Source organism: Homarus americanus, unplaced genomic scaffold (genome assembly GCF_018991925.1).
Source record: "Homarus americanus isolate GMGI-L3 unplaced genomic scaffold, GMGI_Hamer_2.0 scaffold4149, whole genome shotgun sequence".
NCBI lineage: Eukaryota > Metazoa > Arthropoda > Malacostraca > Decapoda > Nephropidae > Homarus > Homarus americanus.
The window spans coordinates 1-51,801 of NW_024739519.1; the positions used below are offsets into that span (position 1 = coordinate 1).

Here is a 51,801-nt window from a genome sequence, read left to right on the forward strand (position 1 = left end):
TATGGCACCACTATTATCCTGGAGGCAGAGGATTGCTGGGCAGTATGGCACCACTATTATCCCGGAGGCAGAGGTGGGTGGCCTCCTCTTATCGGTTTTTCACCCTGGTTAATCAGATCCATCTCATTTTACCAGAAGATTACGTTGATGATTATGGGAAGATTTACGACCCAAGAGGATACCCAAAACTACTGTGTTCTTAACCACACGACGTCCTAACAAAACAACGTTAACTACTCATGAGGTTGTTAGCGGAATTAAACCTGGACCTTAGTCAAGGACCCAAAGGACCAAAGCTAACGGATATGCTTCAATTGATGCACACAACTTCCCAAATACCTGGGAACCATGTGTGGTTAGATTCTACACGGAGACTGAGAACACCAGTATAAGGTTTGAGAATGATCAGTATAAGGTTGAGAACGATCAGTATGAGGCTTGAGAATGACTGGGTGGGCGGAGCTGGAGAATGATCATCAGTATGGAGCCTGAGAATGATCAGTGAGCTTGAGAATGACTTTCAAAGAAGAGCCTGAGAATGACTGCATGGTTTCAAGAACTGACCAAAGGGAGCCCGGGAGAATGATCAGTATAAGGCTTCAGAATGATCGGTGCATGCCTTGAGAATGATCAGTATGAGGCTTAAGGCTTGAGAATGACAGTATAAGGCTTGAGAATGATCAGTATGAGGCTTGAGAACATCAGAGATGAGAATGATCAGTATGGAGCCTGAGAATGATCAGTATATGGAGCTTGAGAATGATCAGTATGGAGCCTGAGAATGACTAGTATGAGCCTGAGAATGATCAGTATGGAGCTCGAGAATGATTAGTATAAGGTCAGAATGATTGAGAATGATCAGAGTTTGAGAATGATCAGTATAAGGCTGAGAATGACAGTATAAGGCTTGAGAATGATCAGTATAAGGCTGAGAATGACAGTAAGATAGCTTCAGAATGATCAGTAATGAGGCTGAGAATGACCAGTAAGGGAGCTTGAGGTTAGGTTAGGGTTAGTTTAGGTTTAGCTTTAGGTTAGGTTAGGTCAGGTTAATTCTTGGCGTAACAGCAGAAGGTCAGGTTCAGATGACATTTAACCCATCGTGGTGTAATTGATGGTAGTTTATATGACAAATTATCTTGCTATCTGTTCAAATAAGTACCTGTGTAACCAACTGTCTATGTAAGACGGCAACGTAGACAGAGCTACATTGTTTACACTGTCTGACTGGACGGGGGTCACTAGATCAGAGCCACAGCAGTGTAGAAGACTTCACTTGACGGGATTATGAACGTAACTCGAGTATGCGTCTGGTCAACAGTGTGTCAGGGTTCTCACCATACTGTAGGTCGGGGAGAGCAGGGTGAAGTGGTAGAATGGGAAACACCTGAAGCATTGTGTGGGGAGGTCACGGACAATAGTTAACTTTGAAGTGGTAAAGTGAGTAATATTACGTACATAATATACCGGAGAACGGACTTCAATAACTAGGTTTATATAATAGCAACCATTATAATTTACGAACGTTGATGTTGTTAAGAGACACATTGCTATTACAGGTAATCATAGCAACCATTATAATTTACGAACGTTGATTGTTGCTAAGAGACATATTGTCATAGGTAATCATAGCAACCATATAATTTACGAACGTTGATTGGTTGCTAAGAGACACATTTACAGGTAATCATAGCAACCATTATAATTTCACGAACGTTGATTGTTGCTAAGAGACACATTGCCATAGGTAATCATAGCAACCATTATAACTTACGAGCGTTGATTGGTTGGGACTTGTACCTAGTTATATTTATATTTTCATGTTTAATAGTTAATGGTAATCAAATAAAGTAATTAACTGGTGCAGAAAGTAATGATGGTTAAAGCGAGCGAGAAGTGGTGAGGAATAGTGTAATGGCTAATTAAACTGAGTGCGTGAACCTGTTAGACTTCCGCCAGGCTAGATTTATTGCCGGTAACTGATAGAATATTGGCGGGTATGGTTATTGACCTGGCACATGGCATGGACAGTATAGCCTCTAATGGAGCGTTGACTCACACTACGAAATGTTGACTCACACTACGAAACGTTGACTCACACTATGACACGTTGACTCACACTACGAAATGTTGACTCACACTACGAAACGTTGACTCACACTACGAAACGTTGACTCACACTATGACACGTTGACTCACATTTACGAAATGTTGACTCACACCACACGTTGACTCACACTACGAAACGTCCACTCACACTATGACACGTTGACTCACACTACGAAACGTTGACTCACACTATGACACGTTGACTCACACTACGAAATGTTGACTCACACTACACGTTGACTCACACTACGAAGCGTTGACTCACACTATGACACGTTGACTCACTACAAAACGTTAACAAACACACTATGAAGCGTTGACTCATACTAAAAAACGTTGACTCATACTAAGAAACGTTGACTCACTACGAAACGTTGACTCACACTACGAAACGTTGACTCACTACGAAACGTTGACTCACTACGAAACGTTGACTCACACTATGACACATTATCTCCGTTATATATCTAATCTCATCTTACCTGACCTGACCTAACCTGTCTTAACCTAACCTACTTTGATTTACACACACACACACACACACACACGTAACCACCCCAAACTGACACACATTTCAGTAATTTCAGGTACACACGTCTAAGAGCTGTGGCTAGAATATTTCGTCATTAAACCTCTCAGAAACCACAGGCGGAGGAAGGTATTTTGCGAATAGGGAATTCCACAGTAACTTGCAGCATCTGAGAACACGAGACCCAAGTTGTCTGTAAAATATTGTAAACTTTAAGATGGGAGCGGTCGAAGAACGTAGACCCGATAAAAGCGTTCGGGGGGAAACTACTGTGGTCTTTAAAGGACCTGAGAAATGTGTATTGTTAGTAGATGGTTTAGTTATTTAGTTATTGATTTCGTTACTTATTTGTTAGTTTATTTTTAGTTGGGTATTTTAGTGATTTTCCTTGGTTATTGAGTTTGACGAGTGTTACCTGAGCTAAGTACTGGGTCACTAATCTCAATGGTGATTTAGTAACATATGTGACGCCTATGATAACTTTGAAGTAAACTAAAACAAGGTAGAGTGAACAAGACCCACATTATATATTATTCTATGATCATATTAAGAGACTTAGTGTGTGCCGGAGCTCACTGTTACATGTAATACAGTTTCTCTATATAATATTACTGATGTATCATTGTAAGCTTGGAAGGACGAACATTGAGTCCGGCCAATCACACCCTGTTCCACACACCCATAGTACAGTGTCCTCACCACAGGTCGTTCTTCACACTATGTTAATTAAACCTTATAATGATAATACTTCACTTTTATAACACTCCATTAAACCAGAGTGTAAGACTTAATTAAACCCTGCTGTAAGGGTTTAACTTAGCGTAAATATAGAGAAACACTGGTCGTCTCCTTCCTTGTTATAATAATGTTTCTTATTAGAGGAAACAGTGCGCCATTATGTGTGGTAATGGCGCTTCTACACACCACCCAACAATAACACTGTTGTGGTGCTTCATAGTGACTGTGTACACCAGGGAGAGTGTACTGTAATAATAATAATAATAATAATTAACGGTTTATTGAAAAAGTTCTGCAGCCCGAAGGCTGAAAATATACATTGGACATTAATGACTTATTACATACATTGGTGGTTTAACAAAAGCCTTCATTAGAGAAAGGTAAAGGAACATACAGTGAACATACAGATTAATGTAGGTGTTGAACAGCAACTGTAGTGTAGTAACTCCCTCCCAGATGGTGTTAGGACCTCACGTGGTGTAGTAGTTCCCTCACAGATGGTGTTATGAGGGGCCTCACGTGATGTAGTAATTCCTCACAGATGGTGTTAGGAGGGGGCCTCACGTGGTGTAGTAATTCCTCACAGATGGTGTTATGAGGGCTCACGTGGTGTAGTAATTTCACAGATGGTGTTATGAGGGCCCTCACGTGGTGTAGTAGTTCTCACAGATGGTGTTATGAGGGGCCTCACGTGGTGTAGTAATTCCCTCACAGATGGTGTTATAAGGGCTCTACGTGGTGTAGTAATCTCACAGATGGTGTTATGAGGGGCCTCACGTGGTGTAGTAATTCCTCACAGATGGTGTTATGAGGGGCCTCACGTGGTGTAGTAATTCTCACAGATGGTGTTATAAGGAGTGAGGTGTGGTTCCAGGCCTTCCTATCATAGACGGATTAACACATCGCTGGTTGTTGGGTCTCACGGCCGTTATCACTGGTACCTGGGACCTCACCTGTGAAGGTCAATGGGTACCACTGTTACTGTTGAGTTGTTCTCACTGACTCTAAGCACTGTTCACCACTGTTCACCTCTGTTTAACACTGGTTCCATTCCTTTCCTAAATGAAATAGTAACTTCTGGCGAGAACATGTTGATATTCCGGTGGGGAGGAGGGTTCAGGGGAGGGAGTTGGTATGGGCCAACATAACAGTTGACCTGGCTGCTCTGGAGAGGAGCGCCAGGTACGTCTTGACCCTTCGGTGGTGCACCAGGGAGAGTGTACTATGTGTACACCAGGGAGAGTGTAATCTGTGTACACCAGGGAGAGTGTACTGTGTGCACCAGGGAGAGTGTACTATGTGTACACCAGGGAGAGTGTACACTGTGTAATCCAGGGAGAGTGTACTGTGTACACCAGGGAGAGTGTAATCTGTGTATACCAGGGAGAGTGTACTGTGTGCACCAGGAGAGTGTACTATGTGTACACCACGGAGAGGTACACTGTGTACACCACGGAGAGTGTAATCTGTGTATACCAGGGAGGTGTACTGTGTGCACCAGGGAGAGAGTACTATGTTTACACCAGGGAGAGTATACACTGTGTACACCAGGGAGAGTGTAATCTGTGTACACCAGGGAGAGTGTACTGTGTGCACCAGGGAGAGAGTACTATGTGTACACCAGGGAGAGTGTAATCTGTGTATACCAGGGGAGAGTGACTGTGTGCACCAGGGAGAGAGTACTATGTGTACACCAGGAGAGTGTAATCTGTGTACACCAGGGAGAGTGTACTGTGTGCACCAGGGAGAGAGTACTATGTGTACACCAGGGAGAGTGTAATCTGTGTACACCAGGGAGAGGTAATCTGTGTACACCAGGGAGAGTGTACACTGTGTACACCAGGGAGAGTGTACTATGTATACAACAGGGAGAGTATAGTCTGTGTAGACCTGGGAGTGTGTAGGCTACTCTGTAGACCTTGGGAGTGTGTGTAGGCTACTCCTGAGTAGACCTGGAAGTATGTAGGCTACCCGTGTAGACCTGGGAGTTTGTAGGCTATTCCGTGTAGACATGGGAGTGTGTAGGCTACTCCCGTGAAGACCTGGGAGTGTGTAGGCTACTCTGTAGACCTGGGAGTGTGTAGGCTACTCTGTGTAGACCTGGGAGTGTGTAGGCTACTCCGTAGACCTGGGAGTGTGTAGGCTACTCCGTGTAGACCTGGGAGTGTGTAGGCTACTCCGTGTAGACCTGGGAGTATGTAGGCTACTCCGTGTAGACCTGGGAGGTGTAGGCTACTCCGTGTGACCTGGGAGTATGTAGGCTACCCGTAGACCTGGGAGGTGTAGGCTACTCCGTGTAGGCCTGGGAGGTGTATTTATTACTGGGAGTTAGGTTGGTGTATATGAACACTAACAGTGGTGAGAGGAGCTGGTGACCCACACCTGTTACTACACTCCACGCTGTTACCTGTGGTCACCCTAGTCATAATACCAGTTACCCCTCTTATCTTCACTGTACCCTGTGTCACGCAGTAATCACGGCTACAGAGTCGCTAGTGGAAGTGAGTACGCACACGTTATATACCATGTCACTAGTGCGTTTACAGGCCGTCATATAGCCTAGGTACAGTCCCCTTCACTGGTGCGTTTACAGGGGCTCGCCATATAGCGTCATGACAGTCCCCTTCACTGGTGCGTTTACAGGGCTCGTCATATAGCGTACGTACAGTCCCCTTCACTGGTGCGTTTACAGGGGCTCGTCATATAGCCTAGTACAGTCCCCTTCACTGGTGCGTTTACAGGAGCTCGTCATACAGCGTACGTGACAGTCCCCCATCACTGGTGCGTTTACAGGGCTCGTCATATAGCCTAGGTACAGTCCTCTTCACTAGTGCGTTTACAGGGGCTCATCATATAGCCTAGGTACAGTCCCCTTCACTGGTGCGTTTACAGGGCTCGTCATATAGCCTAGGTACAGTCCCTCACTGGTGCGTTTACAGGGGCTCGTCATATAGCCTAGGTACAGTCCCCTTCACTGGTGCGTTTACAGGGGCTCGTCATATAAAGGCACGTACAGTCCCTTTCACTGGTGCGTTTACAGGCTCGTCATATAGCCTAGGTACAGTCTCCTTCACTGGTGCGTTTACAGGGCTCGTCATATGCCTAGGTACAGTCCCTCACTGGTGCGCGTTTACAGGGGCTCACATAGTGTCTGTACCGTCCCTTCACTCATGCGCTTACAGGGGCTCGTCATATAGCCTTAGTACAGTCCCCTTCACTCATGCGCTTACAGGCTCGTCATATAGCCTTAGTACAGTCCCTTCACTCATGCGCCTTACAAGGGCCTGCCATATAGCCTTAGTACAATAGTACAGTCCCCTTCACTCATGCGCTACAGGGGCTCACATAGCTCTTAGTACAGTCCCCTTCACTCATGCGCTTACAGGCCCGTCATATAGCCTAGTACAGTCCCCTTCACTCATGCGCTTACAGGGCTCGTCATATAGGGCTCGCATAGCCTTAGTACAGTCCCTCACTCATGCGCTTACAGGGGCTCGTCATATAGCGCCTTAGTACAGTCCCTTCACTCATGCGCCAGGCTCACATAGCCTTAGTACAGTCCCCTTCACTCATGCGCTTACAGGCTGCTCATATAGCCTTAGTACAGTCCCCTTCACTCATGCGCTTACAGGGCTGTCATATAGGCCTTAGTACAGTCCCTTCACTCATGCGCTTACAGGGGCCCGTCATATAGCCTAGTACAGTCCCCTTCACTCATGCGCTTACAGGCTCGTCATAGCCTTAGTACAGTCCCCTTCACTCATGCGCGCTTACAGGCCTCGCATATAGCCCTTAGTACAGTCCCCATCACTGGTGGCGTTTACAGGGCTCGTCATATAGCTCAGGTACAGTCCCCTTCACTGTGCGTTTACAGGGGCTCTCATATAGCCTAGGTACACAGTCCCTTCACCCGGTGCTTACAGGGGCCTGTCATATAGCCTAGGTACAGTCCTTCACTGGTGCGTTTACAGGGCTCGTCATATAGCCTAGGTACAGCCCCTCTCACTCAAGGCGTTTACAGGGCTGCTCATATGCCTAGGTACAGTCCCCCACTGGTGCGTTTACAGGGCCTGTCATATAGCTGCACGACAGTCCCTTCACCATGCACTTACAGGGCTCGTCATAGCCTTGTGTACAGTCCCCTTCACTCATGCGTTTACAGGGCCTGTCATATAGTACAGTCCCTCATCATACGGGGCTCGTCATATAGCTCAGGTACAGTCCCCTTCACTATGCGTTTACAGGGGCTCGTCATATAAACATTCCACAAATCATTATCGTTGAAATATTTGTTTCATATTATTTTCCTTTGATTCCATAGTCTGTTATTGTGAGTGCCCTTCCGTCTAATGTAAACAAACACAGCCTTGCCACAGTGCACTTAACCTGATTAGTCCCTGTAAACGCACAGGTAAAGGACTGTACCTAGGTTATATGACGATCCTGTAAACGCACAAGTGAAGGGACTGACTAAGAATAAATGACGAGCCCGTAAATGCACTAGTGAAGGGACTGTACCAAGCTATATGACGAGCCCCTGTACACGCCTAGTGAGACTGTACCAAGGCTATATGACGAGCCCCTGTAGACGCATCAGTGAAGGAACACTAAGGCTATATGACGAGCCCTGTAAACGCACTAGTGAAGGATTACTAAGTTTATATAACTAGCCCCTGCAAACGCACTGGTGAAGGACTGTACTAAGGCTATATGACGAGCCTCTGTAAACGCACTAGTGAAAGAGACTGTACCAAGGCTATATGACGAGCCCCTGTAAACGCACTAGTGAAGGAGACTGTACAAAGTTTATATAACTAGCCCCTGTAAACGCACTAGTGAAGGGGACTGTACTAAGGCTATATGACGAGCCCCTGTAAACGCACTAGTGAAGGAGACTGTACAAAGTTTATATAACTAGCCCCTGTAAACGCACTAGTGAAGGGGACTGTACTAAGGCTATATGACGAGCCCCTGTAAACGCACTAGTGAAGGGCACTCTAACGAAGTAGGTATCTTTAGGCTACGGCAGCCCATACTTGACAGTAAGGAGATAACAATAGAAAGTGTTGTGTATGAAGTGTTGTGTAAGACAAGTGTAGAAAGTTGAAGGATAACGCTGAGACAGGAAGTGGAAATATTCACACATACTTGCTCGTATCCTCAACTTACATACACACTGTAGAAAGGAATCCTTAGCTTAGCCATTGACAACAGCATCTTATACCAATTATCTGTGTATAATTACCATAAATACCCATATATAACCTTGTCTCTTGCCACAACTTAAACACGCAAACATTTTATTACAACCAGACACTCAAACAATTTTACACTGCGACAACGGCATAATCAATTTGTTGTGTTGCTACAGTTAGTTGTTGTGTACTTGTCAGAAGGCATCTCGACCCAGTTGCATATTCTAATTTGATTTACATGATAAATCCGACACTCGCACCATCAGTAGTTGTGACTGCCTCGAGGTTGTTATGGATGTACTGTACTGCACGTCACCGTCTGTACCAGTACACGTCACCGTCTGTACTACTCTTGTGTGTACACGTCACCGTCTGTACTACTCTTGTGTGTACACGTCACCGTCTGTACTACTTTGTGTGTTAAGGCGTCTTGTTACAGGTTCCAATTTGTGTTTGTGTTTGTGTTCTGTAAAATTAAATGATTTTCGTTGTGTTAAATGTACATAAAATTAAGTTCCATTATGACTCTGAACACTTGAATTACCTTTGAGCATATGGAAAAATAGCATTAGTGATTAGGCGAGAACCTTGTCAGTAAATCATGTAATCAACTTTTAAATAAATAACAAATACAATATCTCATAATTAACTGAATTGTGATATTTGTTAGTTTATGAGAGAGAGAGAGAGAGAGAGAGAGAGAGAGAGAGAGAGAGAGAGAGAGTAATTAATTCTTGTTCACTTAGAGGAACAACTAACATCTCTGTAGGTTTGTGTATTACCTCTACTGACGGTGCCTTACTGATGTTCTGATCCACACACACACACACACACACACACACACACACACACACACACACACACCACACACACATGACACACACACGGACACACACACACACACACACACACACACACACACACGTGATCCCCTCATAACACCATCTGCGAGGGAATTATTACACCATCAGGCCCCTCATACACCATCTGTGAGGAATTACTACACCACATCAGGGTCCTCATAACACCAATGAGGGAACTCACTACATCATCAGCCCCCGTAACACCATCTGGAGGGAATTACTACACCACATCAGGCCCCCAATAACACCATCTGTGAGGAATTACTACACCACATCAGGCCCCTCATAACACCATCTGTGAGGGAATTACTACACCACATCAGGCCCCTCATACACCATCTGTGAGGGAATTACTACACCACATCAGGCCCTTATAACACCATCTGTGAGGGAATTACTACACCACATCAGGCCCCTCATAACACCATCTGTGAGGGAAATACACACCACATCAGGCCCCCCATAACACCATCTGTGAGGGAATTACTACACCACATCAGGCCCTCATAACACCATCTGTGAGGGAATTACTACACCACATCAGGCCCCCATAACACCATCTGTGAGGAATTACTACACCACATCAGGCCCCTCAACACCATCTGTGAGGAATTACTACACCACATCAGGCCCCTCGTAACACCATCTGTGAGGGAATTACTACATCATCAGGCCCCTCATAACACCATCTGTGAGGGAATTACTACACCACATCAGGTCCTCGTACACCATCTGTGAGGGAATTACCACCACGTCAAGCCCTCATAACACCACCTGTGAGGAACTAGTACTCCACGTGATGCCTCATAACGCCATCTGTGAGAATTAACACGCCATGTGATGCCTCATACACCATCTGTGAGGAATTACTACACCACATCAGGCCCTCATACACCATCTGTGAGGGAATTGCACCACGTCAAGCCCCTCATAACACCACCTGTGAGGGAACTAGTACTCCACGTGATGCCCCCTATAACACCATCTGTAGGGAATTACCACGCCATGTGATGCCCTCATACACCATCTGTGAGGGAAATTACTACACCACATCAGGCCCCTCATACACCATCTGTGAGGGAATTACTGCACCACGTCAGCCCCTCATAACACCCAGAGGGAACTAGTACCCCACGTGATGCCCCTCATAACACCACCTGTGAGGAACTAGTACTCCACGTGATGCCCCTCATACACCATCTGTGAGGGAATATCACGCCATGTGATCCCCCTCACACACCATCTGTGAGGAATTACACCACATCAGGTCCCTCATACACCATCTGTGAGGAATTACTGCACCACGTCAGCCCCTCATAACACCACCTGTGAGGGAACCCTGCACTCCACGTGATGCCCCTCATAACACCATCTGTGAGGGAGTTACCACGCCATGTGATGCCCCTCATACACCATCTGTAGGGAATTACTACACCACATCAGGCCCCTCATACACCATCTGTGAGGGAATTACTGCACCACGTCAAGCCTCATAACACCACCCTGAGGGAACTAGTACTCCACGTGATCCTCATAACACCCATCTGTGAGGAGTTACTACACCACATCAGGCCCCTCATACACCATCTGTGAGGAATTACTACACCACATCAGGCCCCTCATACACCATCTGTGAGGGAATTACTGCACCACGTCAAGCCCCTCATAACACCACCTGTGAGGGAACTAGTACCTCACGTGATGCCCTCATAACGCCATCTGTGAGAGAGTTACTACACTACGTGTCTGCTGTTCAACACCTCAGCTCACATTTTCTACGTGTGTAAACATTAATCTGAATGTTCACTGTATGTTCCTTCACCTTCTAATGAAGGCTTTTGTTAAACCACCAATGTATGTAATAAGTCATTTATGTCCAATGTATATTTTCAGCCTTCGGGCTGCAGAACTTTTTCAAGAAACCGTCAATTATTATTATTATTATTATTACACACATCAAACACACACTCACACATCCACACACACACACACACATCACAACGCACACACACACATCACACACACATACACACACGCACACACACACACATTCACACACACCACCACACACACACACACACGACACACACACACACACACACACACACGCACACACACACACACACACCATTTTCATCTTTCTTTCCTTCTCCATCTTCTCCTTCCTCCTCTTGAGCCACCACCTCCTCGATCTCCTCCTCCCCGTGCCTCCTCCTCTTGCTCCCCAAAAAAGAAAAACTTCCTTCGTCATTTTTCTCAGAGCGTGGCGTGGCGTGGTGGTGGTCGCCTCTGGGAGTTCTGATGTCCCCGTATGTGCTTATCAACTTTGCCAGTTTGTCGACGACCCAACCAAGTTCTGAATTGTTTCCGCCGTCCTCGACACACGCCCGCTGCTGCCCAACTTACCCTCCGGGAGACAGACCCTTCACTATCTTGTATAGTTTATTTAGTTTTAGTAAGTAAAGGATGATCTAGAGGCCTCAGACCACTGACCCCAGAACCTACCGGACCCCAGAACCTACCGGACCCCAGAACCTGCGGACCCCAGAACCTACCGGACCCCAGAACCTACCGGACCCCAGACCTTCCGGGCCTCAGACCACTGGACCCCAGAACTGGACTCCAGAACCTACCCACCCCAGACCTTCGGGCCTCAGACCACTAGACCCCAGAACCTACCGGACTCCAGAACCTACCGTACCCCAGACCTTCGGGCCTCAGACCACTGGACCCCAGAACCTACCGGACTCCAGAACCTACCATGCCCCCCAGACCTTCCGGGCCTCCAGACCACTGGACCCCAGAACCTACCGGACTCCAGAACCTACCGTACCCCAGACCTTCGGGCCTCAGACCACTGGACCCCAAGACCTACGGACTCCAGAACCTCCTGCCCCAGACCTTCCGGGCCTCAGACCACTGGACCCCAGAACCTGGACTCCAGAACCCACCGTGCCCCAGACCTTCCGGGCCTCAGACCACTGGACCCCAGAACCTACCGGACTCCAGAACCTACCGTGCCCCAGACCTTCCGGGCCTCAGACCACTGGACCCCCAGAACCTACCGGACTCCGAACCTACCGCACCCCAGACCTTCGGGCCTCAGACCACTGGACCCCAGAACCTACCGGACTCCAGAACCTACCGTACCCCAGACCTTCCGGGCCCCAGACCACAGGACCCCAGAACCTACCGGACTCCAGAACCTACACTACCCCCAGACCTTCCGGGCCTCAGACCACTGGACCCCAGAACCTACCGGACTCCCAGAACCTACCGTACCCCAGACCTTCCGGGCCTCAGACCACTGGACCCCAGAACCTACCGGACTCAGAACCTACCGTGCCCCCAGACCTTCAGGGCCTCAGACCACTGGACCCCAGAACCTACCGGACTCCAGAACCTACCGTACCCCAGACCTTCCGGGCCTCAGACCACTGGACCCCAGAACCTACTGGACCCCAGAACTTCTGGGCCTCAGACCCACCTGGACCCCCAGAACCTACAGGACCCCAGAACTTCTGGGCCTCAGACCACTGGACCCCCAGAACCTACCAGACCCCAGAACCTCCAGACCCCAGAACCTGCAGACCCCAGAACCTACCGGACCCCAGAACCTACGGACCCCAGAACCCTCCAGACCCCAGAACCTACCGGACCCCAGAACCTACCGGACCCCAGAACCTACCGTACCCCCAGACCTTCCGGGCCTCAGACCACTGGACCCCAGAACCTACCGGACTCCAGAACCTGCATGCCCCAGACCTTCCCGGCCTCAGACCACTGGACCCCAGAACCTACCGGACTCCAGAACCTACCTGACCCCCAGACCTTCCGGGCCTCAGACCACTGGACCCCAGAACCTACCGGACTCCAGAACCTACTGTACCCCAGACCTTCCGGGCCTCAGACCACTGGACCCCAGAACCTACCGGACTCCAGAACCTACCGTACCCCCAGACCTTGGGCCTCAGACCACTGGACCCCCAGAACCTACCGGACTCCAGAACCTACCGTGCCCCAGACCTTCCGGGCCTCAGACCACTGGACCCCAGAACCTACCGGACTCCAGAACCTACCTGCAGACCTTCCGGGCCTCAGACCACTGGACCCCAGAACCTACCGGACTCCAGAACCTCGTACCCCAGACCCCGGGCCTCAGACCACTGGACCCCAGAACCTCCGGACTCCAGAACCTACGTACCCCAGACCTTCCGGGCCTCAGATCACTGGACCCCAGAACCTCCGGACTCCAGAACCTACCGTACCCCAGACCTTCCGGGCCTCCAGACCACAGGACCCCAGAACCTACGGACTCCAGAACCTACCGTACCCCAGACCTTCCGGGCCTCAGACCACTGGACCCCAGAACCTACCGGACTCCAGAACCTACCGTACCCCAGACCCGGGCCTCAGACCACTGGACCCCAGAACCTACCGGACTCCAGAACCTACCGTACCCAGACCTTCCGGGCCTCCAGACCACTGGACCCCAGAACCTCCGGACTCCAGAACCTACCGTACCCCAGACCTTCCGGGCCTCAGACCACTGGACCCCCAGAACCTACTGGACCCCAGAACTTCTGGGCCTCAGACCACTGGACCCCCAGAACCTACTGGACCCCAGAACTTCTGGGCCTCAGACCACTGGACCCCAGAACCTACCCAGACCCCAGAACCTACCAGACCCCAGAACCTACCAGACCCCAGAACCCACCGGACCCCAGAACCCACTGACCCCAGAACCTACCAGACCCCAGAACCCTGACCCCAGAACCTACTGGACCCCAGAACCTACCGTACCCCAGACCTCGGGCCTCAGACCACTGGACCCCAGAACTAACGGACTCCAGAACCTACCGTCCCCAGACCTTCCGGGCCTCAGACCACTGACCCCCAGAACCTACTGACTCCAGAACCTACTGCACCCAGACCTTCCGGGCCTCAGACCACTGGACCCCAGAACCTACCGACTCCAGAACCTACCGTACCCCAGACCTTCCGGCCCTGACCACTGACCCCAGAACCCACTGGACCCCAGAACTTCTGGGCCTCAGACCACTGGACCCCAGAACCTACTTGACCCCAGAACTTGGGCCTCAGACCACTGGACCCCAGAACCTACCAGACCCCAGAACCACCAGACCAGAACCACCAGACCCCAGAACCTACTGGACCCCAGAACCCACGGACCAGAACCCACTGGACCCCAGAACCTACCGGACCCCAGAACCTACTGGACCCCAGAACCTACTGGACCCCAGAACCTACCGGACCCCAGAACCCACCAACCCCTGAACCTACCGACCCTACCTACGGACCCCTACCTACCGGACCCCTACTCACTGGACCCCTACCTATCGGACCCCTACCTACTGACCCCTCACCGGGACCCCTCACTGGTCGGACCCCTACCTACCTCAGTAACCATTGGATCGAGGCTCAGTGACCCCTGACCATACAGACTAAAACCCATGGACCCCAGTCCTTATATGAGGTAGGTTAGGTTAGGTTAACCCAGGCTAGGTAGGTTAGGCCAGGCTAGGCAGGAAGTTAGCTGTAGGCTAGGTTGGGGCTAGGCAGGTTAGGTTAGGTTAGGCAGGTTAGGTTAGACTAGGTAGGTTGGGTTAAGGAACTAGGCAGGGTAGGGCAGGTTAGCTAGCTAGGCAGGTCAGGTTAGGTTAGCCAGGTTGAGAGGCTAGGTAGGCTAGGTTAGACCAGGTAGGTGCAGGCAGGCTAGCTGATCAAGCTAGGCCAGATTAGGTTAGGCTAGACTAGGTTAGGTTAGGTTCAGGCTAGGCTAGGCAGGTTAGGTTAACCTAGGCTGATCAGTTAGGTTAGGCCAGGTGAGGCTAGGGTTAGGCTTGGGTAGGTTAGGTTAGGTTAGGCTAGCAGAAGTGTAGGTTAGGCTAGATTAGGTTAGGTTAGGCTAGGCTAGATTAAGTTAGGGCTATTAGGTTAGGTTAGACTAGGTTAGGTTAGGTTAGGTTAGGCTTCAATGTGTTATAGCCGAATAAAATAGAGGCCCATTTACCTTCGATCACCCCCATTTAGCTGCAAGAGGATCCTTACACATGGCTACTGAGAACACCTATTGATCGACCGAGCCATCAACACCAAACAATGGTCGTGTGTGTGTGTGATCCCAGGCCAACTCCACAAGCGACCTCCAGCCGCCTCTAACCTTGGTCTTCACAACCCATAATAATCACCTCTTATGGCAACCTAACCTAACCTAACCTAAACTAACCTAACCTAACCTTGACCTAACCGGACCTAACTAACCCTAACCTTACCTTACCTAACCTAAACTAACCTAACCTAACCCAACCTAACTTAACCTGACCTAATATAACCTATTCCGACCTAACCTAACCTAACCTAAACTAACCTAATTTATTCCTATGTAGAATAATAACTCATCCAAGGTGAATCTGGTCCACAACTAATCTAACAGTATCACACACACACACACACACACACACACACAGGAGAATAAGGCCATTCTTTCCTCGTCTAGGATTCATTTACGTTAATCAAGAGGAGATCCTCAGTACAATTACCTGTCTTGTTCTGGCAGTAAAGATTGGGCGTCTTCCATCTGTTCCAAATGACGTTTCTTTCACAGGAGGAATTTACGGATTTTTCTGGAAACTTGAGATTTAGATGAATGGAAGATGATGGTGAGGTTGGTGATGAGTGATGGTGAGAGGTGAAGTGAATGACGGTGAGGATGGGGGAGTTGGGGGTGATGGTGGGAGGTGAGGGTGAGGATGGAGGTGATGAGGGTGACGGTGATGGTGAAGGGGTGATGGTGAGGAGGATGGGTGGAGTGATGGTGAGATGGTGGGATGGAGATGATGGTGAGGGTTGATGGTGAGGGATGGAGGTGATGGTGCGGAGGAGGTGAGGGTGACTGATGGTGGGGAGGTGAGGGGTGATGGTGGGGGGAGGGTGAGGGTGATGGTGGGGGAGGGAGGAGGGTGATGGGAGGGGGTGATGGTGAGGTGATGGTGAGGATGGAGGATGGTGAGGAGGGAGGTGGTGATGGTCAGAAGTGAGGATGATGGTGAGGAGGAGGTGAGGGAGGTGATGGTGAGGATGGAGGATGGTGGGAGGAGGTGGGGTGACTGATGGAGGGGAGGTGAGGGGTGATGGTGAGGGAGGGAGGGAGGAGGTGATGGTGGGAGGAGGTGAGGGTGACTGATGGTGAGAGGTGGTGATGTGGGGGAGGTGAGGGGAGGGAGGTGAGGTGATGGTGAGGAGGGTGGGGTGGTGATGGCGTGGTTCATTACAGACTCCCCTTGTTCATGACGTTACCTGCCCCTACGCTCACATAACGTTTACACCTATATAATTACCTACCTACCACATAACATTACCACTATACCACATTACCTGCTACACACATATCATTACACCTACACTACCTGCACACTACCATAACTACACTACACATAACATTACTACCACATAACATTACCTACCTACTCTACATATTACCTGCACCCCTACACTACATAACGTTTACTACTTCTCACACATTCTGCACCCCTACACTACCACACTACCACATTACCCCTCACCCTTAACATTACCTGCACCTACTACCACATAACGTTACCTACCCCCTACACTACCACATAACGTACCTGCACCCTACTACCCCCTGCACCCTACACTACCCATAACGTTACCTGCACCCCTACACTACCACATAACATTTACCACCCTACACTACCCACATACCTACTACCCACATAACATTCTACCATACACTACCATATAACATTTACCTGCACCTCTACACTACCATATAACATTACCTGCCCCCTACACTATCACATAACATTACCTGCACCCTACACTATCACAACATTACACTCTACTACACATAACATTGCCCTACACTACCACATAACATTACCTGCACCCTACTACCTGTACCCCACACATAACATTACTACACCCCTACACTACACACATACACGTTACTTGCACCCACACTACCACATAACATTACCTACACCCCACACTACCCTTATCACACCTACCTACCACATAACATTACCTCCCTCACTACCATTACATACACTACATACCTGCACCCCCACACACATAACGTTCCCACACCCCTACACTACCACATAACGTCCTGCACCCTACACTACCACATAACATTCTGCACCTCACCTCCAATTACACACTACCTCATAACATTACCCCACACCTACACATAATTCCTCATTGACCCACATTTTGGGAACCAACCTTTAATCTCTGTTTTTTATGAGGCGCAATTAAAAGCAAGAGTAAGTTAATTAACCCCACTGCTCAGGTGCTTCAGGTGAGGAGAATGTGTGTGTGTGTGTGTGTGTGTGTGTGTGTGTGTGTGTGTGTGTGTGTGTGTGTGTGTGTGTGTGTGTGTGTGTGTGTGTGTGTGTGTGTGTGTGTGTGTGTGTGTGTGTGTGTGTGTGTGTGTGTGTGTGTGTGTGTGTGTGTGTGTGTGTGTGTGTGTGTGTGTGTGTGTGTGTGTGTGTGTGTGTGTGTGTGTGTGTGTGTGTGTGTGTGTGTGTGTGTGTGTGTGTGTGTGTGTGTGTGTGTGTGTGTGTGTGTGTGTGTGTGTGTGTGTGTGTGTGTGTGTGTGTGTGTGTGTGTGTGTGTGTGTGTGTGTGTGTGTGTGTGTGTGTGTGTGTGTGTGTGTGTGTGTGTGTGTGTGTGTGTGTGTGTGTGTGTGTGTGTGTGTGTGTGTGTGTGTGTGTGTGTGTGTGTGTGTGTGTGTGTGTGTGTGTGTGTGTGTGTGTGTGTGTGTGTGTGTGTGTGTGTGTGTGTGTGTGTGTGTGTGTGTGTGTGTGTGTGTGTGTGTGTGTGTGTGTGTGTGTGTGTGTGTGTGTGAAACCTGGCCAATGGTGTGTCATGGACCAAAACATAAACGCCTGCAAAAAATTCGTAACCAGATCACGCCCAAAACTCTGTAGAAGGCTTTTCCTCCCAATCGAGAACTCCGTAATCAGAATGCCATTAAGTTTCTGCTCTCTCCCCTAAACCCTAAGCGCTTTCAACAATTCGCCTGACTAATCCGTCCTTGCTGCACTGGTTCCCCGCAACTTCCCAATTGCCATGAGAGCTTATGTGCCAGACTCAGGACTTAGAGAACACTCATCCAAGACTTTCGGTGAAGAGTGGGGGCAGTCTGTTTTGTACAGTGGGGACTCCTGTGTCTTAATGGTGACTTAGTGATGGGACAGTGTGGTGATTCACTGGGCATTAATGGTGACTTATAGTCGTGGGACAGTGTGGTGATTCACTGGGCATATGATGACTTATAGTGATGGGACAGTGTGGTGATTCACTGGGCATTAATGGTGACTTAACAGTGATGGGACAGTGTGGTGATTCACTGGGCATTAATGGTGACTTATAGTGATGGGACAGTGTGGTGATTCACTTGGGATTAATGGTGATTTATATTGGTGGGACAGTGTGGTGATTCACTGGGCATTAATGGTGACTTAACAGTGATGGGACAGTGTGGTGATTCACTGGGCATTAATGGTGACTTATAGTGATGGGACAGTGTGGTGATTCACTGGGCATTAATGGTGACTTATAGTGATGGGACAGTGTGGTGATTCACTGGGCATTAATGGTGACAACAGTGATGGGACAGTGTGGTGATTCTGGGCATTATGGTGACTTATAGTGATGGGACAGTGTGGTGATTCACTGGGGATTAATGGTGACTTATAGTGATGGGACAGTGTGGTGATTCACTGGGGATTAATGGTGACTTATAGTGGTGGGACAGTGTGGTGATTCACTGGAATTAATGGTGACTTATAGTGGTGGGACAGTGTGGTGATTCACTGGGATTAATGGTGACTTATAGTGATGGGACAGTGTGGTGATTCACTGGGCATTAATGGTGACTTATAGTGAGGTGGGACAGTGTGGTGATTCACTGGGGATTAATGGTGACTTATAGTGGTGGGACAGTGTGGTGATTCACTGGGGATTAATGGTGACTTATAGTGGTGGGACAGTGTGGTATTCACTGGGCATTAATGGTGACTTGTAGTGGGACAGTGTGGTGATTCACTGGGGATTAATGGTGACTTAATTGGTGGGACAGTGTGGTGATTCACTGGGGATTAATGGTGACTTATAGTGGTGGGACAGTGTGGTATTCACTGGGGATTAATGGTGACTTATAGTGGTGGGACAGTGGTGATTCACTTAATGGTGACTTATAGTGAGGGTGTGTGGTGATTCACTGGGCATTAATGGTGACTTATAGTGATGGGACAGTGTGGTGATTCACTGGGCATTAATGGTGACTTATAGTGGTGGGACAGGTGTGGTGATTCACTGGGCATGTGGTGACATAGTATGGGACAGTGTGGTGATTCACTGGGCATATGGTGACTATAGTGGAGTGGGACAGTGTGGTGATTCACTGGGCATTAATGAGTGACTTATAGTGATGGGACAGTGTGGTGATTCACTGGGGATTAATGGTGACTTATAGTGATGGGACAGTGTGGTGATTCACTGGGCATTAATGGTGACTTATAGTGATGGGACAGTGTGGTGATTCACTGGGCATTAATGGTGACTTATAGTGGTGGGACAGTGTGGTGATTCACTGGGATTAATGGTGACTTATAGTGGTGGGACAGTGTGGTGATTCACTGGGCATTAATGGTGACTTATAGTGGTGGGACAGTGTGGTGATTCACTGGGTTAATGGTGACTTATAGTGGTGGGACAGTGTGGTGATTCACAGGCATTAATGGTGACTTATAGTGGTGGGACAGTGGTGATTCACGGGCATTAATGGTGACATAGTGGTGGGACAGTGTGGTGATTCAGATTAATGGTGACTTATAGTGGTGGGACAGTGTGATTCCTGGGGATTAATGGTGACACAGTGGTGGACAGTGTGGTGATTCACTGGGGATTAATGGTGATTTATAGTGGTGGGACAGTGTGGTGATTCACTGGGGATTAATGGTGACTTATAGTGGTGGGACAGTGTGGTGATTCACTGGGCATTAATGGTGACACAGTGATGGGACGTGTGGTGATTCACTGGGCATTAATGGTGACTTATAGTGATGGGACAGTGTGGTGATTCACTGAGATTAATGGTGACTTAACAGTGATGGGACAGTGTGGTGATTCACTGGGGATTAATGGTGACTGATAGTGATGGGACAGTGTGGTGATTCACTGGAGATTAATGGTGACTTAACAGTGATGGGACAGTGTGATTCACTGAGGTTAATGGTGACTTAATTGGTGGGACAATGTGGTGATTCACTGGGCATTAATGGTGACTTATAGTGGTGGGACAGTGTGGTGATTCACTGGGCATTAATGGTGACTTATAGTGATGGGACAGTGTGGTGATTCACTGGGGATTAATGGTGACTTATAGTGATGGGACAGTGTGGTGATTCACTGGGGATTAATGGTGACTTATAGTGATGGGACAGTGTGGTGATTCACTGGGGTTAATGGTGACTTATAGTGATGGGACAGTGTGGTGATTCACTGGAGATTAATGGTGACTTATAGTGATGGGACAGTGTGGTGATTCACCAAATTAATGGTGACTTATAGTGATGGGACAGTGTGGTGATTCACTGGGCATTAATGGTGACTTATAGTGATGGGACAGTGTGGTGATTCACTGGGCATTAATGGTGACTTATAGTGGTGGGACAGTGTGGTGATTCACTGGGCATTAATGGTGACTTATAGTGATGGGACACTGGTGATTTGGGCATTAATGATGACTTATAGTGATGGGACAGTGTGGTGATTCACTGGGCATTAATGGTGACTTATAGTGATGGGACAGTGTGGTGATTCACTGGGCATTAATGGTGACTTATAGTGATGGGACAGTGGTGATTCACTGGGCATTAATGATGACTTATAGTGATGGGACAGTGTGGTGATTCACTGGGCATTAATGGTGACTTATAGTGATGGGACAGTGTGGTGATTCACGGGCATTAATGGTGACATAGTGATGGGACAGTGTGGTGATTCACTGGGCATTAATGGTGACTTATAGTGATGGGACGTGTGTTCACTGGGCATATGGTGACTTATAGTGGTGGACAGTGGTGATTCACTGGGCATTAATGGTGACTTATAGTGATGGGACAGTGTGGTGATTCACTGGGCATTAATGATGACTTATAGTGATGGGACAGTGTGGTGATTCACTGGGCATTAATGGTGACTTATAGTGATGGGACAGTGTGGTGATTCACTGGGCATATGGTGACTTATAATGATAGGACAGTGTGGTGATTCACTGGGCATTAATGGTGACTTACAGTGATAGGACAGTGTGGTGATTCACTGGGGATTAATGGTGACTTATAGTGGTGGGACAATGTGGTGATTCACTGGGCATTAATGGTGACTTATAGTGATGGGACAGTGTGGTGATTCACTGGGCATTAATCTTTAACAATTAGAATATTAATTCAAACGCATATAAGTACATAATATTATATAGTTACAAAATAGTGGAGTACATTGAACCAATATAATTAAAAACAATAATTTCAAATGGAATACATCTTTACATCTTTATTAGAAAACCAACAGTGACTGACAACATACGACACACATCTTAGTAGATTAACAGTGTAAATACATAGCCATATGTAACACCCCAATCCAGCCTAACCTGATCTAGCAATCTAACCGACCACGGCCCGACCGACCCGCCCAGACCGACCCGGCCCGACCGGCCAAAAAACCAACCCAGACCCAACCCGGCCGACCCGACCCAACCCAACCCGAAGCCGACCCGGCCATGACCGACCCAACGACGACCCGGCCCGACCGACCGACAGCAGTAGCCGACCTGACCCGACCGACCAACGACCCGACAAGCCCTGACAACCGGCCAACCCGACCCGACCCGGCCTGACCCGGCCAAGCCGGCGACCAGCCCGGCCGACCAGCTCGACGCTGCTCTACACTGATTAATACAATGATCAGTGTATTTCTTCCAGGAGAGCGTCACCACATGGTTGAAAGCATAAGTTGAGGGTTTGAGACACTTTTGTACTGTCACAGGTTAGACGTTCAAAATACCTCCGAGGAAATGAATAAGGTATCAGGTGGCCTTGTAAGATCAGTAGTGAAAGTGAGTCACACTGAATATCAAGCCATGAAGGCGAGGCAGCATGGCCGGAACTACATCAAGGTTGGGTAGAAAAAGGTACATACAGATGACTTAAACAGGGAGAAGTTCATCTTTTTTTGTCCTTCTGTAACGTGAGGTAATCCTTCACAACAGGATGGAATGGGCGCGAACCAGGCACCCTAAGGATAGAGGCAAGCTTTGTGTCCACTGGGCCGCCTTACCCCAAAGATCATTACTGCTTTACAATGGGAAAAAATCACTTAAGATTATAATTTTGTTGTGTAAAATACTGGGTCTTGATATTCATGAATTTTGATTGACAAATACTTCTGTTTGTGGTGGAAAAATCAACTTCGTGTGGAACTTTTGTTGCAAATTGTTGTGTTAAGACAATCAACTGCTGCAGCAACTCGGTAACGAGGAGAGAACTGTCAAGAGCCAGTGGGACTTCATCTCATTATTAGTGCATCATTTCATAAGGTCTTTGCTGCCAGTCAGACCCTTTACAGATACTCGTGGACATGTACTGTACAGGTCCCCAGGTAGCAGGTCAGATGGTTCCTCCTAGTTCTAACAGACCCCAGCTTCACATAACTTAATAGGGGCTATTAGTTTGGGGCCCATCAGAACTGGGCTCATCAGAATCCTCGAGCACTGACGTCAACACGGGCTTCGTTAGATGTGTTTGAAGTCCTATGTTGGAAGATCTCACCATCCAATGGAAGGAGGGACGGTTCTACCATGACATCCCGGCAGATTTCCTTCAACATATTTGCTGTGAGGTCCCTTACTTCGTCATGCCTCATGCATATGAAGCCCCCTTTCTTGCACACCATGGCGTGATCGACATCATAGGAAGAGCCACACATGCATTGGGAGGGCAAACCTTCTACTGGCCGACTGTACCTTAGAGCAATGGCATCTGTAAATTCTTGTTTATTGAGACTGAAACCATTTGCCCTTATTGGTAATGTAGTTAACCAGTTCGAGGCGCCCACCTCCTGCGCTATAGCTACTTTTTTTTTCAAATTTTCTGGTACCTGCAGCAACAGTTGCTGCAGCTTATCATTTTGGCAGTGCTATCGATCTGTCGTAATAGACCGACGAATCGTGTTTACTTCACTGGTATCCACCTCCCCTGTTGCGTTCTGGGCTATTATGTAGTCCGTGAGGGCTGCTGTGAGCTTAAGTGAATTTTGATGTTCGGTGGCTGCAATCTCCTCTGGATTGCTACTGTTACTACTATTACTACTGCTTTCTTGTCACTTGGAATCGAGTATGACGGTCATCCAGCTATGAGACAATGATATAAGTTATTAGGGATGTCACCTTTGTTGGTGAGCTTTGAGGTGACTATAGTCGCCGATACGCGAGCGGCAGTGTCTTTCACAGACATTGCACGTGTGGAGGGCTACATCTAGTGCGGGAGGGGCTGCAGCAGAGTCTTTCCGGAGTTGGCGCTTGTCTGCCTCAGTATGCAGTTCGGCTAACTCGAAAGTATTGACACCTTCTCGTGTGGTGCTCCTCCAAGCGTTGCGGTGTGGAGTAATCGTCTCCCAGGTGAGGGGGTCAATTTGTCACTTTTTTTCAGGTTTGTCTTAAGACTATCATTATACCTTTTCAGTTGCCCGCCAGCGTTACGTGTACTATTCGTTAGGTGACTGTAAAGAAGCTGCTTTGGCAGTCTACTGTCGTCCATGCGGGTAACATGGCCAGTCCAACGTAGCTGTTCATGGATAATAGTAGCCTTGAGGCTCCTCCAGTTGGTGTCAGCAAGAATATTGGCATTTTCTCTCTTGTCTTCCCAGTGAACTCGGAGGATGGAACGTAGACTATGCTGGTGAAAGTTTTCAAATGCCTTGAAGTGTCTCTTGTATGTGACCCATATCTCGCTGCCATATAACAGGGTGGGGAGGACCACTGCTCGATATACAGTACGTGCAGCTTCGTAGATATTTTCAGCTCTCTACAGCTGAAGATATGGGTACGGAGTCTGCCAAAGGCTCGAGATGCACATCTGATCCGATGTTGAATCTCTTCATCGATGTCCGCAATGGTGGACAGGTGGGAGCCGAGATACCGAAAGTGGGCAACATTAGAGAGGGTAGTACAGTTCAGCTGGATGGATGGTGGAGGTTTGTCTCAACCAGGGGCAGGCTGAAAGAGAATCTAAGTCTTACATACATTCACCTCCAGGCCAAAGTGTGCATAAGCCTCTGAGTAGGTGTTCAGGATCTCTTGTACATCGCGTTCAGTGTGAGCGACAAGTGTAAGGTCGTCTGCATACTGAAGTTCAGTAATGGAAGCTGCCGACACCTTTGTTCCTGCCTGGAGTCGTCTCATGTTGAAAAGTCCTTTCATCCGGTACTGGATGTCCTTCCTGCCGGTTAAATTGGCACTGGCACGAGTAAGAAAGGCAGCCAAGAAAATGGAAAAGAGAGTTGGTGCCAGTACACACCCTTGTTTTATCCCTGTTAGGATGGGGAAGAACTCAGACTGAGTGCCATTGTGCAGGACACTACCGTTCATGCCATCGTGGAGTTGCCTCACAATGGTGATGAATTTTGGAGGACAGCCAAAATGGCTGAGTGTCCGCCAGAGGGCTTCCCTATTGACAGAGTCAACCGCATTGGTTAGGTCAATGAATGCCATAATAATAATAATAATAATAATAATAATAATAATAATAATAATAATAATAATAATAATAATAATTAACGGTTTATTGAAAGAACTTGGCAGCCAGAAGGCTGAAAATATACAGTTACATATTTGGGGAATGGGTTTCGAATTCCAAATAATATACAAGTAACATAAGTGATACAAATAAGATATATAATAACTAGATGGGGAAAAGCTCAAACTACAGTTCATTTCAACAAAGTGACAGTGCAAGGAGTAGTGTTTACTGGGAGTGAATACACTGGTTTATTACAAGTTATTGATAATTTTTACAATGGTTGGGACTGGGCTGTTCTTATAGCGATTAGTTTGTGCACGTATGGGCTGGATGCGGTTGTGGTGTCAAACAGCAATTCTCGGGCTAGGGATCTCAGGTGGTAGTAGGAGCCGGTGTCGAGGATGGTGTAGAAGCTTCTTACCAAATTTGCAGATGAGGTCGTGGTGATGGTCAGTGAGAGTCGAAAGGGTCAGTGTGTTGAGCGCTTCTTGATATGTGGAGTAGAAAGGGGAGAGAATAATCTTGCATGCCCTCTTTTGCACTTTTTCTAGGTGTTTATGTTGTGTGGCATTTAGGGAGGAAGACCAGGTGGGGGAGGCATAGGTGAGCTTGGGAAGTATGAATGTACAGGTCACGATGCTGTTGTCTGCACTTTTCCTGTATCTGGCAGGCAGCACAGATCATGTCAATGGTGCCACATTGAGATTCTAGGAGGAAGTTTTCCGCCTCAGGAAGAAGTCTGCTTAGGGAGACTCGGGCGATAATCTTACCAGCTACAGACAGCAGCAAGATCCCGCGGTAGTTGCCACAGTCTGATAGGTCTCCCTTGTTCTTATATTGATGATGGCGGTATCTTTACAAGCTTGTGGGATTTCCTCCTTTTCCCATATATTTTCCAGGAGAGAGTGGAGACGGCTGGTAAGCAGAGGTCTTCCTGCTTTATACACCTCGGCTGGGATTCCATCAGGCCCTGAGGCTTTGTTATTTTTCATCTGTTTGATTACAGTAGCTACCTCATCAAGCGATCTCTTTCTCTGACAATTTTGTGGTCAATGAGATGCCAGTGTTAGGATCGTGAATGTTGCCATGAACCCTTGAACTTGTCGGCCTGCCTAAACAAGGTATTGGTGATAGTGAGGTTGTGTGCAGCACATTTACTGAGGAGGAGTAGGCCATTGGAATTACACTTGCCTAGTTCATTTCTCCCTATAATTCCCTGCTAAATGTCAGCATCTCTGCCAACTCTAGCATTGAAGTCACCATGGAGCACAACCTTATCTTCTCTAGGGATAGAGGTTAGCACTCTGTCATGGTCGGCTTTTTTTCTTTTTACACAGGGATTAGCCCACCTGGGCACAGGTCACTAACCCACATCGGGGCCTGGGGGGCGAAAATGTAATAATAATAATAATAATAATAATAATAATAATAATAATAATAATAATAATAATAATAATAATAACAATAATAATAATAATAATAATAATAATAATAATAATAATAATAAATAAAAAAATGAAAAAAAAATCAAAAGTGAGAAACAATATATGTATGTTGTGTTGTGTTGTCAATAGTAAGAGAAACAATTGAGACCCTGCAATTGTGTGTAAATGAGGCAGAAAGTCAGATCAGCAACCTGGGACTTGGTCACATATGGCAGCAGGGTCTACCATTAGACAACACATTATGCTTCCAATATCTTCCCAGGCGGTAGTACCTCCCTGTTTGGTAGCTGCCTACTACCTACTACCAAGGCATCCTTGTTGTTATCCTCTGCATCCAGTGTTGGGGCGTATGCACTTATGAAGAAGGCATGCATGAGTGATTCAGTGGGACTCTGAGCGTCATGAGGCGCTCGTTGATCCCAGCAGGCATTTCAGTTAGCCTGTGTAGGATGCATTGACGGGTGGCAAAGCCAACTCCATAAATGCGGTTTTTCTCTGCAGCAGGCTTACCCTTCCAGACCCCCGTTCTGTGAGTCAACCCTGTTCTGGGAGCCGGGACTCACTAATGGCTGCTATGTCGATGTTTTACCTAGCCAGCTCTTTTGCCACAAGGGCAGTTCTTCATTCAGGATGCGCATTTGTGCCAGTATCCAGAAGGGTCCAGACATTTCATGCAGCGACCATAAGAGGTTGTATGGTTTGTTTTTGTTTTGATCTGTGACTATGATTGTGTTTTCCACCGCAGAAGGATGACCTTACTGGGTGTGGTTGCCCAGTCAGGTTGGTTCTTTAGGCAGGCTGTGTTTAGGGCACCTTTTCTATCCCCCTCCCTATGTGGGGCGAGCTGAGTGGCTCCTTGAAAGGGCTGCTCAGTCGCACAGACAAGATCGGATTGCACTGCTGCCTAGATCCCAGTGCATAAACGACCATCTTATCTGTGCCGCCCATGTGCAGAGTTGTGACTAGAGACTCCCGGCAGTCATCTCTGCCTGTCCCCGTCTCCATAGGACTTTTGGGGTATAGGGGTTTTGATGATGATGAGAGGTAAGATGACCTGATAGATGGCTGCGCGTGAGTTGTTTTATGTGGTGAGGCAGGAGCGCAGGCTGCAACCACACATCTTGGCTCTCCCTTTTCCTGATCCAGTGGTGCAAGTGTTGCGACGACTGGGGAGAGGGAGAGTTGCTATGGACTGCCGATAGCTTAAGATTGTTGGGTTTCGCCTTAGTAGCCTGTCCGTCAGGCATTGCCTTCGTCTGCCGGTGTAGTCGTTGGGTTCCCATGGTTGTCACCTCTTCCGCCTATACTGCCGTAGGGGTCGTATTGGAGCTCTGTAAGCGTGTCTGCCTGATGCGGGGCTCCACCTCAGATTTTTCGTTCGGGGTTTACTCCCGTAGCCTTATACCTACCAAGGTTAATCCGCAAGGCAGTAGGACGTTCGTTGGTAGGTGCCAGGACGTGTCCACGTGCCATTGGGCCGATGCGCCGTCCATCTTGGGTCCACTGCTCCTCCGAGAGCCCCTGCTGGTCTAGGCTGGGCCCACGAGGCACCCAGCTACCGTGTGTTGCCAGGAGGAGGCACAGCAAGAGTCTTGATGGTAAAGACATAGAGACTGTTTACTGGCAGACGAAGACTTGCGCAAGTTGCTTCCTTGTTCAGTACGAGGGCTAGCCAGCAGCGGTAGCTGAAAGTGAGGTGTGGAGTAAGCAATGCTTCCACCTTAACACTAACATAATGCTGCCACACTAGATGCATTACACCACCCTGTGCACACACACACACACTGCATCAGCAACAAGAGAATATTGGTGATGTCTTTTGTGAGATAATAACAGTAATTTGCTCATTGTTGTCCAGGACTCACCATCTGTGGAAGCTCGATAAAAACTCACCCAGAAGAACAGAAAAACTGGTGAAGGAATGATTAATGAAGGAAACTGTCGGCAATTATGTTGTGGGTGATTCAACTGTCAGGGTTATTATCAGTCTTGTAACTAGGGTGGTTAAGAACTGGTTATTGGTCGCGTTAAGCTTCTATCAATGACTTATCCCCCACGCGGGAATATCATCCATTGGTTAGATCAGGAGAGACGTATACAGTGCTGTCCATGATGTTAAGATAAACGTGATACTGTATAGCATTTAATAGATCTCTCTCTCTATCTCTCTCTCTCTCTCTCTCTCCTCAGGTAAGGTGTAGAGCATCATCAAGGGCTAAACGAAGCTGTTGAAGTGTACATATGTGGGACGTGTATAGGAGTAATGTTGTGTGTGTGTGTGTGTGTGTGTGTGTGTGTGTGTGTGTGTGAACAAATATAGTATTAGAACAGTCTTATATCCACTCGGTCTCATAACTTGATCTAACTCCCCTAGACTAAACCTTCCCTTAACAAACTGCTAACCATAATTAACCTAACCTAACCTAACCTAACCTAACCTACCCGCTATGCTGCCTTACTATGAACATTTGGATTCATTTTCAGTTCCGGGTCCAAGAATTACTCAGGTAAATTCTGTGTAGTAATGAGTGACAGGTGTAGACTGTAGGGTGGAGCACTGTGTGATGGTGCTGTCAGGTGAGGCGAGGTGAGGTGTAGGTGAGGTGTATGGGTGAGGGGTAGGTGATGTGTGGGTGAGGGGTAGTTGAGGTGTGGGTGAGGGGTAGGTGATGTGAGGTGAGGTGTGATTTTATTTATATTTCATTTTTTGCCGCTTGCAGCGGCTACTTTATTGTGCACCCCACACGCATCCTGTGAGCGGTAGCGCAAAAGGATTACAGAGTAGGGTTTACAAAGGGTCATAATAATTAACCCCCGTTGTCAGGATATTATGGCACTGAATGTTACACAGTATTTCAAATACATTATTGTTTAGTTCTATACATAAAGGGTAACTTATTCACAACTGCGTGAGTACAGGCGTGTGAGGCAGTATGTCTGGCCTCACACTTTGCATTTAGTCTTGTTCACATCTGCTTGAGGAACATACTGCCAGAGGTACTTTTATCCTAACCTTAATCTAGCGGTTGGAACATAAGAACAAAAGAAAATAAGGAGTCTGCAATAGGCCGGTTGGCCTGTGCATGGCAGCTCCTGTCGAGAGTTACTACCACTCTCTATCATCCATGAATCTATCTAGCCTCCTTTAAAAACTTGCAAGCGTTCCAGCACTTACTACAAAGTTGCTAAGCTTGTTCCACTCGTCCAGCACCCTATTTGTGAACCAGTTCCTTCCTATCTCCCTCCTAAACCTAAAATTGTCCAACTTAAATCCGTTGCTCCGAGTCCTATCCTGCTCGGATAGTATAAGAACTTTATCTATATCGCCTTTATTGATTCCTTTCACCCACTTAAATACTTTTATCATATCTCCCCGCACTCTTCGTCTTTCTAGGGAATGCAAGCTTAGTTTCTTTAACCTATCTTGATATAGAAGGTTTCTAGTGATCTTGTTACTTGCTCCATATACATGTTTCACTTGATACATCTCATCATGGTAACCTATGGATCGACTAGTGCCTGTTTGCACTTATCTATTTGCGTCAAATTCATCAATAAGTTCCTTCCTAATTACAGTTTTAAGGGTTCTTTTTGACAGACCCAGATTGTATTCAACGGTGTCTTTGTTAGACGCGAGTTTGGAGAGGGCATCAACTCTGTCATGTTTTATGAGGCCTATGTGAGAGGGGATCCACAACAGTTTGACCCTGACACCCCGGTCAACAAGGCACGCATATTTGTGTCTGGCTTCAGAGACAAGAGCGTGGCAACTTGAGTCGAGGGTGTCAAGGGCAAGTAGTGAGGATAGAGAGTCAGTGATGATGAGACTGTCAGTAACAGTGGTTTCAATATATTTAATAGCTGTGAGTGTGGCAACTAATTCAGTTTGTAGAGTGGATGCCCAGTTGTTAATTCTAACGCCTTTCTCAATTATATTACCGTCAGGTTGAGTCACAACAATAGCACTTCCAGCCCTCCCACAGGCGGTGTTAAGAGATCCATCAGTGTAGATGGTCTGTGTGATATTATCATCAGTCTGTAGAGTGTGTATGTGTTCAAGAGCTCTCAATTTGGCAGTGTGTTGGAGATAAATGCTTTGTATAATTAATTTTTTAGGCGGATACGTCGGTATTGTGATATCGAAGGGAACTGTCCGCCAGGGTGGCAGGAAGCGCTGTTGTGTCTCAACTTTGTACAGGTGGTCTAGTCCAAACATCTTCATATGTGTAGCTGTAGTTTGGATCCATTTAGACTCAGTAGTCCCATGGTTCATACATTCTAGCAATTTTAAGGAAACGATGTTATCAGGATCACCACGCAGAAGCCTCAGGGCTATCATGAGGTTGACTTCAATTATTCTATCTTTAACACTGGGTATACCTAGTTCTTTCCTATTAAGTACTTTAGCGTTCATGGGACATCCTAGGATAATTCTGAGTGCTTTATTTTGCATTTTTTCGAGCTTGTCAATGCCTTTCCTGTCACGAATGACCAGGGCTGGTGCGTGGTAATCTATCAGAGATCTTATATAGCCTAGGTACATTGTTTTAACAATTCTAATATTAGCACCATAGTGCGGGCTGTACCCCGCTACACTTCTAAGAGGTCTCAGTCTGTCAGTACATTGGCGGGTTAGCTGTTGTATGGCAGGTAGGGTACAAGGGACGGAAACACCAAGATATTTAAAAGAAGAAACATAGTCAATAGTGTTGTTACCTATCTTGAACTTGGCGGGGCCGCGTTTGCGGTTACCAGCTTGTTTGTTGAACACCTTAGTTTTCTCTGTTGGTGATAATAAGACCGAGGTTCTCACAGGCTGTGTGTACAGTTAGCCAAAGATCCAGCGCCCCCACCCTGAGTCTCTTACTGGCAATTTTACCTGGCAATACTTGGTAAAGGAAAGCTGTATGTATAGGTGATTGTGATTGGTGGACCAATTTTCGGCTGCCTTACTGTCAGGATAAATATTAAACCTACTGGTACCTGTAAGCCCGGACCTACGGCCTAGAAAACAGTGCGTTAATGTTCGAAATAAGGCAAACAGAGTATTAGGTTTTATATCTAGAAGTATAAGTAACAAGAGTGCAGAGGTCTTATTGCAACTACATCTTGTGCTAGTCAGACCGCACCTCGATTATGCGGTTCAGTTCTGGTGCCCCTATTATAGAATGGATATCAATTCACTAGAGTCGGTGCAGCGAAGAATGACAAAAATGATTCGGGGACTTAGAAACCTTCCATATCAGGATAGGTTAAAGAAACTAAACTTGCATTCCCTAGAAAGACGAAGAGTGTGGGGAGATATGATAGAAGTATTAAAGTGGGTGAAAGGAATCAATAAAGGCGATATAGATAAAGTTCTTATACTATCCGAGCAGGATAGGACTCGGAGCAACGGATTTAAGTTGGATAAGCTTAGGTTTAGGAGGGAGATAGGAAGAAACTGGTTCACAAATAGGGTGGTGGACGAGTGGAACAAGCTTAGCAACTTTGTAGTAAGTGCTGGAACTCCGGAAAGTTTCAAAAGGAGGCTAGATAGATTCATGGATGATAGAGAGTGGTAGTAACTCTCGACAGGAGCTGCCATGCACAGGTCAACCGGCCTATTGCAGACTCCTTATTTTCTTATGTTCTTATGTTGTTATGATTGCTGGGTGAGCACTGCACAAATTATTGAATGTTCCCCGGGAGAAGGGAAGTAGAAATTGGAAAGCTTGCTTGCCAGCTTCAGGAGGAAAAAGGCAAAGGGAAAGAAACCCGTCAGGACTGGCAAAGGTAAACTGTTTTACTGAGTAACTATCAAACGTCAAAATTGACGTATATGATGAAATATAATAACTATAAATAAATACGAAATCATACAATTATATTATAATACAAACTTTTAATAATATTGTTTTACAGGTACACAAGAAATGTATGTGTCGAAATCGGCTTAACCACATTTTCCTCGATTTCCTCTTATTTTTTCTTAAGGAATAAATAATGAAGAAAGCTCCTGCTGTCTCTGCCAAATCCACACTTAAGTCGAAGAAAACGCAGGGAATAAGACGAGCACCGGCGAACACGCAGAATACAGAGAGCTTGTACTCGAATTACTCGTTCGGGCTAAGATGTTCAATTGAAGACCCGCCGTAACAAATACACATACCCCTCCACCCTCTTCCTACCCTCCACCTTACCCTCCACCGTCTTCCTACCCTCCACCCCACCTCACCCTCCACCTCACCTCACCCTTCACCTCCCTCCCTCCCTCCCATAGTTCCAGTTGTATTACGTGAAGGTAGAGCCAACCAGTGTGCCCTCCTGCCATATATGATGGCAATAATTAGAAGTAATATTAACTGACGTTTGTAAAAGATCTACCCAAACTCACTGTAAATATTTAAATTAGAAACTGCTCTTTAAAAAAGGCCAAAAACGACAGACTCAATATTTACCCGCCAAATTGGCAAGAAACCCGCCAGATTGAGCGGAAAACAGGCCAACTGGGAACATTGGTACCGGGTGGTGTAGAGTCGCTGGCAGACTGAAGAGCTCCACTGGGTTATGTACTGTAACTATCAATAGACGAACAGTACAATACAAGTAGATGATGAGAAACCTTGAGAAATAAGAGGTTTCAGTGGTGAGTCTCATAGTCCATAAATGAGAAACCAAGATGTCCCTAAAGAGGTGTTGTGAAAAAGTTTTTTAGTGAGGGATATATAACAGTGTGTGTGGAGGGTAGAGTTGGGGACAATATCATAAATGTATTGTAAGGAGAGAAGGAAACTCCCCGACGGAACGGTGAGGTTAGGTTAGGTTAGGTTAGGTTAGGTTAGGTTAAGTGAGAGAATTAATAGGTTAGGTTAGGTTAAGTGAGAGAGAATTAATAGGTTAGGTTAGGTTAAGTGAGAGAGAATTAATAGGTTAGGTTAGGCTAAGTGAGAGAGAATTAATAGGTTAGGTTAAGTGAGAGAGAATTAATAGGTTAGGTTAGGTTAAGTGAGAGAATTAATAGATATTGTTAAGACTTTATAATTCAAGGTTTATTATAGGTCTTGAGGGATTAAGACTAGATGAACAGTAGGTCCTGAGGGATTAAGACTAAATGAACAGTAGGTCCTGAGGGATTAAGACGAGATGAACAGTAGGTCCTGAGGGATTAAGACGAGATGAACAGTAGGTCCTGAGGGATTAAGACGAGATGAACAGTAGGTCCTGAGGGATTAAGACGAGATGAACAGTAGGTCCTGAGGGATTAAGACGAGATGAACAGTAGGTCCTGAGGGATTAAGACGAGATGAACAGTAGGTCCTGAGGGATTAAGACTAGATGAACAGTAGGTTTTGAGGGATTAAGACTAGATGAACAGTAGGTCCTGAGGGATTAAGACTTGGGAGTTAAGAGACATTGTTAGAGAAGCATAATGATCGGGTAATGATGAGAAACATAGATAAAATAGCACATGTATAGGAAGGCACCAGCGAGGCACCAAGTAATGAGAAAGGTGTTCACGTGTGCTAATGAGTCATGAGTATTGTCAGGTAGAATGTGTGTGTGTGTGTGTGTGTGAACCTTGACTGTGAGTTGGAAGCTAAGAAGTGGAACAGATAATTGGTTATTGTTAAAGCTAAAGGAATTAATATCGGTAGGTACAGTAATATTAAGGAGGAAAGATTGTCTCTTGAGTTGATAGGAGGTAAATAATTAATTACCTGAGTGATAAGTGAACAGGTGAGTTGGCTGTGTGCAATACTGAATAATGACTACACCTGTATCCATTACTGTAATTTTGTAATGATTAAAATAAACCAGATATGTATAAGTATTTCACTACTGTATGATATTGTTTATGATAGCGGCTGTTATCTTTGTTATACAGCGTCGAGATAACTGTCAAATGCATTCTTAAAATCTCTACTTACGAGAAAAATTCAGCCTACGATTCATTCAAAGTTGAGTTACATGATATAATTAATTCCCTCTTTTATATCCCGCTCCAATTCCTTAATTTCTATAAATCCTCAGGAAAAAAAAGTTAATATTTCCCTGAGCGTTATTTACCCCGGGATTCAGGTGGATAGTTCCGGGTCATGAAAACTGTTTATTTACCCCGGGATTGAGGTGGATAGTTCCGGGTCATGAAAACTGTTAATTAAACTTAATCCACAAATAATTGGATGTGTAATGATCCGTGGGCCAGGATTAATGTCATTACTGCTCACTATAATGGTGCTCATATAACGCCACCACCAGGAGGTTATATTTATACAATATAAAACCCGTTCATCACTCACCTCACCTTACCTTACCTTGCACTACCTTACCTTATACTTCTTTACCTTACCTTACCTTACCAACACAACACAACACAACATAACACTATTTGAGTCACTACTTGTAGAGGAGTAGGTCTGACTATTTCTTACTGAACCTTATCTCCCCACAGTGAGACTCAGACTAAACAGGTCATAATCTGAGGTTCCTGGCCATTGACAACTTTAATATATAACTGTGGATGGATGTATGTATGTATGTATGTATGTATGTATGTATGTATGTATGTATGTATATATGCGGCAGTACGTAGGATTTATTTAATTACTATTATAACTGGTGCTTCTGTGACATAAAACACTATGTATCAACCAAACAAATAATTAATTTAAGTCAACATAATGATCACCGCGTTAATGTACATATTTACTAGTGTTAAAATATTGAGCTAAAATTAAACTGAATGTCATGTTAGAGGACTCCCCCATATCATAGACTAATGATGTGTTTCTTTACAGGTGAGTGTGTGTACAGCAGCACACCTGGGACACGTGGGAGGTGAGTTTTACGTATCTGCCGGTCCTCCGGGTGACAGTGTAAGGTTGGATTTTGTTAGGTAAGGTAAGGTAAGGTAAGGTAAGGTAAGGTAAGGTAAGGTAAGGTTAGGTAAGGTAGGCGAGATACTTAACACAGGTCTAGGCAGTGTGGCGTAGTGAGTGTTATGGGTAAAGTGTTATGAACGGTACGTAATTTGTATAACACTTTCGACTGCATGAACCCTTGAGTACGATGGTATACTTAAGGGGTTGTCATCGTACTCGGGGTTTAATCATTATACTTCAGTTTGTTATCGTACTCAGTCGGTTAAATCATCGCACTTGTGGAATTGTCATCGTACTTAAGAGATTAAGGCATCGTACTTAAGAGGTTAAGGCATCGTACTCGAGAGGTTGTTATCGTATTCAAAGGGTCAAATCATTACGGTATCGTGGCTGAGCGGTCTAAGGCGCTGGTTTAAGGCCCCAGTCACCCTGGACCCCACCCTTTTCAGGTATTTTTTACACATAAACGACATAGATATCGGCGTAGACAGCAACATAAGTAAATTTGCTGATGACACTAAAATAGGGCGTGTTATTAAATCTGACGAGGACTCTACAAAACTACAGGAAGTTCTAAACATTTTTCGAATGGTCTGAAAAATGGCAGATGAAGTTTAATGTGAACAAATGTAAAGTACTTAGTCTAGGAGATGTAAACAGGGAAACCAGATACCAGATGAACAACGATGTTATAGAGAAATCTTACTGCGAAAAGGATTTAGGAGTAATGATAAGTAGGAATCTTAAACCAAGTAAACAATGTGTATTTGCTCGAAACAAGGCTAACAAAGTACTTGGGTTCATACAAGGAGTGTTAGTTACAAGACTAGCGAGGTCATCCTAAAACTATATCTTGTGCTTGTGAGACCTCACTTGGATTACACAGTTCAGTTCTGGTCACCGTACTGCAGAATGGATATAAAATCCCTAGAAAGAATTCAGAGGGGAATGACAAGAATAATCCCGGGCATTAGGAACCTTGAGTACAGAGACAGGTTAAAGCATCTTAATTTGCACTCCCTCGAGAGACGTAGAGTGAGGGGCGACATGATAGAGGTGTATAAATGGAAGTCAGGGTTAAACAAAGGGGACATTACAAAGGGACTCAAACTATCCAACCAGGAGCGAACTCGTAACAATGATTTTAAATTAGACAAATTCAGATTTAGGCGCGAGATAGGTAAACATTGGTTTGGAAATAGAGTAGTGGAAGAGTGGAACAAGTTACCAAACATCATCATTAACTCTAATACGCTGGACAGCTTCAAACACTGTAGGTTGGGTGGATATATGATTTGATTTTGATTTTGCCGCTTGCAGCGGCTACTTTATTGTGCACCCCACACTCATCCTGTGAGCGGTAGCGCAAAAGGATTACAGAGTAGGGTTTACAAAGGGTCATAATTAACCCCGGTTGTCAGGATATTATGGCACCGAAAGTTACACAGTATTTCATTTACATTATTTGTTTAGTTCTATACATAGAGGGTAACTTATTCACAAATGCGTGAGAACAGGCGTGTGAGGCAGTATGTCTGGCCTCACACTTTGTTATTCACATTTACGTGGGAGGTATTCAAGCACATTGCGTATTTGGTTCTGTACATGAGAACTGATATAGTTACTGAGTAAAAAGTGGATATAATCTTAATATGTCGGCTATCTTGCCATTAGAGATGAAGTGTTGTGCCATTTCACACAGTGTGCTTGGACCTGTCCCTAAAGGTTCTATCTTCACACAGTCGAGGATTTAGTAATTATGGGCCATATGTATGGCCACACACTTACATTTAGTTTTGTTTACATCTGCTTGAGAACATACTGCCAGAGGTACTTATATCCTAACCTTAATCTAGCGGTTACAACATCTTGTAATCTAGTGAGTGATAGGGTGTAAACAGGACTGCCCAGTAGGACCCACGCAGTGTCCTCCATCCTCATGTTGTTAAGGTCTTTATTATTATTATTATTTATTGGGCACCCCTGTGTCTCCTTTATCCCTGCTATACAGTCCAGTATGTGATCCAGTCTGGTCTACTCTAAATATATATCTACTGTATAACAACACTATAAGGTAGGCTTCTATAAGATCCTGTTCAACAAATTACAATAAGCTCACCGAGGAACATTGAAACTGACGCCAAACGTAGAAGAGAGAGAGAGAGAGAGAGACGTCTCTACACTATTGAGCGTAGTAAGTAAAGTCTCCCTGTCGCCGCCCATCAACACTACACCTTCACTTCCGTCTCTCATCTCCGCCGCCTGACACCCCTACCTTCTGCTCTACCACCCCTACCATTTTCTCCCTACCACCCCCTCCTCCCCACCACCCTTCCTCCTCCTCCCACCCCCTTCCTTCTCCTCCCCACTACCTCCCTACCACCTCCTCCTCCACCACCCTCCCCTCCCTCCCTACTCCCCTCCTTTCCACCATCCCTCCCCTTCCCGCCTCCTTACCTCCTCCACCACCCTCCTCCCTCACCATCTTCCTCCTCCACCATACCTCTCCTCCCTACCACCTCTCCTCCACCTCCCCCTCTTTCTCCCGCCTCCCCTACCACTCCTCCACCATACCCCCTCCTCCCTACCACCTCCTCCACCATCCTCTCTTCCCGCCTCACCACCTCTCCTCCCACCCCCTCCCTCTCTTCTCCTCGCCTCCCCTACCACCTCTCCTCCTCCACCATACCCCTCCCCTCTTCCCTCCTCCCCTACCACCTCCACCTGACAATTAAATTTAAACATGCTGACACTTGAGTTTACTCTTGCTGACACTTGTGTACACCTTTACGTAACTGCTGATAGTGAGGTTCACTCTTATTCAGATACAAAACAAAACTCATGCTGACACCTGAATGCAGAGGTTATGCTGACACTTCAATCTATATTTAATTGGGTACAAAAATCGCGGCTGACGGCTGTGTCCACAAATTCTCTGTTGAATTAATAATTCACCGATAAACAACTTTAGGTTTAATTCACACCAGAGACCCGACAAGGCTGAGCTCTCGTATGGTCAGATAAAGCTGTGTCCCACGTACTAGCGGTCTGAGACATCGAGCGACCACACTATTAAACACGCTACCTTGGTGTAGCGGACACACATACGTGAAGCGTTGGCCAGCGACCAGGAAGCAGGTACTAGACGCGCGACCAGGAAGCAGGTACTGGACGCGCGACCAGGAAGCAGGTACTAGACGCGCGACCAGGAAGCAGGTACTAGACGCACGACCAGGAAGCAGCGATCAAATATTTTGATAATCACTTCCTCAGCCGCACGAGTCCTCACACTCTACGCCAAAACTAAAGAAGGTTATACATTAATTTTCCACTGTTAACAGCTTCTCTCACATTCTTTCCAGAAGAATGTGAAGCATTGTTTATTCTTGAGGGCGCTGTGTTATTCTCAACTGTGCGCTCTTGAGTTGCATATGACTTTACGTCCAGACCTTCTGTGTCAGTAATGATGTTAGGGAAGAGTGTAGCACATTTACAATGTCAACAGCAGTATCTACCTTTATTTCAATAACTTCATTTAAAATTCTCCATTTACGTGTACAAATTCCCAAAGCAGACTCTACAACGCGCCTGACACGTGACAGTCTGTAATTATTATTTTTTCTTTGTTCAGAAAATTCCCAGGATAGTGTTCCAACTAATAAACACAGAGTGGGTAGACCTCGTCCCCAATCACAATATATTCTGGTGTACTCGTAAACCTTCTTTGGATCTTGACGAGGCTCCTTGTAAAGATGGTCAAATTCGCTTACTCCCATCCTCCTCTGATATATGGGATGGTTTTTCCTGGGCACCTCTGCGGGTACCACACGTTGAAAAGGAATATTTTCTAAAAGTGTCAGCAAACATCTGCGCTGAGTAGACGGCATGTTTACGCCGGGAAGATGCTGGCAGGTGGGACACAGGTCGCTCTCGAAAGTAGGTCGCGCGTCTATGCTCTGGTCGCTCGATGCCGCAGGAAGCTCGCACATGGGACATAGCCTAATATGTGTTGGTGTTAAGGTGTACTACTGTTGCAGTTGTGTTGCCGAGGTGGTAATAGTGTAGTAAGGAGTTGAAACACACTGGCGGTGAGAGAGAGACGTGTTGAGGGAGTAGTTACACACACACACACACACACACACACACACACACACACACAGTAGCTTTACTTCAGGCCGAAAATTTACTCTTGTGAGGAAGAGAAAGTTTCCTGGAAAGCCATCAGTGGCCAGACCGACTTCCTATCCTCACTGATTCCTTTCTAAAAAGCTTGGCAACTCAGCTGTTCACCGCCTCTCAAGTGAAGAAGTGGAGAGGGAGAGAGAGGGGGAACGAGGATGGAGTGTGTTGGTGAGAGGGAGAGCGAGGAGGCACTGTGCAAGTGAGAGGTAGAGCGAGGAGGCACTGTGCAAGTGAGAAGGAGAGCGAGGAAGGAGTGTGCAGCTGAGATATGTATAATGTGAGATGTGTAAGTAGATGAGGTGTGTGTGTGTGTGTGTGTGTAGGTTAGAAGGCTGTGCATATGACAAGGTGCAACACATACTGGGTGAATCCTCTCCAGCATTACTCAACAGGTGTCTCGGGGTCATCACAACACTCACTCAACCATTATAATGTGTAATAATGTTTGGCCTTTACCTGGTGTACTGGAGGTGTCATCTTGGCCTTTTTGGGGCTAGAAATGTTTATGTGGTCTTCTTCTTAACCCAACTGCTGCTATGGAGGAGGAGCAGTAGGGGGAGAAGGAGGAGGAGAAGAAAGATGAGATAAGGGAGAATAAACAGGATAGGGAAGAGAAGGAGAAGGAAGATGAGAAGGAGTTAAAGGAGGAGGAGGAGGGGGAGAGAGAAGAAGGAAGCATGGGGTAGAAGGTTGGGTGGAGGAAGAATGACTGAGATGAGGGAGAGTAAACAGGACAGGGAGCAGATGCCAGGGTAGTGAGGGAGCGATAACTGGTCACTGATTTATACTGACGCCCATTGATCAAGCCTGAGGGTCATAATGCCTCTCTCCCTCCCTCCTTCTCTCCCTTCCTCCCGCCCCCTCCTAACCCCTCCCTCCCTCCCTCCCTCCCCCTCCTTCTTGCCCAGCTCCTGAGGGGTTTGGTCTGAGTGCTTCACAGTATAGGTGTTGCCAGCGATGGTCAACAATGTGGTCATAGTGGTCCTGTTGTATGGTCCTGTTGTATGGTCCTGTTGTGTAGTCTAGTGGTCCTGTTGTATGGTCATAGTGGTCTATTATGGTCCTACTGTTTGGTCATACCGTGGTCCCTGTTGTATAGTCCTGTATGGTCCTTAATGGACCTGTTGTATCAGTCATAGTAGTCCTGTTGTATGGTCCTTGAAGTGGTCTATTGTATGGTCCTACTGTTTGGTCCTTAGTGGTCTGTTGTATGGTCCTACTGTATGGTCCTTAATGGACCTGTTGTATGGTCCTTAGTGGTCCTGTTGTATGGTCCTTAGTGGTCCTGTTATATGGTCCTTAGTGGTCTGTTGTATGGTGTAATGGACCTGTTGTATGAATCCTACTGTTTTGGTCATAGTAGTCCTATTGTATGGTCCTACTGTTTGGGTCATAGTGGTCTGTTGTATGGTCCTACTGTATGGTCCTTAATGGACCTGTTGTATAGTCCTTAGTGGTCCTGTTAGCATGGTCCTTAGTGGTCTGTTGTATGGTCCTTAGTAAAAATTCCTGTTACATGGTCTATGAGTGAATTCTACTGTATGGTCATAGTGGTCCTGTTATGTGGTCCTTAGTGGTCCTGTTCTTGTGGTCATAGTGGTCCTGTTGTAGCGGTCCTTAGTGGTCCTGTTGTATGGTCTTAGTGGTCTGTTGCTTGCTAATTCATAATGGACCTGTTGTATAGTCCTTAAGTGGTCTGTTATGTGGGTCTACTGTTTGGTGTAGTGTGGTCTGTTATGGTCTACTGTATGGTCCTTAATGGACCTGTTGTATAGTCCTTAAAGTGGTCCTGTTGTATGGTCATAGTGGTCCTGTTGTATGGTCCTTAGTGGTCCTACTGTATGATCCTTAGTGGTCCTGTTGTATGATCCTTAGTGGTCCTACTGTATGGTCCTTAGTGGTCCTACTGTATGGTCCTTAGTGGTCCTACTGTATGATCCTTAGTGGTCCTACTGTATGATCCTTAGTGGTCCTGTTGTATGATCCTTAGTGGTCCTGTTGTATGGTCCTTAGTGGTCCTGTTGTATGGTCCTTAGTGGTCCTGTTGTATGATCCTTAGTGGTCCTGCTGTATGATCCTTAGTGGTCCTACTGTATGATCCTTAGTGGTCCTGTTGTATGGTCCTTAGTGGTCCTACTGTATGATCCTTAGTGGTCCTACTGTATGATCCTTAGTGGTCCTACTGTATGATCCTTAGTGGTCCTGTTGTATGGTCCTTAGTGGTCCTGTTGTATGATCCTTAGTGGTCCTACTGTATGGTCCTTAGTGGTCCTGTTGTATGATCCTTAGTGGTCCTACTGTATGGTCCTTAGTGGTCCTACTGTATGATCCTTAGTGGTCCTGTTGTATGATCCTTAGTGGTTTGGTCCTTAGTGGTCCTGTTGTATGTCCTAACAGCGGTCCTTAATGGACCTGTTGTGGTTGTCCTTAGTGGTCCTGTTGTATGGTCCCTGTGGTCCTGTTGTATGGTCCCTTGGGGTGGTCCTGTTGTATGGTCCCCATGGTCCCACTGCATGGTCCTTAGTGAACCTGTTGTGGTGGTCCTTAGTGGTCCTGTTTTATGTCCCACTGTTTGGTCCTGTTGTATGGTCCTTAGTGGTCCAACTGTATGTATCCTTAGTGGTCCTGTTAAAGGTCCTTAGTGATCCTACTGTATGGTCCTTAGTGATCCCACTGTATGGTCCTTAGTGATCCCACTGTCCTTAGTGGTCCCACTGTGTGGTCCTTAGTGGTCCTACTGTATGGTCCCAGTGATCCCACTTGTATGGTCCTAGTGATCCCACCAGAAGTGGTCCTTAGGTGGTCCCACTGTATGGTCCTTAGTGGTCCCACTGTATGGTCCTTAGTGGTCCTGCATCGTATGGTCCTTAGTGATCCCACTGTATGGTCCTAGTCCCACTGTATGGTCCTTAGTGGTCCTACTGTATGGTCCTTAGTGGTCCTGTTGTATGGTCCTTAGTGGTCCCACTGCATGGTCCCAGTGGTCCTGTTGTATGGTCCTTAGTGGTCCCAATCACTGCATGGTCCTTAGTGGTCCCACTGCATGGTCCCAGTCCTGGTTGCATGGTCCCTTAGCGGTCCCACAGGCGGTCCCAGGTCCTGTTTCTGTATGGTCCTTAGTGGTCCCAATACCAGTATGGTCCTTAGTGATCCTACTGCAGGTCCTTAGTGGTCCCACTGTATGGTCCCTAGTGGTCCCACTGCATGGTCCCTAGTGGTCCCACTGTATGGTCCTTAGTGATCCTGGTTGTATGGTCCTTAGTGGTCCCACTGTATGGTCCTTAGTGGTCCTGTTGCATGATCCCTATGGCCTCCACTGTATGGTCCTTAGTGGTCCTGTTGTATGGTCCCTTAGTGATCCTGTTGTATGGTCCTTAGTGGTCCCAACTGTATGGTCCTTAGTGATCCCATCGGGCGGTCCCCAGCGATCCCACTGTATGGTCCTTAGTGATCCTGTTGTATGGTCCTGCATCCCACTGTATGGTCCTTAGGGCGGTCCCACTGCATGGTCCTTAGTGGTCCTGCTTGTATGGTCCCTTAGTGGTCCTGTTGTATGGTCCCTTAGTGGTCCTGTTGTGTATGGTCCTTAGTGGTCCTGTTGTATGAGATCCTTAGTGGTCCTTGGGCTGTATGGTCCCTTAGTGGTCCTATTGCATGGTCCTTAGTGGTCCTGCTGTATGGTCCTTAGTGGTCCTGCTGTATGGTCCTTAGTGGTCCTCACTGTATGGTCCTTAGTGGTCCTGTTGTATGATCCTGTGTCCTGTTGTATGGTCCTTAGTGGTCCTACTGTATGATCCTTAGTGGGTCCTACTGTATGATCCTTAGTGGTCCTATTGTATGGTCCTTTAGTGGTCCTGCTGTATGGTCCTTAGTGGTCCTGCTGTATGGTCCTTAGTGGTCCTTTGTATGGTCCCTAGTGGTCCTACTGTGCGGTCCTTAGTGGTCCTGTTGTAAGATCCCTTAGTGGTCCCAAGGTTGTATGGTCCTTAGTGGTACTGTTGTATGGTCCCCAGTGGTCCTCCCGTGGCGGTCCTGGTGGTCTACTGTGGTCCTTAGTGGTCCTGTTGTATGATCCTTAGTGGTCCTGTTGTATGGTCCTTAGTGGTACTGTTGTATGGTCCTTAGTGGTAATGTTGTGTATGGTCCTTAGTGGTCCTGTTGTATGATCCTTAGTGGTACTGTTGTATGGTCCTTAGGTACTGTTGTATGGTCCTTAGTGGTACTGTTGTATGAGATCCTTAGTGGTACTGTTGTAGGTCCTTAGTGGTCCTGCTGTATGATCCTTAGTGGTCCTGTTGTATGGTCCTTAGTGGTCCTGCTGTATGATCCTTAGTGGTCCTACTGTATGGTCCTTAGTGGTCCTGTTGTATGATCCTTAGTGGTCTCCATGGTCCTTAGTGGTCCTGCTGTATGATCCTTAGTGGTACTGTTGTATGATCCTTAGTGGTACTGTTGTGGATCCTTAGTGGTACTGTTGTATGATCCTAGTGGTACTGTTGTATGATCCTTAGTGGTCCTGCTGTATGATCCTTAGTGGTTGGTCCTAGTGGTCCTGTTGTATGATCCTTAGTGGTACTGTTGTATGGTCCTTAGTGGTACTGTTGTATGATCCTTAGTGGTCCTGTTGTATGGTCCTTAGTGGTCCTGTTGTATGATCCTTAGTGGTACTGTTGTGGTCCTTAGTGGTACTGTTGTATGGTCCTTAGTGGTACTGTTGTATGGTCCTTAGTGGTCCTGTTGTATGGTCCTTAGTGGTCCTGTTGTATGATCCTTAGTGGTACTGTTGTATGGTCCTTAGTGGTCCTGTTGTATGGTCCTTAGTGTCCTGTTGTATGGTCCTTAGTGTCCTGTTGTATGATCCTTAGTGGTACTGTTGTATGGTCCTTAGTGGTCCTGTTGTATGGTCCTTAGTGGTCCTGTTGTATGGTCCTTAGTGGTCCTGCTGTATGATCCTATTGGTCCTTGTATCCTAGTGGTCCTGCTGTATGGTCCTTAGTGGTCCTACAGATCCTTAGTGGTCCTGCTGTATGATCCTTAGTGGTATGTTGTATGATCCTTAGTGGTACTGTGTATGATCCTTAGTGGTACTGTTGTATGATCCTTAGTGGTCCTGTTGTATGTCCTTAGTGGTTGTATGATCCTTAGTGGTACTGTTGTATGGCCTTAGTGGTCCTGTTGTATGGTCCTTAGTGGTCCGTTGTATGGTCCTTATATGTTGTATGGTCCTTAGTGGTCCTGTTGTATGATCCTTAGTGGTCCTGCTGTATGATCCTTAGTGGTCCTGTTGTATGGTCCTTAGTGGTACTGTTGTATGGTCCTAGTGTCCTGTTGTATGATCCTTAGTGGTCCTGCTGTATGATCCTTAGTGGTCCTGTTGTATGGTCCTTAGTGGTCCTGCTGTGATCCTTATGGTCTGTATGGTCCTTAGTGGTCCTGCTGTATGATCCTTAGTGGTCCTGTGTATGATCCTTAGTGGTCCTGTTAATCCTTAGTGGTACTGTTGTATGGTCCTTAGTGGTCCTGCTGTATGATCCTTAGTGGTCCTGGTATGATCCTGTTGTATGGTCCTTAGTGGTACTGTTGTATGATCCTTAGTGGTCCTGCTGTATGATCCTTAGTGGTACTGTTGTATGGTCCTTAGTGGTCTGTTGCTGTATGATCCTTAGTGGTCCTGCTGTATGGTCCTTATGGTAATTGTTGTATGTCCTAGTGGTACTGTTGTGCATGATCCTAGTGGTCCTGCTGTATGATCCTAGTGGGCATTTGTCGTATGGTCCCTTATGGTCCTACTGTATGGTCCTTAGTGGTACTGTTGTATGATCCTATGGTACTGTTGTATGATCCTTAGTGGTCCTGTTGTATGGTCCTTAGGTACTGTTGTATGATCCTTAGTGGTACCTGTTGTATGATCCCAGTGGTCCTGCTGTATGGTCCTTAGTGGTCCTGTTGTATGGTCCTTAGTGGTCCTACTGTATGATCCTTAGTGGTCCTGCTGTATGGTCCTTAGTGGTACTGTTGTATGGGTCCTTATGGTACTGGTTGTATGATCCTTATAGTGGTCCTGCTGGTATGATCCTTAGTGGTACTGTTGTATGGTCCTTAGTGGTACTGTTGTATGATCCTTAGTGGTCCTGTTGTATGATCCTTAGTGGTACTGTTGTATGGTCCTTAGTGGTCTTTACTGTATGGTCCTTATGGTCCCACATGATCCTTAGTGGTCCTGCTGTATGATCCTTAGTGGTACTGTTGTATGATCCTAGTGGTCCTGGGTTGTATGATCCTTAGTGGTACTGTTGTATGGTCCTAGTGGTCCTGTTGTATGGTCCTTAGTGGTACTGTTGTATGATCCTAGTGGTCCTGTTGTGTATGATCCTGAAGGGTACTTGTTGTATGGTCCTTAGTGGCACTGTTGTATGATCCCTATGGTACTGTTGTATGGTCCTTAGTGGTCCTGTTGTATGGTCCTTAGTGGTACTGTTGTATGGTCCTTAGTGGTACTGTTGTGGGCGGTCCTTAGTGGTCCTGTTGTATGGTCCTTAGTGGTACTGTTGTATGATCCTTAGTGGTACTGTTGTATGGTCCTTAGTGGTCCTGTTGTATGGTCCTTAGTGGTACTGTTGTTGTATGGTCCTTATGGTCCTGTTGTATGATCCTTAGTGGTCCTGTTGTATGGTCCTTAGTGGTAATTGTTGTATGATCCTTAGTGGTCCTGCTGTATGATCCTTAGTGGTACTGTTGTATGGTCCTTAGTGGTAATTGTTGTATGATCCTTAGTGGTACTGTTGTATGGTCCTTAGTGGTCCTGTTGTATGGTCCTTAGTGGTACTGTTGTATGGTCCTTAGTGGTACTGTTGTATGGTCCTTAGTGGTCCTGTTGTATGGTCCTTAGTGGCAATTGTTGTATGATCCTAGTGGTACTGTTGTATGGTCCTTAGTGGTCCTGTTGCATGGTCCTCATGGTACCTGTTGTATGGTCCTTAGTGGTCCTGTTGTATGATCCTTAGTGGTCCTGTTGTATGGTCCTTAGTGGTCCTGTTGTATGGTCCTTAGTGGTACTGTTGTATGATCCTTAGTAGTCTGTTGTATGATCCTTAGTGGTCCTGTTGTATGGTCCTTATGGTACTGTTGTATGGTCCTTAGCGGTCCTGTTGTATGGTCCTTAGTGGTCTACTGTGTTGTCCTTAGTGTACTGTTGTATGATCCTTAGTGGTACCTGTTGTATGATCCTTAGTACTGTTGTATGATCCTTAGAAAGTCCTGCTGTATGATCCTTAGTGGTACTGTTGTATGGTCCTTAGTGGTCCTACTGTATGATCCTTAGTGGTCCTGCTGTATGGTCCTTAGTGGCACTGTTGTATGGTCCTTAGTGGTACTGTTGTATGATCCTTAGTGGTCCTGGGTTGTATGATCCTTAGTGGTATCACTGTTGTATGGTCCTTAGTGGTCCTACTGTATGGTCCTTAGTGGTACTGGTTGTATGATCCTTAGTGGCAATTGTCATGGTCCTTAGTGGTCCTGTTGTATGGTCCCAGGGTACTGTTGTATGGTCCTAGTGGTCCCTGCTTGTATGTGTAGATCCTTTAGTGGTCCCAGTGGTTGTATGGTCCTTAGTGGTCCTGTTGCATGGTCCTTAGTAAGTACCAAGGTATGATCCTTCTTAGTGGTACTGGGCCAGGCTGTCCCTTAGTGGTCCTGTTGTATGATCCTAGTGGTCCTACTGTATGATCCTTAGTGGTCCTGCTGTATGATCCTTAGTGGTCCTGCTGTATGATCCTAGTGGTACTGTTGTATGATCCTTAGTGGTACTGTTGTATGGTCCTTAGTGGTCCTGTTGTTGTATGGTCCTTAGTGGTCCTGCTGTATGATCCTTAGTGGTCCTGCTGTATGATCCTTAGTGGCACTGTTGTATGGTCCTTGTGGTCCTGCTGTATGATCCTTAGTACTGTTGTATGATCCTTAGTGGTACTGTTGTATGGTCCTTAGTGGTCCTGTTAGCGGTCCTTAGTGGTCCTGCTGTATGATCCTTAGTGGTCCTGCTGTATGATCCTTAGTGGTACTGTTGTATGGTCCTTAGTGGTCCTGTTGTATGGTCCTTAGTGGTACTGCTGTATGATCCTTAGTGGTCCTGCTGTATGATCCTTAGTGGTACTGTTGTATGGTCCTTAGTGGTCCTGCTGTATGATCCTTAGTGGTATCGTTGTATGATCCTTAGTGGTACTGTTGTATGGTCCTAGTGGTCCTTGCTGTATGATCCTTAGTGGTCCTGGGTTGTATGATCCTTAGTGGTACTGTTGTATGACTTGGGGTGGTACTGTTGTATGGTCCTAGTGGTCCTGCTTGTATGGTCCTTAGTGGTCCCATGTATGAGATCCTTAAAGGTGGTCCTGCTGTATGATCCTTAGTGGTACTGTTGTTGTATGATCCTAGTGGTACTCTGTTGTATGATCCTTAGTGGTAATTGCTAAAGGGTCCTTAGTGGTCCCTGCTAGAAGTGGTCCTTAGTGGCAAATTGTTGTATGATCCTTAGTGTCCCATGTATGATCCTTAGTGGTACTGTTGTATGATCCTGGGTGGTACTGTTGTATGGTCCTTAGTGGTCCTACTGTATGGATCCTAGTGGTCCTGTTGTATGATCCTTAGTGGTAATTGTTGTATGATCCTTAGTGGTACTGGGTTGTATGGTCCTTAGTGAACCTGCTGTATGACCCTTAGTGGTACTGTTGTATGATCCTTAGTGGTACTGTTGTATGATCCTAGTGGTACTGTTGTATGGTCCTTAGGTCCTGTTGATCCTTAGTGGTCCCAGCTGTATGATTCCTTAGTGGTATCGTGTTGTGGCTGTCCTTAGTGGTCCTGTTGTATGATCCTTAGTGGTACTGTTGTATGGTCCTTAGTGGTCCCAAGGTATATGATCCTTAGTGGTACTGTTGTATGGTCCTTAGTGGTCCTATAGAAGTGATCCTTAGTGGTACTGTTGTATGATCCTTAGTGGTACTGTTAAAGGGTCCTTAGTGGTCCTGTTGTATGGTCCTTAGTGGTCCTGCTGTATGATCCCAGTGGTCCTGGGTTATGATCCTTAGTGGTACTGTTGTATGGTCCTAGTGGTCCTGTTGTATGGTCCTTAGTGGTACTGTTGTATGGTCCTTAGTGGTACTTGCTTGTATGATCCTTAGTATGGTACTGTTGTATGGTCCTTAGTGTCCTGTTGTATGGTCCTTAGTGGTCCTGTTGTATGATCCTAGTGGTACTGTTGTATGATCCTTAGTGGTACTGTTGTATGATCCTTAGTGGTACTGTTGTATGGTCCTTAGTGGTCCTGTTAAAGGATCCTTAGTGGCACTATATTGTATGATCCTTAGTGGTACTGCTTGTATGGTCCTTAGTGGTCCTGTGGTTGTATGATCCTTAGTGGTACTGTTGTATGATCCTTAGTGGTACTGTTGTATGGTCCTTAGTGGTCCTGTTGTATGATCCTAGTGGTACTGTTGTTGTGGCGATCCTTAGTGGTACTGTTGTATGGTCTTTAGTGGTCCTGTTGTATGATCCTTAGTGGTACTTGTTGTATGATCCTTTGGTGGTACTGTTGTATGATCCTTAGTGGCACTGTTGTATGATCCTTAGTGGTACTGTTGTATGGTCCTTAGTGGTACTGTTGTATGGTCCTTAGTGGTCCTGTGTTGTATGATCCCTTAGTGGTACTGTTGTATGATCCTTATGGTACTGTTGTATGGTCCTTAGTGGTACTGTTGTATGATCCTTAGTGGTCCTGTTGTATGATCCTTAGTGGTCCTATGTTGTATGGTCCTTAGTGGTACCTGTTGTATGATCCCTTAGTGGTACTGCTGTTATATCCCAGGTACTACAGGCGGACATCCTAGTGGTACTGTTGTATGGTCCTTAGTGGCATTGTTGTATGGTCCTTAGTGGTACTGTTGTATGATCCTTAGTGTCCTGTTGTATGTATCCTTAGTAATTGTTGTATGATCCTTAGTGGTACTGTTAAGATCTTAGGTACTTTGCTTGTATGATCCATGGTACTAAGGTTGTATGGTCCTTAGTGGTCCTGTTGTATGGTCCTTAGTGGTACTGTTGTATGATCCTTAGTGGTCCTGCTGTATGATCCTTAGTGGTACTGTTGTATGATCCTTAGTGGTACTGTTGTATGGTCCTGGTGGTCCTACTGTATGATCCTTAGTGGTCCTGTTGTATGATCCTTAGTGGTACTGTTGTATGATCCTTAGTGGTCCTGTTGTATGATCCTTAGTGGTCCTGTTGTATGATCCTTAGTGGCACTGTTGTATGATCCTAGTGGTCCTGTTGTATGATCCTTAGTGGTCCTGCTGTATGGTCCTTAGTGGTACTGTTGTATGATCCTTAGTGGTACTGTTGGTATGATCCTTAGTGGTACTATATATGATCCTAGTGGTAATTGTTATATGGTCCTTAGTGGCATTGCTATGATCCTTAGTGGTCCTGCTGTATGATCCTTAGTGGTACTGTTGTATGGTCCTTAGTGGTACTGTTGTATGGTCCTTAGTGGTCCTACTGTATGATCCTTAGTGATCCTGTTGTATGGTCCTTAGTGGTACTGTTGTATGATCCTTAGTGGCACTCGTTGTATGGTCCTTATTGGTCCTACTGTATGATCCTTAGTGGTCCTGCTGTATGATCCTTAGTGGTCCTGTTGTATGATCCTTAGTGATACTGTTGTATGGTCCTTAGTGGTCCTACTGTATGATCCTTAGTGGTCCTGTTGTATGGTCCTTAGTGGTACTGTTGTATGATCCCTTAGTGGTCCTGTTGTATGATCCTTAGTGGTACTGTTGTATGATCCTTAGTGGCAATGCCAGCGATCCTTAGTGGTCCTGTTGTATGATCCTTAGTGGTACTGTTGTATGATCCTTAGTGGTCCTGCTGTGTATGATCCTTAGTGGTCCTGTTGTATGGTCCTTAGTGGTACTGTTGTATGATCCTTAGTGGTCCTGCTGTATGATCCTTAGTGGTCCTGCTGTATGATCCTTAGTGGTCCTGTTGTATGGTCCTTAGTGGTATTGTTGTATGATCCTTAGTGGTACTGTTGTATGATCCTTAGTGGTCCTACTGTATGGATCCTTAGTGGTCCCATAGATGATCCTTATAGTGGTCCTGTTGTATGGTCCTTAGTGGTCCCATGTTGTATGATCCTTAGTAGTGGTGCATTGTTGTATGATCCTTAGTGGTACTGTTGTATGGTCCTTAGTGGTACTGTTGTATGGTCCTTAGTGGTACTGTTGTTGTATGGTCCTTAGTGCGGTACTGTTGTGAGATCCTTAGTGGTCCTGCTGTATGATCCTTAGTACTGTTGTGAGATCCTATACTGTTGTATGGTCCTTAGTGGTCCTACTGTATATCCTTAGTGGTACTGTTGAAGTATCCTGGCAAAATGTTTAATCCTTAGTGGTACTGTTGTATGGTCCTTAGTGGTACTGTATGATCCTTAGTGGTCCTGCTGTATGATCCTTAGTGGTACGGTTGTATGATCCTTAGTGGTTTCTGTTGTATGGTCCTTGGTGGTCCTGTTGCATGATCCTTAGTGGTACTGTTGTATGAGATCCTTAGTGGTACTGTTGTATGGTCCTTAGTGGCCCTACTGTATGATCCTTAGTGGTCCTGTTGTATGGTCCTTATGGTATCACTAAGTTGTATGGTCCTTAGTGGTCCTGCTGTATGATCCTTAGTGGTACTGTTGTATGATCCTTAGTGGTACTGTTGTATGGTCCTTAGTGGTCCTACTGTATGATCCTAGTGGTACTGTTGTATGGTCCTTAGTGGTCCCACAGTATGATCCTTAGTGGTCCTATGTTGTATGATCCTTAGTGGTACTGTTGTATGGTCCTTTAGTGGTCCTACTGTATGGTCCTTAGTGGTCCTACTGTACATCCTTAGTGGTCCTGTTGTATGGTCCTTAGTGGTACTGGGTTGTATGATCCTTAGTGGTCCTTGCTGTATGATCCTAGTACTGTTGTATGATCCTTAGTGG

General features: G+C 46.3%; 1 protein-coding gene across 1 annotated transcript; it reads left to right on the forward strand.

The window, feature by feature from the left end:
- Positions 1-707: 707 nt before the first annotated feature.
- Positions 708-14,732, forward strand: LOC121874796 (extensin-like). The gene is made up of 3 exons (XM_042379085.1): positions 708-766; positions 11,950-14,233; positions 14,367-14,732. Exons 1-3 carry the CDS (start codon positions 708-710, stop codon positions 14,730-14,732), a joined length of 2,709 nt encoding a protein of 902 aa, XP_042235019.1.
- The last annotated feature ends 37,069 nt before the right edge of the window (positions 14,733-51,801 follow it).

What these genes read in the sequence shown, in the direction of transcription:
- LOC121874796 (XM_042379085.1), top strand. Translation starts at nt 708, where the DNA reads ATGAGAATGATCAGTATGGAGCCTGAGAATGATCAGTATATGGAGCTT. An exon ending in ATGGAGCTTGAGAATGATCA is followed by an intron (nt 767 to 11,949) that starts GTATGGAGCCTG and finishes ACCGGACCCCAG; the next exon opens with AACCTACCGGACCCCAGAAC. An exon ending in ACTGGACCCCAGAACCTACC is followed by an intron (nt 14,234 to 14,366) that starts GTACCCCAGACC and finishes TACTGCACCCAG; the next exon opens with ACCTTCCGGGCCTCAGACCA.